The 61,368-nt window shown below is 43.1% G+C and overlaps 2 protein-coding genes across 2 annotated transcripts; one reads left to right on the top strand and one right to left on the bottom strand.

Annotated features, from left to right (window-relative positions):
• Positions 1-16,370: 16,370 nt before the first annotated feature.
• On the bottom strand, positions 16,371-34,842 carry GPALPP1 (GPALPP motifs containing 1). Its single transcript, XM_065678211.1, has 8 exons — positions 34,715-34,842; positions 28,703-28,844; positions 27,611-27,709; positions 23,100-23,208; positions 19,479-19,613; positions 19,108-19,272; positions 18,620-18,718; positions 16,371-16,700 (listed from the first exon to the last, which is right to left on the bottom strand). The coding sequence occupies exons 1-8, from the start codon at positions 34,797-34,799 to the stop codon at positions 16,482-16,484; spliced, it is 1,053 nt and encodes a 350-aa protein (XP_065534283.1). The 5' UTR covers positions 34,800-34,842; the 3' UTR covers positions 16,371-16,481.
• An 84-nt stretch (positions 34,843-34,926) lies between these two features.
• NUFIP1 (nuclear FMR1 interacting protein 1) lies at positions 34,927-60,722 on the top strand. Its single transcript, XM_065678210.1, has 10 exons — positions 34,927-35,260; positions 35,514-35,602; positions 38,113-38,217; positions 38,827-38,889; positions 39,206-39,282; positions 47,731-47,823; positions 51,367-51,629; positions 54,956-55,084; positions 56,801-57,033; positions 60,246-60,722. The coding sequence occupies exons 1-10, from the start codon at positions 35,023-35,025 to the stop codon at positions 60,603-60,605; spliced, it is 1,650 nt and encodes a 549-aa protein (XP_065534282.1). The 5' UTR covers positions 34,927-35,022; the 3' UTR covers positions 60,606-60,722.
• Positions 60,723-61,368: the final 646 nt, after the last annotated feature.

Here is a 61,368-nt window from a genome sequence, read left to right as displayed (position 1 = left end):
CCAGCTCTCTTCTTCCCTAAGTGCCGGTTACTGGCACTTCTCTAAAACACTGCTAATAATCCGATAAATATGATTTTACAGGAGTGGTTTGTCTCCTCACTGCATAAGTTAACAATGCTACTACAAACCACAGCAAAATACATTCTCTTTGCCACAGAGAAGGGTTTTCCCACTAAACTGAAATGAATAAACTGGAGTGAGTAGAAAGTGCTACAGACCTACAGCTGGATTGCATTCTACTGGATTCCTGTTGATGAATGAGGTTAAATAAGTCTGAAATTTTGCTGTCTTGTTAATTATTATGAGTTAGAATCATAGAACCATAGAATAGTTAGTATTGGAAAGAACCTTAAGATCATCTAGTTCCAAACCCCCTGCCATGGGCAGGGACACCTCACACTAAACCATCCCACACAAGGCTTCATCCAACCTGGCCTTGAACACTGCCAGGGGTGGAGTATTCACAGCTTCCCTGGGCAACCTACTCCAGTGCCTCACCACCCTAACAGTAAAGAACTTCTTCCTTATATCCAATCTAAACTTCCCCTGTTTAAGTTTGAACCGTTACCCCTTGTCCTGTCACTACAGTCCCTGATGAAGAGTCCCTCCCCAGCATCCCTATAGGCCCCCTTCAGACACTGAAAGGCTGCTATGAGGTCCCCACGCAGCCTTCTCTTCTCCAGGCTGAACAGCCCCAACTTCCTCAGCCTGTCTTCATAGGGGAGGTGCTCCAGTCCCCTGATCATCCTCGTGGCCCTCCTCTGGACTTGTTCCTGCAGTTCCATGTCCTTTTTATGTTGAGGACACCAGAACTGCACACAATACTCCAGGTGAGGTCTCACAAGAGCAGAGTAGAGGGGCAGGATCACCTCCTTCGACCTGCTGGTCACGCTCCTTTTGATGCAGCCCAGGATACAGTTGGCTTTCTGGGCTGCGAGCGCACACTGAAGCCGGCTCATGCTCAGTTTCTCATTGACCAGCACCCCCACCCCCAAATCCTTCTCTGCAGGGCTGCTCTGAATCTCTTCTCTGCCCAACCTGTAGCTGTGCCTGGGATTGCTACAACTCAGGTGTAGGACCTTGCGCTTGTCATGGTTAAATTTCATGAGGTTGGCATCAGCCCACCTCACAAGCGTGTCAAGGTCCCTCTGGATGGCATCCCTTCCCTCCAGCGTATCAACCGGACCACACAGCTTGGTGTCATCGGCAAACTTGCTGAGGGCGCACTCAATCTCACTGTCCATGTCAGCGACAAAGATGTTAAACAAGACCAGTCCCAACACCGATCCCTGAGGGACACCACTCATTACTGGTCTCCAATTAAACATTGATCCATTAACATTAACTCTTTGTGTGTGGCCATCCAGCCAGTTCTTTATCCACCGAGTGATATCCACCAATTTAGAGACAAGGATGTCGTGTGGGACAGTGTCAAATGCTTTGCACAAGTCCAGGTAGATGACGTCAACTGCTCTACCCTTATCCATCAGTTCTGTAGCCCCATCATAGAAGGCCACCAAATTGGTCAGGCAGGGTTTCCCCTTAGTGAAGCCATGCTGGCTGTCACCAAGCACCTTGTTGTTTTTCATGTGCCTTAGCATGCCTTCCAGGAGAATGTGCTCCAAGATTTTACCAGGCACGGAGGTGAGACTGACTGGTCTGTAATTCCCCGGGTCTTCCATTTTCCCCTCTTGAAAATGGGGGTTATATTTCCCTTTTTCCAGTCATCGGGAACTTCACCTGACTGCCATGATTTTTCAAATATGATGGCCAGTGGCTTAGCAACTTCATTCGCCAGCTCCTTCAGGACCCATGGATGGATTTCATCAGGTCCCATGGACTTGTGTGTTCTCAGGTTCTTAAGATGGTCTCAGACCAGATTCTCTCCTACAGAGGGCTCAAGGTCTTCATTCTCACAGTCCCTGCAGCTGCCTTCCAAGACTTTGGTGGTGTGGTCAGAGCCTTTGCCAGTGAAGACTGAGGCAAAGAAGTCATTCAGAACCTCAGCCTTCTCCAAATCCTGTGTAGCCAGTTCTCCTGAGAGCTTCCGGAGGGGGTCTACGTTGTCCCTGGTCTGTCTTTTCTTCACTACGTAACTGTAGAATCCCTTCCTGTTATCTCTCACATCCCTAGCCAAGTTTAATTCTAACTGGGCCTTAGCTTTCCTAACCTGGTCCCTAGCTTCCTGGACAACATCCCTGTACTCTTCCCAGGCCGCCTGTCCTTGCTTTCACCTTCTATAAGCCTCTTTTTTCCTTTGAAGTTTCCTCAGCAGCTCCTTCTCCATCCAAGGAGGTCTCCTGGCCCTCCTGCTGCACTTCCTTCTAGTCAGAACACAACACTCCTGAGCTTGCAGTAGCTGATCCTTGAATATCAACCAAGAGTCTTGGGCTCCCCTGCACTCCAGGGCTATATCGCATGGAACCTTACTAAGCAGGCTCCTGAAGAGGCCAAAGTCTGCTCTTTTGAAGTCCAGGGCAGTGAGCTTGCTGCATGCTCTTCTCACTGTCATGGGGATCTCAAACTCAACCATCTCATGATTGCTGCATCCAAGGCTGCCCTGGAGTACCACATTTCCAACCAGCCCTTCCCTGTTGGTGAGCACGAGGTCAAGCATGGCACCTCTCCTTATCGGCTCCTCTATTACTTGCAGAAGGAAGTTGTCTTCCACACAATAGGGGAACCTCCTGGATTGCTTGTGCCGGGCCGTACCGTCGCTCCAACAGATATCAGGGTGGTTGAAGTCCCCCATGAGAGCAAGGGCCTGCGAGCGTGAGGCTGTTGCTATCTGTCTGTAGAGTGCTTCATCTGCAGATTCCTCTTGATCAGGCGGCCTGTAACAGATCCCCACAGTAATGTCTCCCACGGCTGTTTTCCCTTTAACCCTGACCCACAAACTCTCTGTCAACTGCTCACCTGTCCCCAGACAGAGTTCCATACTCTCCAGCCTATCCCTAACAAATAGCAACTCCCGCTCCCTGCCTGCCAGGCCTGTCTTTTCTAAAGAGCCTGTAACCTTCCATTCCAACACTCCAGTCATAGGAGCCATCCCACCATGTTTCTGTGATGCCTATTATATCATACTCTCGTAGATGTGCACACATCTCTAATTCCTCTTGTTTGTTCCCTATGCTATGGGTGTTTGTATAGAGGCATCTGAGCCGAGCTCCAAATGAAGCTGGATCGTTGGCTGGAGTGGCTGGAATATATCTACATTGCTCCGAGCATTTATTATAGGTGCTGGCAGCTGACTGGGTGTGTTGGGATGGAATGATGCCCCCCTCCCCCAACACATCTAGTTTAAAGCATCCTTGACCAGTCTGGCAAGTCTCCTACCAGAACCGCACTTCACCTTCAGAACACCTCCACCAGCCCCCAGTAGACCTGGCCTACAAACTTGGGTCCTGTGTTCAAGGCACCCAAACCCCTGACTATGACACCAACCTTTTAACCATTTATTAACCTGACCAATCCTCCTAGCCTTTTTGGGGTCCTCCCCTGTACTCTGGAGAACTGACGAAAAGACTATCTGAGCTCCTGAGCCCCTAACCACCTCTTGTAGGGCTCTGTAGTCCTTCTTTATGTTCTCTGGGCTACTGCTGTCTATATCACTAGCACCCACATGGATCACTAGAAGTGGGTAATGGTCAGTGGGACTTACTAGAGCAGGCAGCCTCTCTGCAACATCCCTCATCCGTTCCCCTGGTAGGCAACACACCTCCCTTGAGGCTGGGTCAGGCCAACAGATGAGTGCCTGTGTTCCTTTCAGAGTCCCCTACTACTAGAACCCGCTGCTTTTTCCTGACTTTCTTTTTTTTTTTAAACATGAAAGAAGAATAAAACCGGCATTTCAGTCAGTGAGAGGAAAATAAGCAGACAAGCGAATAAAACCAGTGAGAACAAGATCTGATGAGAACATGGGTGCCAAAAGGTGGTGAGAGTGCAGGGACCCCAGCTAATCCTGACTACCTGTTGTTCCTTCAGCTTATCTTCTGGAAAATGGCACATGAGACTGGGGAAAAGAAATACAATTATTCTTGGATTATTTATCATCAGAGGCTATTTCCTCATAGTCTGCTTCTTGCTGAAAACTGCAAGCTTATCACTGAGAACAATTTCTCCTGGAGACTGAGCATTTGGCAGCAGCAGCCCTCAAGTCAGCACTGGCATCTTGCAGGATATGTCCACCTCCCTACTTTCACACCATGTTTCACATACCCTTCTCATATCTGGAGACCCATCATGATCAGAAGTTCAACACTTCATATACTCTTAAGGATGAATCACTAAAGCTTTTTCTAACAAAGCTGAACGTTAGCTTCTTTCTTAAAGTTACCAGAAGAAAAAAACATGAATAACAAAAGGCAGTTTCTGACTGTAATGAGATTTCCTTTCAGGGCCCGCAGTATTTTCACTGCCTTTGCAATCCCCATCCCATTACTTCTCCCTACCCTAAGGCTCCCAGGACCTTTTGTCCTTTTACCCTCTGGCTTACGGTGGCTCTCAGTGCTCTTCTATGAATTCGAGCTCTTGGCCCTCATTTTATCACGTTACTTAATTGCACTCCTTTTAACATGCATAGGTGTCCTCGCTTTAACAACTTTCCTGGTTGTTACAGTTTCTCAAGGCTTTACCATTGTTCTTATGCACCTTCTTAAAACCCTTGTCTTCTGTGCAGGCCCAGCGCTACATCAATCACAGCTAACATTATCCTTCCAGTATTCTTATTAGCAGACCATTTGTCTAATCTGTTCTTCCTCAGTCTGGGGCTCAGAGCTGCTCAGCAAATTAGCAGCATCTTGCTTTTCTACACTGTTCTTTAAGAACAAGTATTCCGCCTCTGCCTGCCTTGCTTTGCCCTGTGCATGTGATTCATGCCTGCATGGCATGTTATCTAGTTATTTCTTAGAGAATAAATGGAACATAATCCTTTTTAGGAACACCCTGCCACCAGCCACAATGTCTCCTACCTTAAACTTCTCTGCCCCTAATTTACTGATTTACTGTTAAAGATTTGCTGTCATTGCTGGGTCTGACTCAGCCATCTCACAAACAAACACCAAAGAACAATGCTGGCCCCAGCTAAGCTTCTCACTCATCTTACCGTCCCTGCTGTGCACCGCCAGCGCCTCTGATGATCCCAGGCTGCCACTGAAGATCCTAACTCTTTTGATCAGGAGCTGAGACAGCCATGACCTCAAGCCAGCCATAGGCTTTATCCTCATTTGCTGGCGTGTTCCACTAGGCAATAACATCTCCCTAACAGCATGGTAGTTAAACTACCTGGACCATCTTTGTTTGCAAGGAGATCTTCTGTGGTGAGAGAGAAGGCATTGTTCTGGTAGTGCTAGGAATAATGAAGTCTGATTTCTCATCCACTTGTGTCTTGTTTGACTGACTTTGAGTCCTTCCTTTGGCTCAGACAGGCTTTTTCACCACCATTAAACCTTAAATATTAGTACTACATTAACAGCTATATGTTACTTTTCAACATGTAAAGGGTTAAAACTGAAAAAGGGAAAGATTGAAGGGTGTTCTTACCATGTGGAGAGGTGAGTGGCAGAGCTGAGATTAAATTTCTGGGACTTGCCTTCGAAGCCCTTTTGTTCTGATCTCAGTGCCATACAATTGTGCTTCTGCTGAAGAAAAGCCAGACATGGGAGGTCCCTTGTGCCTGCCAGCCTCTGCCACTGTGGGCTTCCTAGGCATTAGAACAGAGTTCTGTTACAGAGAGGAGCCCACTGCTGTATTAGAAATGTGAATAACATAAAATCATTGAGGTGACTACTCAATAAAACTCAGCTTTTGAAAATCAAGGCAGGTCATGCTGAATGTCCTCACATCTCTCTGTGTTGTGGGTTTGGCTTGACCTCCATTTTGAGCTCTTATGGGTCAAAGCATTTTCCCTCTTGTAAAACATTATTGATTGAACCACAATTATGGTTTTGATGAGGGACTTTGAGCTGGCTATTGGAGCAGATGAGTTCACAAAGAGAAGCAAATAGAAAAAGAATGGGTAGCAATTTCATTTGGGCCAGATATGTTCTTATCTGAGATGTGCATAACAAAATGCCTGGATATTAAACAATCCATTGCCTCTGCTGAGTGACAGTGCGAATTATTTCTGACAGCCATTAGGAGGTGCTTCAGTTAAGTACCCAAAACAGTGCAGCTCTTCACTAGAAAATTTGCTGGTATTTTGAAAACACTGTAAAACTTCCATAGCCTCAGAAATCATTGACAACCTGTCAAAGGTAAGGGTCAGCGTCTCAGTCTCCACACTGATAATTACTCCTCTAACATGCTAGAGAAAGTGCCAGATATTCATCTTCCTGTTAGGAAATGTGAAATCTCTGACAGCTTATAACATCTTTTTAACATACGTACAGCAATTGTCTATTCTGACCCTCTCCAGAAGTGTAGCTTCTGTCAGCTGCTTTTGAGAGTGCCATGAGAGCACTGGCTGGTAGCAGATTCCTGTTCTTTAGCTGTTGTTTGTCTGTACTTGTAAACAGTGACCCAGAATAGAAACATGAGTGTTGTTTGAACAGTTAATATTTGCTATGAAGAAAGCGGCTCCACAACTAGGGGCAAGATCCCACAGCCTCTCATCAAGTGAGTCATCGCTCTGCACACAGGTGGTGCAGTCAAGTTCAGTAAGTCTGTCAAGTGCAAGGCCCAAGGATCAGACTCACTGGCCTCCCATCATCTGTAGCACTGGGACAAAGACGTGAAGGGCTTTTGCATTGCTGATGCTCTGTGTATGTGTGCATACGTTTGTGAATCTACTCTTAGTGGGGGAGAGTGTGGGAAGAATGTAAAAAGGTGAAAATCAACACAAAATTGAAGGGAGTCTTCCTCCACCTAAACACAGCCCATCAAAGTTAACATGCCATCACTGCATTGCATATAAAAATACTTTCTTCTAAGAGTCATTAAAATTGCAACGTCAAGTAACCTAAGGTTAAAAGAGGACAAAATGTTAGCTGCCCATGCAGCACTGTTGCAGTGCATCTATGCTACTGCATTATAATAGAGCCTTGAATGTCATGTCTACATAGCATTCGTTTTCCTATGGGAAGGAGGCCCCTGTGGTCATTCAGTTTGTGTAGGTGTATGTCGGCTTGACAGTTGTCCCCTCCCTTACTTTTGAAACCATCCACCAGTTTCAAACACATCTCAAAGATACTTTACTGCCATAAATCTATGGAAATTGGAGGTCCAATGGACGAAAAAGGTCCTGCTAGAGATCCAGTGAGCGAGGGAGCAGCCTTTACTAGGCACATAGAAAAGCGACCTGAGGAAAAAGATGCTAAAAATACTCCAGGTATGAGAAAAACCTCAGCTGGTCTCCCTGCTTTATTAAACACTTGGCCACAGTCAAGGTTTACCTCCTCCATTGGCTCTCTGAATGGGATAAATACATACTGTGGTGATATTCCTTCAGCGGGTCCCCTGGATACCTGCTGCTCCCGAAGCAACTTGCTCTCCTGCACAGCCCAGTCCCATGTGGCCAGGGCTTACCATGGGGGCATTGCTACAGCTTTGGCTTAGCCCACACTGTGGGGAGTTGCACATTCTCTGTCCTGCACGCTGCCTTCCATGAGCAATGCTCCTTCTTCATGAGATCTTCCGTGGCAGCTGCTACTGTAGCATGTGAGGGCTTTGCAGACGTTGGGTAAGCCATCTTCAGAAGCTCCGCATGATAGCTAGGTTCAAGGAGAGGAGATTCAGGTTCTCTCCCATTGTGTAACTAGGGGTATCCTGCAGGTGCCCTGGAAGGTATTGGTAAGACATACTGTCCTGCTTATGAAGTAAGTTGGTTTGCCGGTTGGTTTGTCGGTACAAACCTCTGGACGACAGCAGTGCAGGTGGCTTCCTGCAGAGAGTGGGCATAATCAGGGGCAAACACAAGCAGTGATGGATAACCAATGGGGCTCGTGGCAGGCTGGAGGAGCTAAACGTGAGCCTGTCCTCCCAGGACTGAGGGAGACCGTTACCTCCTTATTCTACAGACTGGAAACTGAGGCTCAGTTAAAAGGCAGCTCAATTGCTGCTTCCCTTCTGGAGAAGAGCTCTGAAGAAAGAAGTGAAGAGGTGCTTCTTCCAAGTAGGGGCTGAAGGAGAGAAGGGGAGTGTGAGCTGCACTGGGGCTTGTAGCCATGGATCAATGTTGCTAGTCAAACATGATCACTGATTTTAAACTAGTGCTCAAACCTCACTGAGTCCTGCAAAACAGGATTTAAGATCTGTTGTGAAGCATGTCATAGTGTTACACCTCTGCTTATTATAAACCAGACCCAGCTGCATGCTGCTCCTCCTCTTTCCACTGTATGCAGCCTTTTGGCATGGCAGTATTGTTAGAGCCAAAGGTTTAAAGATAAAGATTTGTAGGTAGGTGTAATAGCTTTTATGAAGACAGCTAATATAGCTGGAGAAAGCAGATAAGGTTTGGGGCATGCAAACTCTTTGGGAAAGACACAGTGAATTTCAAACCTAACTGCACATGGGGAACAATTGTTCTGGGTTTAATTAGACCTATGTCTGAGCTAGATATCTGACAGCACCTGTGGAATTGAAAGAGGATATTGGGGGTTGTCTCCTGAGGGGAAAAGAAAGGCAGGTAATTTGCAGAAAAGTAGCAGCACAATGTAGAGCACCGAGAGATTAGTGGGAATGGTGACATGAACAGGATGGTAATGCTCTAATACGTTAGTATTCAGAAAAGTTATGAAATGGAGTTCCCATCTTTACCAAGGGAGAGTTCTGTAACTCTGAGAGTTGGGGCTGGGAGATCAGAGGTGGAATGACTACACTGTAAGACATGTTGCCTGTTGGAAGCGCTTCGTCCCAGCTGACTTGTATGAAGCGTTCAAGACTGCATCTTTTGACAGGCTGAGAAAAAACCTTTCTTTTGTCTTTGCGAAGTTGTGCCTATTGAATTTAAGCTCCCAAGCATTTGGCAGATCTTCGCTGTCTCAGCTACGCCAAGAATTCCTCCCTGTGAAGAGTTTTTAATGTGACTGCAACTAAAACTGCTCAGCTGCTAATTGAGGGGTGTGCAGCAGTCAAAATAGGATGACGCCTCAGCTGCCTGCATCATGCCTTATCTCACTCACTGTTGGGATTTAGATGCTAGTGGGGGTCCCTGCCTTCTCTGTGTGACTAAAGCCAGTCAAAGGGTTCCAAGTCCACCTCCAGGCAATGTTTCCTCCTTAGGACAGCAGGGATACAGGAAGTGTCAAAGGGGGAAGCCTGAGGTCCATGTTCCAGGAGGTATTAGCCTGTTGGGCTGTGCCCATCTCCCAGTGCTAGTGGAGGTCACCACCAACCTGCGGCCAGGCTGCTCTTTCCACCCACAGTTTTCCAGGACCTTGATGAGCAGGATTCAACACATGGGTATGGGACAGAAACTTCACCAGTTGCCTCAGCTGATGGTGAGACATCCTTTCATCCCAGGAGTGCATAAGGCAAAGTGCATCTCTCTGTGTCCTTCAACAGAGCAGGCCATGACGTTCCTGCAGGCCAGTGCAGCTGCACAGAGGGAGAAGGCTGGTGCTGTGGGGTGGACAGGCTCCCTGCTCACATCTCTGCTCAGCCTGGCATTGCTGCAGCACCTACCTGGCTGTGGCATGAGATCTTCACTCCCCCCTTGCCTGGGGGTACAGCATCTCCAGAGCAGGTCTGAGGGGGCTGCTCCTCAAGCTCCAACCAGTGTCTTCTCACCATTTGTGCAGCAGGTGCCATTGCCAGGCCCTCTTCTGGTTCCTGCAGAGCATCAGCACTGTGCAGAAACCTCTCTAAGAGCAACAGCCATAACCCACAGCACGGCAGCAGCAGTCTTGTGCTAGCTTCTGCCCTGAAAGGCTCAGCCTGGTACCTGTGTCCCTCTCCCAGTTGAGGCCTCAGTTGCATGGGGGTGGTGGAAAGAAGATGCTGGACCAGGGGCACCTGCAAGTGTCAGGACCTGGTCATGTGTCTGTCAGCTCTGCAGAAATGTCATTTTTGGGGTGGGCTCCCCACCTGTGCACAGCATGACAGCGACAGGAGGAACTGCGTGTAGCCTTTGTCGATGGCCTTGGTTTCACTGCTCTTGGAAACTTTCTTTTTGCAGACAATAATTCATACATTACAGAATTCAGGTGTTGCATTCAGTACATGACTGTGAGTGCATCCTCTCGCTGTGCTTGTTTTCCTCTCTTGCACTGGGTTTGAAGAGGCAATTAAAACCTGGTGGCTTTTGTAGCAGGCAGTCCAGAGGTGAACAGTACCTGATCTGTGTGACCCCACTTCTGTGGCAGCAGCCCAGCTCTCCCATAATAGCCACAGAGATGAAGTTTGGGAAGCACTGACTCCATTATTCCCTCAGAAGATCCCATGATGTCCTCGAGGCAGCAGCAGAGCCCAGCTGATGCTGGTGCTGATGCTGATGCTGGCTGGTGGACCTGAGGATGCTCTCAGGTGAGCCCACCGAGAAGCTGAAGTCATGTGATACGTGTGCTGAGGAGCTATGCATTAACAGGGTCCCTGGGCCCTCAAGCCATGGCTCCATGGTAATTACCTATGGTAATTTTGAATGACCTGGCTTCCCTCTGACAGCAAGTGAGTTGTGAAGATTCAGCCACAGTGGCCACATTCCCAGTTTCCCTGCTCTGGGCCCCTCACTACAAGGGAGACATTAAGGTGCTGGAGTGGGTCCAGAGAAGGGGAGACCTTATTGCTCTCTGCAGCTGCCTGAAAGAAGGATTGAGTGAGACGGGGGTGGTCTCTTCTCCCAAGTAACAAGTGATAGGACAAGAAAGAGGTAACAGCCTCAAGCTGCACCAGGGGAGGTTTAGACTGGATATTAGGAAAAATTTCTTCGCCAAATGGGTGCTCAGGCGTTGGAACAGGCCACCGAGGGCAGCGGTGGAGTCACTGTCCCTGGAAGCATTCAGAAACTGTGTAGCTGAGGCCCTCAGTGACATGGTTTGGTGGTGGCCTTGGCAGTGCTGGGGTAACGGTTGGACTTGATCGTAAAGGTCTTTTCCAGCCTAGGTGATTCTGTGATTCCTCATTCCTGGCCCTTTGCCTCTATGAGCAGATGTGGAAGGGCAAAAGGCGAGCAGGCAGTAGGAGAGCAGCTGGGGTACGCAGTGTGTTCCACGGGTGCTGTTTTCCACCTCAGACCCACTATTTGTATTCTGCCCTTGTGCTTATAAAGGCTGAGCCTCACTTGGCTCACAGAAGATGGAAGTTACCTTGGAAACACAGCCAGCTCTTGATGGCTTCTAGACAGATTCCTCCGGGCTGTGGGCTTTGTGCATACCAGCTGCCGGCCCGTCTCCTATTCCTGAAGTTCCATTGTGCTGCTGAAACCACCAGCTTTGACTTACCACCTCCAGGTGCTCTGGGGCAAACCCCAGGCAGCAGAAAGGATCATTAGTCTTCCATGGCCTCAGTGTATAAATGCTCTCCAGGCCTCGTGCATTTTAGCATGGCCGGATCAGCCTGTGCATGGTGGAGGGGACCCAGTCCAGTGCAGCGCCTGTCCCTGAGTGCAGGTGAGATGGCGACAGCCTGCCCTCTGCTGCTGCAGGCTGTGGGAGGGGACCGGCTCGTTCTCCCATAGCTTAGCGTGTGTGCTCACACTAAATGTGACTCATCTGAGCCATGACGGGGAGAGCTGCGGTGGCTCTTCCAGGGCTCACACAACTTCAGACATAGCAAAAAGTATTTGTCAATGTACATCAGGAGTTGCGTAGCAGCTCAGGCACTGGCAATCATGGGGAGCAAGGCTCCTTGAAAGAAACAGACAGGAAAGGATGGAGAGAAGATGTAATTTTCCCTGAGGCTGGGCAGTTGTCTAACTCATGGTCAGGTGTTAGCGCAAGTGGCTACAACCCTATGGAGTGAAGCAAGTGATGGCAATGTTAAATAGCTGAGAGCCTGGGCTAGATACCTTTTTCTTTTTTTCTCCCTCTGAAGTCTGCCTATGAGACTTGCTTCTGAATATTTATGTTTAAATTGCTTATTTGGAAGAAGTCACAGCTGCAGCTGTTCCTGCTGAAGTAGGTGACAGCCTGTGCTGCTGTCTCCTAGAGACCTGCAGTTCCCACTCCACGAGAGTGGCTTTTAAAATAGGGCGTGATTTGCCATGCAGATGCAAAACGTGTATAATTTCAGTGAGCAATGAGATTTGTTACTGGTTTAAAGGCCAGTGTAAGAAAACAGATCATTGGAACAACAAGGAACAAAGGTGGGATGTTAGAGAATGGGCTTCTGCTTATTGCCATGATGGCCACTGTGACGTGGCTGCTGTGAAAAGACCAGCTCTGCACAGGTAATAACTCTGTGTTCATGTCGTGACTGAAAACAACAGAAATGCCACATGTAGGGAAGTGATTGTTGAGGGTCACCGCTTCTCACCCAGCTGCCAGAGCTGGAAGCATCCGGAAGATGCGCTTCACAGGCACACAACGGCGCCCCCCACTAGCGCTCCTCACTGACTTCAGCTAACAAGACACCACCTTCATTAGTAAGGACAAGAGAAAAATCCAGAGCTGGTGGCTGGAAAACACCAAATAACATCAGGATTTTTTTTCCCCAGCATATAAACTGCTGCACACTGGTCATAAGGTCAGAAAATCACATGCATGAATCTGAGAATTAGGCAATCGCACAGTTAGAAACTATATGCACTGGCAACAGGTGAGGCAGCTGAAAGATGTACATAAAGTTCTCTCAAATTCTGATTTTTAATGCCAGATTACTCTTAAATCAACATAAAATTTATAATTGGAAAGAAATAACAAAGTTTACATTTCAGAAACTAAACAAGTCCTCAAAAGCACAAGCAGCCCTGGACTCCTGGAACATTTTGAAGCTTCTTTTATGCAGAAAACCTCTGTTCCTACTGGAGAGAAACATCTTAATGTTTCACCTCAATGTTTGCTTGGAGAAGGCTACTTTGACAATGCCCATTTTGTGCTAACAACACGACACTACCAAAGCCCTACCACTACCACAGCTACAGACTGGGCAAAGAAGAGATTCAGAGTGGCCCTGCAGAGAAGGACTTGGGGGTGCTGGTCAATGAGAAAATGAACATGAGCCGGCTTCAGTGTGCGCTCACAGCCCAGAAAGCCAACTGTATCCTGGGCTGCATCAAAAGGAGCGTGACCAACAGGTCGAAGGAGGTGATCCTGCCCCTCTGCTCTTGTGAGGCCTCACCTGGAGTATTGTGTGCAGTTCTGGTGTCCTCAACATAAAAGGGACATGGAACTGTTGGAACAAGTCCAGAGGAGGGCCACGAGGATGATCAGGGGACTGGAGCACCTCCCATATGAAGACAGGCTGAGGAAGTTGGGGCTGTTCAGCCTGGAGAAGAGAAGGCTGTGTGGGGACCTCATAGCAGCCTTCCAGTACCTGGAGGGGGCCTATAGGGATGCTGGGGAGGGACTCTTCGTCAGGGACTGTAGTGACAGGACAAGGGGTAATGGTTCAAACTTAAACAGGGGAAGTTTAGATTGGATATAAGGAGGAAATTCTTTCCTGTTAGGGTGGTGAGACCCTGGAATGGGTTGCCCAGAGAGGTTGTGAGTGCTCCATCCCTGGCAGTGTTCAAGGCCAGGTTGGACAGGGCCTTGTGTGGGATGGTTTAGTGTGAGGTGTCCCTGCCCATGGCAGGGGGGGTGGAACTTGATGATCTTGAGGTCCTTTCCAACCCTAACTATTCTATGATTCTAAATAAAATGCATTTCTATTGCTGTTTATTATTTAATAAACACTTCATCCAGGAAAGCCAACACAGAGCACATCCACTGCCTACAACAGCAGAAGTGAAGAATAACTGTCCATAAATACGTGTTTAAATAAGAACAGCAGAGATTTTCCTCGGGTGACAGTATTGCAATACCATATTCCAACAAAATTTTCCAGATCAAACATCACGGTTGCTCGGTGTTTTGTCCTGAAGATGCATACAAAGAAATCAGTAAGTTCTCTTCATATATCTTTATTGCTTTTAGTTGTTCCTTTGTAAAAGCAGACTCAACAGGGTTAAATTTTTGTTATTAACAAAGAATATTACTTAAAAATAAACACCCAGTTTATCATATGCCTACAACAAAAGCCTTCTTTTTATTGAATTCACTATGAATTCCACACATTTAACATTTCAGAAGGAGGGGACCATAACTCTTGAGCAGAAATTTTTACCATCAGTATTAGCAGAGGACATCTGTACCAGCACAACACAAAGGAAGTGCTTTAAAATCTAGGCTGATGGGCTTCTCACATGCAGGAAAACCTCCCTGACAAAACAGAGTTTCCGGATATGCACGGAGTCGATACACTGTGACACAGGCTGGCAGCGCAGTATAGCAATAGAATCCATTAAATCTGTGTTGGGAGCCGGTTACCAGCAACACTACATAGTAATTATGGGAAGGAATTTCTCTGAGGTAAATTCTGTTTTTTCAGATGAGATTCTGAAGAATCACCCACTAATATTTCTGCAGAAATGCTTTACAGCTTGTCCAAATGGCAGAGAACAAGCCATCTTTTCCCACAAAAGCTTACAGAGCTTGTAGCTTACTGAGTTATTGCTTGTTCTAATGACTGTTAGAGGGAATGGCTTGGTGTCAGTAAAAAGATTAGTTCATGCACTAATGCTGTTCAAAAGGTCACTCAATTTACACAACATAATGAAAAGCTTAATCGGAATTCTCAAGAATTCCACCTTCCCCTTATCTCAAGTTCGTAACAGGGATTTCATTGAGTCTTTGAGATGCTGCTTCAGAGCGGAGAAAAAAGATGAAGCAGATGAGAGAAAACACATTCCCAGCTCACATCAAGGCTTCACTAATTAGAACCACACGTCCCACATGGAGGTGTAACCTACTGCCACACGGCTGTCAATGATCTGCCTGCACTCCTGTTACTACAGCTCCCCTCTCAAGCAACACCACAGAGCCTCCACTCCATCACATCCTTGGAGAGGGCAGGACACCACTATGGGGTCAGGAAGGGTAGCAAGCAGACAGCAGGGATACAGCTGGAGGGCAAGGCGTGGCCATCTGCCACATGTGACGACCAGTCCTCAGTCTGGAGGGGGAGAGACAAAAGAACAATAAACGGAAACACAGCATATAACAGCAACAAAATCTTAATACAGCCTTCATTCCTGCTACAGACTTGTCTGAATGAGGGATTCACAATGTCTGAACTGCACAATGTGCTCAGGAGAGCAGCTCTTTCAGCATAAGGCAATGCTTGATAGTCGATTTCTCAAGGCACTAGGGTATCCAAAAGTGTGTAAGGATCATTTTTGTCAGCCATGGAGATTTAGCCAATCATGTGATGCTCACCCTGTCATTGCTTTAGTTGCCTAAAAAACTTCCCAATATTCCTAATACTGCCTTTCCAATTTAGGAATCTACATTTGCTGAATTGCTAGACATATTATTTAACCCCCAGCTGCAGAGGAGCTCCCAAAAAGGGGAAGGCAACAACCCACAAGGAAAAAAAAAAACAACTTAGCAAGGCCTTGCTTGCTGGGCTAAAAAAGCATGGGGCACTAAGAGAAGCCTGTCTTATGGGAGGAAAACTAAAAGGTGCTTGTTTAAACCTTCCTCTCACCTCAAAGAGAAATGACTCAGGAACTCGAAGTTGATTAAAATCAAACCTAGTACAAAGCCAGTCCCTCTTCTTCCTGAAGGTAGCAGATTTTTCAGATGGCAAAATGAATTGTCTATTTAAAAAAGCGTGGAACCTAAATATATTTTAAGTAATCATTGATTTGCGATACTGAACATTCTCAAAGACTTTGCAGCACATGGAGGCTGTGCCTCGGGCTCTCGCACATGGGCAATAAAATAAGACCAACTTTTAGCCACTTATTTCTGGGGCTTGTGGGGCCACTGCTCCATTAACACAAACCAACCCAGACACCATCTGCCATGGCAGCCCTTTTACAGTGAATCTCATGGTATTTAACACACAACATACGTCACATTTCTGAACAGGTTGCCAGTATCTCCTATATAAGATTATTTTCATACACAAATACTCTCAGTAACTCCTCAGAATGGATCCCAAACATTACTCAGGAGAAAAAGGATGTAAGTGCAAGTCTAATTTTAAATAAATAACACAACTCGCCCTTCAGCTTTGTCACATACACACAGGAGCTAAAGGAATCTAAGAATCAAATGTAGAGCTCCTTAAAATAATACTTATTCTAAGTATTTTTATGCTAGCAAAAAATATATATCTCAACGTTTTAAAGTAGCAAATTTACATTACCTTTTTTATACTAGGATTTTCCTTTACCAGTTTAGCTTTAGTAGAGATGATCCTCCCTAACAGAATATTTACAGACAAGGAAAAATAATTAAACATCAGGATATTTATTTTGCATACAAATATTTACAGGAAAATACTTAAAAAATTAAGTATTCAAAGTTTCACTGACTCCAAAAAAGCTTCAAGCTTATATGTTATAAAAACATATTGCCTTTACTGTGCTCAAATTTACTATTCAGATCTCTGGATTTTCTTATAAGAGCTTTCTTTTGTGCTTCATCAAACCGATGGACTTTGAGATCCTGGTCCCGGTCAAAAGGCCTTCTTTCCTGAGGTTTGTTCTTTTCTTCAGATGCCTTGCTCTTTAGCTTTTTCTGATGTATGTCCATCAGAGATTCTGATCTCTTTGACTCCTGGAAAAATGGGAAGAAGGAAGAGAAAGTTAGTATTACAAAGCATCAACAAGGGAGAGAAAATTCATGTGGAGAGATTGGAATTAGGAAGGCTGAAAATTCCAGAAAAAAAGATGACAGCTTAGGAAGTGTAAAAGACAATGATACATTTGGCATACACAACAGAGCAGAAAGCATGTATAATCTTCTCTACACTGAATAAAATACTAATAATCCACTGATGTTAAAGATAACCATAATGATGTTGAATCTCTGCAAACTGTGTTGATAAATTATAAAAATAATGCAAAAGAAATACAAAAGTTGCTCTGCCATTCTCAGAGTCAAATGCAGACAATATGTCAAGAGCACAGGCTCAGTTTCTCATACACTTCCCCAAGCATCTGCACTTGCTCACTGCTAGGGGGAGGAACAAGCTAGATACCCTTTCGATCTTACTCTCATGTGCTATGATGTTTTAAGGTGTGCTCTCTTCAGTATTTGAATTACCTGTTGCAAGCCTAAGGACAGTCACAGGTTTGAGCTAGAGCACATTTTGCCACGTCAAATACTTTCGTTCCATTTATTAAACACACAATCCAGCTCAAATATTACATAAAACTTGCTGATTTCACACAGGAGCAGGATAGTTCTCACAAGGCTATGCATCCTCTCCTTTACCTACATGTATTTGTGTATCTCACAGCAGTCAATTTCTCAGACTCTCAAATCATTACAGACCATCCAAAAGATCAGTCTGAACCAGTTCTCTGATCAGAAAGAGCAAAAGGTTAGCAGCTCTGTTTTCTCACATCTAGGAACAAGACATCTTTATTCCAGAGGTTCACTTTCCCCTCACTCCTTGTGCAAACACTTCATCCCACATACAAATAATAATTCACACATAGCATAAGAAATGAAAACAGAAAATTAGTAATATTTATTCATGGTGTAACCGCATCAGTGCTGACAGCTTTGCACTAGAGAATGTATATGGCAGCAGCACTGAAACAACTAACTGTAAGAAACCAGTTTAAGAACTAAAGCTCCTGAAAATAACTCTATTCAGAATGATAGTGGAAACAGACAATACAGAAGGAATTTAAGGCAGTATGCTAATAACTGGATTTGCCAGCCTCTAAATCAAGAGGCACATGTGATTTCAGGTATGACAATTGAAAGTGCCAGATAAACTTAAATCATGTAATATAAGCCAAGGCCGTGATTCTCAAGAATTATACTCTCCAGAGACCAGACTGACTTGCAGAAGACATCAGGCCTTAAACCAAGGACGAATGGGAAGACACCAGTCCGTATTCTCTGGTGAACAGGGCTGGCAGACAGAGAAGTGGGAGGGAAGTTGACATGGAGTTCAGATTTCTAGTAACAAACATCAGGCTGTGAAAATGGTCTCCTTCTCCAGAGACTGAGGAAAAGTTCAAATAATGTTGTTGTAATGAGCAGTTAATGTAATTAATTAAGAAGTATAATTAAAGCATTGACCTGCTTAGCCTACCAAGCTTCTTTTGGGATAATGCATATTTTGTCCTATAAGTTAAACTTTTACTACTATTTTATTCCTGGAAAGCTGGTAAGTTGGTGGAGCAAGCTAATATCTGAATGAAGGTTGTCTGCTCCTAGCAACCATGTCTTGATGTGAGGATGATTTAAGGAAAACCCACCTAAAAACTGAGCCAATACACACAAACCCCAATTCTGTAACACTGTTTTCAGCAGCTGTCGGTGGACCAGATCCTGCTCTTCTTGATTCAATGGCAAATGTTCTAATGACTTAAACAGCAATAGGTTTGGACACTAAAAGGGAAGACTGTAGTAGCATCATCATGGAAACCAGCAGTGCTAGGAATGAGAACCAGAAAAAAAAGTGTGAAGAATTAAAAGAAATGCAGGAAGAGGAAGTATTTTGCTATCACACTTACATTGTATGAAGTCACCTGCTCAACAAGTCTCTTGTCTCTCCCAGATAACACGATTTCTTCATCATCCTTGCTGGTTGACTTTTTTGCCTCTTCTCTTTCCTGATGAGTAGAAACAATCACATGCTACAGTAATCAGAATGTCCGAAGAAAAAAGTAAGGAAATCTATATTTACTTTCATTAAATCTGAAGGTTAGAGGCCACCAGCTATTTTTCTGGTCAGCTTGATGAAAGAAGAACACCACACTGTAACTGGAAATTCAATGAGCTGACACTACAGAAGGAAGGGGGAATAAATGCGTGTCAGTGTTATTTAAAATCGTTATTTCCTTGCCTTTACCTTTAAGCCCCAATTAGTAAGTTTTGTAAACAAAGGATAAACTCAAAACAAAAAAAAATAATTGACCAGCTCAGGGAATCTTTACTTTGCTTTCACAGAATATCAACATCCATACTGCCCACAGGTGTACATGGGTGAGTAAATGCTCACCTTGGCTTTTCTCTCTCTGTCAGCTGGAGTATCTGTCCAAACAGATCTATCTCCTGATTTGTCATCAGCTCTTCTCTTGAATGTTCTTGGGCCAAATCCAAAGCTTTTCAATTCAGGTGGAAGCTCCGTCATCCATGATTCCCTGGTAATTTGCTTGGGTTCATCCTTTATGAAAGATGTAGAGGAGGAGTAAAAAGCATAATCAAGAATTGCTGTCTGAATCTCTTGGCTTCCAGCAGAAATAATGAATTTTTCTTCAAACATTTAGTGTCCTGAGCAGAATCGCAACTGGGTTCACACAGAAACAGGCAAAGAAAAAACACAAATACACTCCAGCAACAAAATACTAGAAATTAAGAAATGCAACTTACGCTGTCTGCTGAAGTAAGTTTTTCCTTCATTCTCTGAGCTCTGCGTTCAAATTCTCTAGTGACATCAGACTCCACTGGTCCTTTTGCAGGCATTGGGCCAATAATATCATCTTCTTCCTCACTACTATCTGTTACCTTCCAAAAATAAAACATTTCTCTCAAACCAGAGCTCTAAGACCATCAAGAAACACTTCAGCTTCACAGCTGATTTTATAAACCTAATGCAATGCACCTGCCAGACAACAAAAACCTGGATTAAAACTCTAGATTAGACCTGTTCTAGTACTTTAACATGGATACTCAGTGTCCATGTTTCCAAAAGCATCATCTCTTGTCTAAAGCAAAACAGCTGGTTAACACAGTGGCAAAGTCCTGCTACTTTATGTTGCTCTGCATGCAGCCATGTAGCCCCTGTGGCCCCAGGTAAAGCTGCAACACGCAAACGTACATGTTTGATACTTTGCACTTCACCATCATTAGCAAAATTTGGATGCATCTTTGGAATAAGGATCACAAACTCTCACTGCAAGGAGAACTGTCTCAAGCTTAGATTCTGTAAGGGTGCTAGGAAGAGTTACACGCAAGTTAGGGCACAGTGACACGCATGGTACTACACTCCTGGGTGTATAGTAATCTGCCAGTCTCACCTCTTGGTTCTGTTACTCTCTTCTTCAAACCCTTTCAACATCGCATTCTAAGCAATTATTTGGAGAATGGCTCAAAAAAACCCAAACTTTGAAAGGGACTAGGTGTTAATAAGAACCTTTATGGCTGTCAGAGGTTGTACTGAAAGCTCACAGGTCCCTCCAAGTTAAAACAGCACAGATGTGGATAGAGGCAGAACTAGACATGAAATGGTGACACCACAGTGCCCTGGAGGCAAAGCTGAGGTGCGCAGTATCTACAAAAGTGAAAAGATTCAGCTACAGCCTGAATGTGTGTGATAAAGCAACAGGAGTAGGATGAGGACAAGGCTGTACAGTCAGGAAGCAGACAGTATTGTTTCAGAATATAGGGTGGTGGTAAGTAAGTTTCAAATGAAAGATGGCTGGGGGGAATGGCTTGCTTTTGTCATGCCAAACTTTGGTTACCTGGTAGGCATCTTAAAATCAAGATAGGACATCATCAGAGAATGTAACAGCTCAAGAGTGATGAGCAGTGGAAAACCAGTACCAGTATCCCTCTGCATAAAATAAGGCTCATGAGGCAGAGGTGACCCAGTGGAGGATACAGTAATGGAGTACAGAACCTCACTGGAAGAGTTACCTAATAGGAGCATGGGGAATGAAGAACGAGCAAACAGAGGAGGAGAGAAGGAAAGTTATCCCTATACTGAGTTCAAGCCTAATACTTCAGGCTGCTTATAGCTGGCATCTCTCCGCTGTAGAGGGATTTGCGCTAAGGAAGACAGGAGGTGTGAAATTAGCCACTTCACTCCTGTGTGCCATTTGCAACAGAAACACTGCTCCAAGCTGGTGAAGACAGTTGGCATGTCTGCCTTGCGGAGTCAATGAAGATACAAACAGTTAGGAGGGCAAGCTTCAGTGAGCAAGTGACACAGCTTCATGTGGCTGTAAACCACAAGGTGCAAGAAGAGGCTTAGCAAACTTAATGGCTGTATGACCAATTGCATAAAATGGATCTGAAAGACTGAGAAGGGTAATAAATAGCTGTTCATTTATAAACGCCATCAATGCAGTGTGGTAACACCAAGTTCTCTCATGATTCTTCTCAAACACATTTACATAGCCAAGCTTTCACTGATTATCTACCACTGCAATATTGCATCAAATTTTAGAGAATGGGATAACTGCATTTTCTCTCTCTTTAAAGAAGGAGCAGGTGGGGAAAAAGAACCACCATCTTGAGAAACCAACGCAGTAAACCACTTCTTTCTGTGTACAAACAAATAAAAAATGCAAATATATAAGACTTTCACAATAAATTGTACTGTGAAGTAGTTGAGAATGAAAGACAAATCTCATGCTGAGTTTTAACTGAAGTGTGTCTCGTTTCCTTTCTCATTAGTCTGAAGTTCAATTCACTCCATTACCACCTGCTTCAAACAAGATGAAATTAAACAAAGATTAAAAAATACTGCCTTCAAGTTTGAAGGGGAAATCAATAGAAGGTGAAAAGTCAGCATAAAATAAGCTGCTTCTAAAGATGTGCTAGAATACAAAATAAATAAAAATAAACCTCACTCATATTCAAAGGTAAAAGATGAAGTATTATTAGGAAGAGAAAAAAAAAATAAAGGTAAGCCAAGTTCTGTAATAGCTGTAACAAAGCTGATGCTAGATCTATTTAGGATTAAAAGAGACCTTTATGTTTGCAAAATATCCAAGCAGACCAGTTTTGACATCCCTACCTCAAGAAATCCATCATTATGATAAATTGCTTGTTATTTGGAGTTGCAAGACAGTGAGTATCTTCAAAATGTCAGACAATCATTCTTCATGAAGGATTATGACAACACTTTGTTGTAGGAGGCTAGAGAATGATGCACTGCACAACTTCTAACCAAAAAAGTAAAGTTCCAGAGCAGCCTTTGCCTCATTCCTCCCTAGCATGTCTCATAGCAGCTGGGAGTTAAACTTTAAAATGTAAGTATTTTAGAAATAAACACAGTAACTGTTAATGCTCACAAGGAATTAATATTTAATTATAGCATGAGAGAGACTCAATTGCTTAAATGCTGGTATCCAACAAGATTTTTGATGTCTCAGGGCATCCTGCCTGGCTTCAGACATGCTGCTCAAGAAGGATGCAGGCTTCTCTCTAAGGTGCTACTCCCTGTCTGCAAGCCTGCTGCAGACAATTCAGATCCTTTGGAATGGTGCTAAAGGAGCTGAATCTTCCCCATACTTCTGGCTGTATTTTATCACAGATCTTAGTCTTGAATGTTCTTTAGGAGTACATGCATCATTTTGTGTCTGGGACTTATCAGCTATAGGACTTCTAACTAGTTTTTAGCCAACCTGATGAGAACAGTCAAAAAAACATGACCCAAAAAATTGCATCAGCATCGCTGTCCTGCTCTACTTTACTCCCAGTTACAGGTTATCATCTTACTATTGATAAGGACAGTTAGCGACACTGTGGCATCATTCTTGATTGCATTCTTTCAGATACACTTAGTTAACACATCTACTAATGAACATTTTTAAGGACGTGAAGATATGCGAAATATTCATTTTGTTCCCCATCAGCAACAGAGTAAAAGCTTGAATTATAGGCAAATATTTTCATTTTAACAGCTTGCATTACTTCTTTCATGCCTTTAAAAATTTGAACTTTGCCAAGATGTTCACTTGTGAGGGACATCACACCAAAAGAAGTAAAAAAGCACTAGGAAGAGTTACTGTGACTGCACTTTAGGGTGCCTGTATCTCTTGTGTTCGCTGAGTGCATCATGTCAAACAGCAAAATCGCAACAAACCAGACCAGTCTTTTTCTTTTTCAAGGCTTATTTATGCTCCACTATTTGACTCAGACAAAAAATATGCCAGACACTTTCTGGTCTAAAGTTAAACTGTCATTGAGAAGTATGCCTAGTAGACTTTTTCAGGCTCCTACCGATAGCTTGTATTAAAACAAAAGGCTTCTGTTTCCACAAACCTGGGTATGGAATTCCGATGAAACAGATGGTCCTATGGAACATCTGCTATTCCCGGTGTCCTGTGAAGGTCTCCTAAAGCCAGGAGGTAATGCAGGACCTATAATGGGCCTTGAAGGAGCAAAAAAAAAAGAAAATAATTTATCTTCAACTGGGAAGCAGGAAAAACCCAAGAAGTAATATAACCAACAAGAACAGTACACTGAGTGACAGCCTTCCACTGTTTGCTGCAGGAAAACATGTAATAGATCAATATAAAAATCAAATGTAGATGAGAAACACGATTCTCCTTCTTCCCCATGCCAAGTGTGCCCCCTATGTGCACACCATAGAAATAACTGAGTAAGAAGAGTTTCTCCGCTCTCCAGGACCTCTGCAGATAGCTGGGATGGAAGAAAACCAAGAAAGTTGCAGCATGTACTCAAGGAAATCCACATTTTTCTTCCTTAGCTTCCTTCAGCAGATTTAAGAGCCATGAAAGGTGGGAGGTCAAATACACACTACTCTTTCCCTAGCAACAAAGCCAGTTTTGTTCATTCTTGTCTTGCACCAGTTTTGCTGCCCTTCAATAAACAGATTCAGTGAACTGCTCTGATTTTGACTTTATTTTCTCCTGGAGTGGGGATGAGAGAAGAAGTTTTGTGATCCCAAGGAACTTCACTGGTTTGGTTTTTTGCCACAGCTCAGCAAGCAGGATAATTTGATTGTCTCCAGGAACACAGAAAGGTGAGAATCTCTTCAGTCATGAAAACAGTTCAAAGTATACTTACAGACTGTGCTTGCAGCACTGAAAGACTTATTTTATACAAGTTGCTCTTAATAATCCACCAAGATATTCTTTAAAGCTAATTAAACCCCCAAGCAATTAACACCTGATGAGATATCCAAGTGGCAGTATCCTCACAATGTATCAGCACAGACTTTATTATGATCTTCAGTTTCTGAGCTTTAGGGCGATCAAACATAACACAACATGAACTGAATTATGCTAATTATGGTCTTTACTAAATCCTGCATAATCTAATCAGTACAGGCCTGCTGTAAGTGATATTACTGTCAGGATTTGAAGAAGGGAAATAAAAAGCAGGAAGTCCTGTCAGAAAGCAAATCACAGACAGACACAAGCAACAAATGTGAGCTCAGGCCAGGACAAGGGCACTGGGGAGGTTTCAAACCCAGACAAGAGGTCTAGGTTAAATTTGAAGTTCCATCCCCACCTAGCTGCTGCAAAAAAGCAGCAGCTTTTACTTTCCTCCATTCCTTTCTGACTGCTTTCTTGTTAGGGCCATATTTTAAAGTCCCATTATAATTTAAAGAGACTGAATTTAAACCTATGCAGATACGGCCAAAATAATCTTATTTTAGCATACAAGTATGAATGGAGAATGAGAGACAGTTAAACCAAACTATAGAAAAAGCTTTCTACTAAAATATATGAGAACATCAACGTTGTGGGCTGTATCTGTGCAACCTGTGAAAAAGAGCAGATGTCAAATACTCTGCCTTGCTTCTGTTGCAGCCCAAAGGCTCTTCCAAAGAATGCAAAAACAGTTCCCATTGTCATCCCTCTCACACTTTCCATTTCTATGCTTTTGTTTTCCACATGAATAACCCTGTTGTTTGGGTCTTCCCTCAGCAACACACGGCCAACATGATTCTTGACAGTTTCCTGGATGTCCAAAGACTTCTGAACAGGTGAAGTGAAATCTAAATCAAACTCTGTTAAACACATTCTGCTGCTGTTGGCAAATTCTCTACCTATATATACATGTTTAAAAAAACCACCCCAAAAAACCTTAGCATGAATTAAGCTCTAATGTAAGGAATACTGGATTTCATATACGGCAAAAAACTCTTCCCTGTTGTTGGACTTGGAGTGCTTGCTAAAGGGTGTTTCAAGATGGGCATTTCAGCATTCCTCTCATGTATAACAACATTCTTTATGATAACTTTTGCTCTTTACCTTGATGTGTGAATACTTTGGGAATACTTATGACTGCTGCACTTCTGTCTAGCATTGCTAAACAGCAAAATCCTTTCCAAAGTTGAAGGAAAACCTTTCATGTATATATTTCATGTTGGAATGATTCAAACAATTTTTAACAAGCTGCGAATTCCCACATGAGCTGCTCCTAAACATGAATATGTTGCTTTGGCAAGTCTGAAGAAGATGTAACAGAACAAAAGCTTTTCTAAAAGAATGAGCATGTCACACACAGCTAATAAACATTATGTCTATACATTAAAACAAACAGCTGGCCTTTGCTTCAATTATTCATGGTTAAACAGTGAGCTACCAAGTTGCTCAACGCTCGAGGCAATGCAGCAAGGAGATAGTTAACAGCACTGTATCTACACCGTGCACAGCTTACATGCCTCAGTGTGTCAGACTCCCAGGTGTATGGGAGTGGAAGACAGACAGAGCTCTACCCACACATCACACCTTTCCCACCTACTCAGGGTGCAGAATGACTCTGCTCAATCTGCCTTCTGTGTGTGCTAGGAGCAATTGTATGGTGAGCTAGGACAAAAAAAATCCAGCAAGCACCTTTTACTGCTTTAATCTTTCACACCCTAGACACAGAGCAGACTCCTGCCCTCTGAATGTAAATGCCCCCTGAATGTAAATGCAAGTTACCCAACATTTTGGAAATAAACTGCTAAGTGGAAGTAAAAGTTGGGTAAATATCCAAAAAAAAAATAAGATTATATGATGGGTCACCACCTGCATTACTGCTCATTTCTCTAACCTCCAAATTACAAATTGCCTCTTTTCTTTTGCACGCTCTGACATAAAATTTTACTACAGGAGTGGTCCTGTCAAAAATCAAGAAAGCAAGAAGGCTGCCACAGCTGATATTAAAAGCTACGAGTATTTATTTGCTTTATTAGAGATCACACTATTTTAGTGATTTCCTAGATTTTAATTTCAACAATTATGCATGTGAAACAGAAGAAAGAAAAAATATTACCCTTGGGACCACCAAATGAGCCCACTAAGAGTGACAGCCACAATTAGAAGAGCTGGTGTCGTGGTTTAAACAAAGTCAGCCATAAATCACGCAGTCACTCTCTCACTCCCCCCCTTCTTGCCCTCCCCCTACTCCCGGAGGAATGGAGAAGAGAATCAAAAAGAATGTAACTCCCACAGGTTGAGAGAAGAACAATTTAGTAACTAAGATACAAAACAAATCACTACTGCTGCCACCAATAATAATATAAGGGAAATAATAAGGGAAGAGAATACAACACCTCAGCACCAGCCAACCGATAACTCACCCCACCCAGCCCGACCGAGCACCGACTGATACCTCCTCCAACCCTGCAGTCCCTAGCCCTTCCGGGTAGCCCTCAGTTACATCCTGGGCATGACGTGCTGTGGTACGGAACACCTCTTTGGCTAATTTGGGTCAGGGGTCCTGTCTCTGCTTCCTCCCGGCTTTCCCTCCTCCCTGGCAGAGCATGAGGCTCAGAAAGTCCTTGGTCAGACTAAAACATTTGTATTATCAGCGCTGTTCCCAGGCCAAAAGTCAAAACACAGCGCTGCACCAGCTACCAAGAAGGAGAAAAATGACTGCTACTGCTGAACCCAGGACAGTTGGTCAGTTATAGCGAAGTGTAACCAGAAAGATACAGAAAGGATACTTACACAGCTCAACAACAAACTGAGTCCCTTTCCTAGGACTGAAAACTCCTGCCTGATAGACAAGTATTGATTAATTTTATCTACCAGCTCTTTATTGCTCTGAGGAAAGTAACAGCGATCAAAGGACTTTCTTGTATCTTCCATCAATAACTGTCCCCTTGGAAGTGCCAATTTCACTATGGATTATAATTTCAAATTATAGAAGGAAGTGCACAGATTAATGTAAAGACTAGAATGCTGTGAGACATGGTGAAGTTCTGCACAGAAAATCCATAAACAGTTGTTTGGGTTTTTTTTGAGGGGGAGGAGGGAAAAGTATTTTATAACTGCATGCAAACTAACAGAAAACTTCCTGATAGAGGCTATAAATAATGTTTATGTGCTTAGACCTGAGCTCTTGCTTTCTAGAAACCTACACTGTTCAGATTAGTTTTGCACCTGGAGACTCAAAAATAACCCCTGATGCATTAGCACATGACAATTCCAATAACCTGCATTGCACTGCACCACACAAAAGTTAACTGCCCTACTCATTCAGCCCAGAATTAAACATGGAACAGGTCCTTGCACCTGTAATTTGTTTTTTCTGCACTGATCTGAGACCTACCATAAGAAATAGATTTTGAGTGTCAAATTTCCTCTGACAATTCAAATGTTTATTTTTTCTCTCCACTCTGGACTAGGAGGGCAGTGTCTTCTATCTCAAAGGAATGCCATTCCTGTTCTCCAAATGTGGAAGAAGCAATTCGAATCATCTGAACCTGAAGTGCACAACTGGCAGTGTTCTGTAATAGTGCGACAAAATATTTTACCTTAAATAACCATGTTTCAAGGAAAAGAGTCTGAAAATAATTCAACTTCAATTACCTCTCTGGAGAATCATCCTGTTTTTTAAATCCAGGAGGAAGAGCAGGCCCGAAAAAGCCATCATCATCATCATCATCTTCCTGATTGCTTTTTGGCTTTCTGCAAATAAAAAGATTTCACTTAATAATTACCTTGACATGCACAGCAATTATCAACATTTTAAAAAGGAAAAAAAACCCCATAAAATTATTCCAAACAGTTCTATGTACTAAATATCCTGCTGTTACCAAGGAAACAGCGCAAAAGGGCCCAAAATAATTTGAGGCAATTAAAGAACTGGGAGCGTAAGCTTCACTCCAAAAACGCTCTGACATTTGAAAAAACATTAAGAATGCTTTTGCTGTAGATGGAAGAGTAGTGTAATGTTGAAATACCATTTTCTAGTCACAAAATAATTTTAAATTCAACACTTTTTTCTGCATTTTTATACACAGTCTGCATTTTGACTAATAATTTCCCCAGTTCAGACCTAATTAACTGAAAACCCATTGAGTAAGACAAGAAAAAAGTGAGTAATATTTACTCTTAAGATGGCATAACACCCTTCAAGTGCTTTATACAAGGCCTAGCACAAATACATACAAGTTCTTAACACAGCAGCTGTAAGTAATCAACCCCACCAAATGAGAGTATATGCACACTCCTGTTATTTGCTAAACAACCCATGTTTTTTCATTAAAGTTGACTTATGGGCATAACTTCATGCCCATAAACAGTTCTTATGACCTTTCAGTGAGAAGTAGTATACCAGAAACAGGGTAAAACTCAAGTACCGAGTACATACATTGTAAGTGGTGTCTGACCTTAGTATAAACCAAGCAAAATATTAAGGATTTTATTACTTTAATGGCAGAATTAACGTAAAGACAGAGATCTGATTGCTCTAAATAACTTAAATTCCACTGTAGGGTGTCAGACAGGTCAGCTGGACACTCCTCACCACAAAGAACATGCAGAACATGTCAAAGTTTCACACAGGTACAGGGTTTGAATTTTTATTTATATAAATACTGTCCCCGTCTCATAATTTATACAGAAATATTTCATTTGCAATACAGTGTCAATATACAAACAACCTAAGAATATACTCACTTGGGTGCTGGATCTCCTATCTCTTCTTCAGAATCTCTGTTTGTATCTCTGGGTAGAGGAACTGATTCCGAGTCATCATCGCTGTCAGGAGTTTCTGAGCTACAGCTGCTTTTATAGCCTGGAGGCAATGCTGGTCCTGCAACTGAATATCCCAGTATTTGGGATACTTAGTAAACATTTCAAATAAGTATGACCTATTTTGGTATTCCCAAAACATCTACCTGGAATTAAGTTTATTCACTCATTGTTCTGTCTAGCATTTAGAGAAGACAAATAAACAAACTTCTAGAAGTTACTTTTTTTCAGCATCATATTTCAATGAACAACCCCCCCGAATTAAATTAGTAAATTACTAATCCATTACTACATGACTGTCTTCTGGAACAGGACTAGAAAGCCATTTTATCTAGCAACTGATTTACAATACATAGGGCACGAACAGGTATATTTAAAAGAAACTATCACCTTAATAAAGCATTTGAATATTACTGGTGAAGAATCATTCCATTTGTGCATACACAGCATGGGAGACCATACATTAGTGGAATTCAATTGCCAATCTGCTTTAGGAACGGTTTAGCAATTACGGTTATTCCCAGTTCAGCTAAGCATGAACAGCAAGCACAGACTTCAGTACTCTGCTGAAAAAAGGGATGATTTAGGCATTCAGACTTCAAAGAATCACTAGTGTCAGAAGGCTGGGGCCTTCCAGTCAACCCTTTACACTCTGGAGTATGAGGGGGAATATCTCAGCAAAGAATTAGGTGCCAACACTGCTAACAGGCCTGAGCCTATTTCTGGCACTGTCTCCAGAAGCAGGCACTCTTTACAGACTTACTTGGATATAGTGCCATGTACGCTGGATACAGAAGCAGCTTAGCCACTGATCCCAACACCAAATCCCCCCCAAATGAGACACTGTGTTAACACAGACATCCCCACAGGCTCAATCAAAACAGAGCCAGCTGGAGTAAGCAAAGACCAGCAATGGCCCCAAATAAGAGGCCTTCCCACACTCAGGGCCAGCACCAATTTACACAAACACAAACAGATATCCGATATAACAGAGATTTAATCCCACTGAAGATTTCGCATCCAGAAACACAGACACTGTTCCTCCTTTTAATATTTCAAGCACCAAGTCCAAGACTGACAGGACAGAAAGATGCTTTGGTGAGAAAAGACATGTTTAGCTTTAGGAACTGTCAAGGGTTAGATGAAAAGATGAGGTGCAATAAAACTACACAAATGAAGGGTACCAGGAAATTACATCTCCAGATAAAGAACTATGACTTTTTGATGGTTCAAAATAAAACCTGATACAGACTATGGTTCCATTGTTAGCTGACAAAGGACAGGCAGAAATTGAGTCCTTCTGAGTGTGCTTCATAAAGCTTTTACTGATCTTTAGTACAAGACACAGAACAAGGTCAGTCTATTAGTTACAAAGCATCTAGACACATCTACCACTTATTTTGTTTTCTGTTTTAATGGGAAAAACTTTACCCAGGACATACAAATCCATTTCAGCATTAAGAAAGAAAAAAACCCCGCAACACCCCCGCCTATAGAGTAAGTTCAAGATGAGAGGGAAACAACAAATCAAGGAAAAATAGGAATAAAGGCTGCTATTAAGAAGTCTCCCATCTTGGTATCAGAAACACCACCGGATAAAGAGCACTTAAAAACCAGACAAAGCCTGAACAATGGCTTTCTCCAGCCACCTGGTGCCCTGATATCATGAAAGCAGAGGTTTATTTCTCTGAACACAGACAAATAAGAGAAGGCTTTGGACTGAAAGGAGTAAACTGAGAGACGCAGTTTGAGGAGTCTGACACTGCAGAGGAAGAGAAAGATAGGGAGCAGCTTTGTGAACTGGAAAGAACTCATAAAACCAAAACTATATAAGGAAGAAGACTGGTCCCACTGACACGTTGGCTAACATCAGGGTTAACACACATGCTTCTTATCCCAATTCCTCTCCATTTTGACGGCACAACCCTTTGCGTGGGCTATGCAATAAACTGGCTCAGGGAACTTAAGAGGCATAAAAATAACACTGCAAAACCCAGCACTCCCCTGAAAGAACTGTTTGTGGAACTGCAGTCTAAGCAGGACTAACCAGAATCAAAATAAGAGAACAGAGAATGGTTCACAAAGGGAAAATGGCATTTAAAGCCTGTGGAAGAAAAAGTCCTTGGAGACGGTGAAAGAAGTGGTGGAGAAAGAGACTTGGGAGAATGGGGATTAAAAATTACTATGGTCCTGGTACTGACTGAGACTCTTACTGATTGAGACTCTTAATCAGTACAGGTAAGGATACAGTGATGGATCAGGGTAGGGAGCCAAGGAAAGAGCAGAAAGGAAGGAATGGGAATTGCTCTCGGTTCTAGAGGCAAAGAAAGGAAAGGGTAAAGAGGGAGGCCGAGATCTAATGAGAAGTCTGTGAATGACATTCTCTGGAAGACATGGAAAAGTGAAAAGATACAGATCAAAGGAGGACCAGAAAAGAGCTCAGACCCACAGCTCACTACAACCTCCTTTCAAGCAGTTGTAAAGAGCCATGATGTCCCCCTGAGCCTTCTCTTCTCCATACCAAACACCCCCAGTTCCCTCAACCGTTCCTCATCACACCTGTACTCCAGACCCTTCTTCACCAGCTCCATTGCCCTTCTCTGGACCCGCTCCAGCACCTCAATGCCTCTCTTGTAGTGAGAGGCCCAGAACTGAACACAGGATTTGAGGTGCAGCCTCACCAGTAGCAGCACAGGGGGATGATCGCTGCCCTGGCCTTGCTGGCCACAGTATTGCTGATACAGGCCAGGATGCCAATGGCCTTCTTGGCTGCCTGGGCACAAGCTGGCTCACGTTCAGCTGTCAATCAGGACCCCCAGGTCCTTTTCCACCGAGCAGCTTTCCAGCCACTCTTCCCCAAGCCTGTAGCATTGTCTGGGGATGTTGTGGCCCAACAACCCCAATCAGCATTTTGCCTCCTTGAACCTCATACCACTGGCCATCCATCAACCCAGCCTGTCCAGATCCCAGATGATCAACAGCAGATCAACACTCCCCGCCAAATTGGTGTCATCTGCAAATTTACGGAGGGTGGAACTCAATCCCCTCATCCAGATCATCAACAAAGATACTAAAAAACACTGGCCCTAACACTGAGCCCTGAGGAACATCACTAGATGTGATGCCATTTACTCTTTGGGCTCAGCCATCCAGCCAGTTTTTAACCCCACGAAGAATCCACCTATCCAGGCCATGAGCAGCCAATTTGTCCAAGAGAACACTGCAGAGACACTGTCAAATGCTTTACTGAAGTCCAAATAACAATGTCCACAGCCTTTTCCTCATCAACCAGGTGGGTCACCTTGTCGCATTTGGCACCCAAGAGGGCAAACTGCATCCTGGGGTGCATCAAACACAGCACAACCACTGAGATGAGTTAGTGCAGCCTCACCTGGAGCACTGTGTGCAGCTCTGGGCCCCACGGTTTAAGAAGGACATGAAGGTCCTTGAATGCATCCAAAGGAGGGCAACAAAGCTGGTGAACAGGTTGGAAGAAATGCCAATAGGAGTAGCTAAGGACTTTGGGCTTGTCTAATTTGGAGAAAAGAAGGCTGAGGGGTGACCCCATCGCTCCCTACAGCTTCATGAGGTGGCAAAGCGCAGAGGGAGGTGCTGATCTCCCTGGTATCTAGGTTTAAAGTTGCATCACGAAAATGTTAGACTGAACTCTAGAAGCATTTCTTGTCCAAGAGGGTGGTCAAACACTAGAACAGGCCTCCTAACAAGGTGGTGGATGTCAGTGTTTAAGAGGTATTTGGACAATGCCCTTAATAACATGCTTTAACTTTTGGCCAGCCGTGAAGTGACTGGGCTTGGTGATGATTACAGGTCCCTTCCAACTGAATAGTCTGTTCTATTATCTTATAGTTCTGAATGGAATCTTATAGGCAGAAGTCTAATAATGGTTATTCAAAGTCTTATTTTGTTGCTGTTGGAAGGCTGAAATTATGAAAGCAAGAAAAAAAACCAAACAAACAAGCCCAAATCCCAGTGTTTTTTAAAAAAAAAAACAAAGGTCATCTCAAGAATAAGTGAGACCACAAGGAAAAAACACATATTGGAAAAGCCATTCGGCTTTAAAAGGTGAATTATCTCTTAAAATAACTAGAATATAAAGGAGATGGTTACAGAACAACTTCTAGGCCAAGCCTGTCTCAGGACCCAGCACATGTTACAGCACAGAAGAGGTTTGTGGCAGCCCTTCTACATGATTTTGCCACTTTGAACCTTCAGGCGCCAGGCTCCATCTGCAGCTGTACCTCTGTACAGACTGTGCTACACCAAAGTATCTGATCTTCTCTTCCTCCTCTGCACTGCAGCAGTATGCCTCCCGTGTTGAGCAGGTACAATGAGCTGTTGAGCCAAGCTGTTGTAAGTCAGGATAAGCTTATAGAAGTTATAAAACCAAAGAAACAACACCCCCATCCCACCCCCCCAGTGTTTGGGGTTTGGTGGGTTTTGTTGTTTGTAGCTTTTTGGGGTATATTTTAAGGCAAATAAACTCCCTCACCCACTTCACATAGAAATCCCCAAGCAGATCTGCTACTGTAACTGCAGAGCTGATGTACACCTGGACAAAACATGGACACACCAAGCTGAATAAACTAGACTAGATATTGCCAAAACACTTGGCATCACGAAACCACAGTCTAACTTATGTCATTCAGTGGATTCATACACAATGTAGATACCTGTATCACATGTAAGATGTATGAGGATGCTGGTGTAAAGAAGCTAAGTCATCACCACATATATCACTAGGAAAAACTGCATTATTTCAGACAAGCGTGTTAATCAGGACTTGAGTAGAAAGCCAAGCTGCGACCCGGAGCTTTACGTTGCTATGGTATTGCTACCTTGCTTTTCCTTCCTACTGCTCCCTCTTCTGGATTAAAAAATGAGAAGAGCAGATGAGCACAGCAAACCTTTCCCATTGGAGCTGCACTGTTAGGAACAACTGAATGATCACTGAAACACTGCCAGTAACTGAACGCATATACACTAATGACTTGAGGATGGATTAAAGACAGGGAGTACTAATGCTCAAACTGATACTTCCAGAGATATTACAGCACGTAAGAGTTTAGACTGGGGGGATCCAAGCACCACTGCAGAAGAGCCAGCCTGGCAGTCAGCTGGCTCCAGAGAGATCCCACTGCTGTCAACACCAGAGACCCTAGGAGGTGCAGCACCACAGCCTCATTGCTCACAGGCCAGCTCCGCATCCTGAGGGGAACTGACTAGAACATGGCAGTTTCACAACGTTTTGGTCTGACACATGAAAACAGGAGGCAAGACCTAATCACTGCCTTGTTTTATTTTTCTACCCACTAACTTCACACTTGGAGCTACTAATGTACACGGGCATAAAAATGCAGGAAAATAATAAACAAATCCATGCAGTATTAAAAAAAAAAAAACAACAACAACAAAAATGTTTAGACCATTTCATGTCTGCAGTACCACATCATGTAAGTATTTTTTAATAGAATCTCAGGATGGTTTGGGTTGGAAGAATCCTTAAAGCTCATCCAGCTCCAAACCCCCTGCCATGGGCAGGGACACCTTCCCCTAGAGCAGGTTGCTCCAAGCCCCGTCCAACCTGGCCTTGAGCACTGCCAGGGATGGGGCAGCCACAGCTTCCCTGGACACCCTGTGCCAGTGCCCCCCCACCCTCTTAGCAAAGAATTTCTTACTAACATCTAACCTAAATCTACCCTCTTCCAACTTGAAGCTATTCCCCCTGCGCAGCTCACCACACGCCCTCATAAACAGCCCCTCTCCAGAGCTCCTGTAGCGCCCTCACGCACTGGAAGCTGCTCCGAGGTCCCCCGGAGCCTGCTGCTCTCCAGGCCGAACAGAACACTCGTTTGCTTTCCCTTGAGGAGGTCCCCGTGAACCCCGGCGCCCCGAGGCGCCGCAGCCCCCGCGCCTCACCCTGGCTGAAGTCCTCATCCGGGTCAGCCTCTGCACGGCGCGGGAAGCCGGGAGGGAGCTCCGGCCCGATGAGCTCCCGAGCCATGGCGAGGCCCGCACAGCGCGCATGCGCCGCACGGCCTCCACCTCCTCTACACCCTCCATGCCCGCCCCTCCGCCGCTACACTTCCGGCGCTGCGCTGCTCGGGAAGACTTGGGGAGCGAGGCGGAGGCCCGGAAGTGACGCGTTTTGCAGCGGCCGCTGTGGTGGCCCCACGCGGTGCGGGAGCACGCTGCGGGGCAGCGGCAGCGGCCGCGCCGGGCCCGACATGAACCCGTTCTGGTTCCCCCCGCCGGGCTTCCCCCCGCCGGGCTTCCCCCCGCCGCCGCCGCCCTGGGACCCCAGCCGCTGGGCTCCTCCCGCCGCCTTCCCGCCGCACGGGCACTACCCTTCTCTGGACGGCTACTGCCAGCCCGCCGAGAGCTGCCCGCGGACAGAGAGCTACGTGCCACCCGCTGCCTGGTACCCCCCGGCCTGCAGAGAGCAGCGGCAGGGCCCGCACGCTGGTGAGGGGCGTGGGGGAGGTAGTCTTCTGGGCCCATGAACTCCTCACGGTCCCTCACTGGTGGGGACCTCCCTGACCCTGGGAGGGTGGAGGACTTCCGCTATGAGTGCGTGACCTGCTGTTCTTGCTGGTTGTGCAGCGCTGGTTTGTCTTTCAGGCCCTTTGCTGCCACAGCAGGGTACAGCAGGGGCTGTGTTTTACCAGCTGCATGTATAATTGGCTTTTTTTTTTTATTATTATTCTTTTTTTAGCAGGTGGAAATGGCAATTTCTCCCAGAAATGGCAAGGCGAGCAAGGGCCTGGGTCTGGCAAACGTTATCCAGAAGAAAAGAACAAGCCAAAGGTAGGGACTGGATTCCCTAGCACAACAAAGACAGGGACCTGTTGGAGTGGGTCCATGGAAAACCGCAGAAATGGTCAGAAGGCATGGAGCACCTCTTCTATGGAGACAGGCTGAGAGAGCTGGACTTACTGAACCTGGAGAGAGAGAGAGAGAGAGCCTGGAGAAGGCTTCTGGTATCTAAAGGGTTAATGCAAGAAAGGTAGAAAGGGGCTGTTTACAAGGGTATGGAGTGACAGGACAAGGGGAAATGGCTTTAAACTGGGAGAGTGTAGGTTTAGATTAGACATTACGAAAAAAATCTTCCCTGTGAGGGTGCTGAGGCACTGGCATAGGGTGCCCAGAAAACCTGTGGTGGCCCCATCCCTGGCAGTGTTCAAGGCCAGACTGGGTGGAGCTTGGAGCAGCCTGGTCTAGTGGATGTTGTCCCTGCCCATGGCAGGGGGTTGGAACTGGTTGATCTTGAGGTCCTTTACTACCCAAACCATTCTGCCATTCTGTCATGGTGTCAGTCAGGTGCGACTTGCCCTGTGGTACTGCAGAGACCTCTTAGTCTTATCTAATGTGCCTACCATTACAAGACAGCAAGCATATGACAGTCAGTCTGCAAATCTTGAGGTCACTGAAAGAAAGAAACCTTTCAGTCATATTCTAACAAACACCGGCTTTCTTTGGCAGAGCCCTTTCCATGGTGATGCCTGGTACCTCAATTACATTAGTGCTCTACTGTGTTATAATAGAGCACAGATTAGACAGCCAGATTACCTTGATGTGTGTAATAGGAGATGGAAGGATCTCTGCTGTCCTTTGAGTGCTTACATGTCATGTGAGAATAGGCATGGCCTGACTTGATAGGAAAGAGCCTCTGGGCTGTAGCCTGTCTCTCCTCCCAGCTCTCAATAAATCTGTGCCAGTCTGGTACAGTCATTCTCACCTCTGTGCCTTTCAAAATCTTGGAGCAGATTCTCTTGGAAGGCATGCTAAGGCACATGAAAAACAACAAGGCGCTTGGTGACAGCCAGCATGGCTTCACTAAGGAGAAACCCTGCCTGACCAATTTGGTGGCTTTCTATGATGGGGCTACGGAACTGATGGACAGGGGTAAAGCAGTTGATGTCATCTACCTGGACTTGTGCAAAGCGTTTGACACTGTCCCGCACAACATCCTTGTCTCTAAATTAGAGAGACATCAATTTGATAGGTGGACCACTCGGTGGATAAAGAACTGGCTGGATGGCCGCACACAAAGAGTTGTGGTCAATTGATCAATGTTTAATTGGAGACCAGTAACGAGTGGTGTCCCTCAGGGATCGGTGTTGGGACCGGTCTTGTTTAACATCTTTGTCGGTGACATGGACAGTGAGATTGAGTGCGCCCTCAGCAAGTTTGCCAATGACACCAAGCTGTGTGGTTCATTTGATACACTGGAGGGAAGGGATGCCATCCAGAGGGACCTTGACACGCTTGTGAGGTGGGCTGATGCCAACCTTATGAAGTTCAACCATGCCAAGTGCAAGGTCCTACACCTGGGTTGTAGCAATCCCAGGCACAGCTACAGGTTGGGCAGAGAAGAGATTCAGAGCGGCCCTGCAGAGAAGGACATGGGGTGTTGGTCGATGAGAAAATGAGCATGAGCCAGCTTCAGTGTGCACTTGCAGCCCAGAAAGCCAACCGTATCCTGGGCTGCATCAAAAGGAGTGTGACCAGCAGGTCGAAGGAGGTGATCCTGCCCCTCTACTCTGCTCTCGTGAGACCTCACCTGGAGTATTGTGTGCAGTTCTGGTGTCCTCAACATAAAAAGGACATGGAACTGTTGGAACAAGTCCAGAGGAGGGCCACGAGGATGATCAGGGGACTGGAGCACCTCCCCTATGAAGACAGGCTGAGGAAGTTGGGGCTGTTCAGGCTGGAGAAGCGAAGGCTGTGTGGAGACCTCATAGCAGCCTTCCAGTATCTGAAGGAGGGTCTTATAAGGATGCTGGGAATGGACTCTTCATTAGGGACTGTAGTGACAGGACAAGGGGTAACGGGTTAAAACTTAAACAGGGGAAGTTTAGATTGAATATAAGGAGGAAGTTCTTTCCTGTTAGGGTGGTGAGGCACTGGAATGGATTGCCCAGGGAAGCTGTGAATGCTCCATCCCTGGCAGTGTTCAAGGCCAGGCTGGACAGAGCTTTGAGTGACATGGTTTAGTGTGAGGTGTCCCTGCCCATGGCAGGGGGGTTGGAACCTGATGATCTTAAGGTCCTTTCCAACCCTAACTATTCTACGATTCTCTGGTATGTTTGCAGAAATTACAACTGATGGAAAGAGCGGAGTACAGGTTGCTTTGTTTGGAAGAGAGGTGATTTGAACTTCATTTTCATCTTTGAAACTGTTGAAACATGTTTTATTGATGGCTTTATTAACAAAAATACTCATGGAAGTGTTTTGCCCCTAATTAAAGCCTTGTTGTCTTGTAACTGTATTCTTGACATGATCTCATAATTTTTTGGTTTTGTTTTGTTTTGCAGAACAAAAAGAAAAAAGAACCTGTCTTCACTCATTATTGTGATACCTGTGACCGTGGCTATAAAAACCAGGAGAAGTATGATGAACATGTTTCACAACATAAACAGGTTGATGAGTTTGGCTTGTTTTATTTGCACTTTGAGTTTCAACTCTGTCCCTGATAAGTAGTTAGCTGTAGTCACTCTTTGAATGAGTCTTTGCAAAGACCAGCGCTACAAAAGTTAGTAGATTTTTTTCTGAATGTTGTGTATAGGGGAGGTCTCAGCTGTATTTTTGGTTTTATTGCTGAAGTCATTTTAATGTCTGTCTTGTGTATCATTGCTGAATGGTAGGAATTAACTCATTGACATCAGAGTAGCATAAAAATCTTTTGTGTGAAAAGTCTTTGTGGAAAACATATTTTAAAATCCGCTCCTTTACTGCAGAGAAATCAACATTTGAAATTGGTGTCTTGCAAATCCTTCTCTTAGGTTAAGATTCTCTCCAGTTTTCAGATACGTTGGCTTCACTGGTTATTCTAAAATCAGATGAAATTTAAAGTGCATTATCCCTTCTGGCTGTTTTTACAAACACCTTTGTTTTGAAACTGTATCTTAAAAGTTCTGTGTAACTAAATATACAGGCATCTGGCACTGAGTTTGAAGTGTGCTCAAATGCTTGTTTATAATTTGATTGTATAACTTGATGTGTCTCAAGTTCATCACCTTATCTTGCAGTGCACAGAAGAAGGTTGCAATTTCAGCGCACACGAGAAGATAGTTCAGATACACTGGAAGAATGTAGGTATCCCCCTGGGTCCAGAATATGGGTCTCTGTGATGTTTCCTGTAGACCCTTTTGCTCTTCAGAGGCCTGCTTTCATTCTGCTGGAAGGCAAACGTATCACCTCTGACTAGAATCTGTTGTAAGACAGTATTGTGGATGAGAATATGTTGAAAGCTGTGACTTTCTTAAATGGATTTATTATCACTGTGTCTCACCAATTTTGGAGACGTAAACAGTGCAATACTGCTATAGTTTGAGGGGATGATGCTTTTTTTCCATGTATTTTTTTTTCCTTCCCCTTTTAAACACCTGTGAAATACTTTCTTCTTAGGCACATGCACCTGGTGCTAAAAGAATAAAATTAGATAGTCCAGAAGAGATCGCTAAATGGAGAGAAGAAAGAAAAAAGTGAGTAAGGCATATGACCTATGAATTTGTTTTACCGTATTTTCCCTGTGTGATTGTTAGATGACAGCTGAAGGGCATTAACAGCACATTCTGGCTGCTGCTGTTCCGTGGACTCTGCATAACTCCTGTGGTAGTGTTCTGTGTCAGAATGCCTGGGCCAGAAGGATGTGAGCTATAGAGACTATAATCATTTGGATGGTTATAATAGAAGGCAAGATACCAACATCTAGGAAGTAGATTTCCTAGAGGTTTGATTTGGTACGCCAGGGAAGGTGAACAACTCCTTCCTTTTAACCTGGTCTCTCAGACATTTTAGGTCAGAAATGTGTGTGTTTGCTTGGTGGATTTTTAATAGCTAAGAAATCTGGAACTACTACACTGGCTGTAATTGCAGTACCTCCAGCTGTGTGCAGATTTCTGCAGCTTGTTGCAGGTTACTTGTTGTGTAAGTATATCTCAACAGGGTGTTTTCCTAATTTTCAAGATTTTTCCATATTGCTTATTTCTTTTCTACTTGAAAGAGAACAGCATCTGTGAATGATGCTGTTTCGGGTACTCTTAATTTTCATTGTACCTAGGGTGTAAGGTAAAGTTACAATGTAACCAGTATTTCTCATTATTTCTCATTCTGCAATGTCATAGTGGTATAGCTTTTTTCTGTTGACCAGTGTTCAAATGTTAAAAAATCATACTGTACTTCCATAAGCCTTAAACCACTGATTTATTTTTTTTTTAATGAGTTGAGCAGATTAAAATCTACCCTTTTCCAGCAGGTGAAAGATGCTGTAGGCTTTCCTTACTACTTTTCCTGACTTAGAATATAGTCTTGTAAGTGATCCATAGAGAGGTTTTGGTTTTGTGTGTAGAAGTCCTATATGCAGAGTGGGAAGTGAGACAAACTTTATTTCAAAGGTTTCTTTTAAATGAAAATAAGCTTAGTTGCCTGGTGCAGTCATACTGATGAATCCAGCTTGTGTTTATGTCGGAAAGCAATGTTAATGTATTCTTGCTTTGAACCTGACTTCTAGAATCATAGAATACCAGGTTGGTAGGGATCTCAGGGGTCACCTGGTCCAACCTTTCTAGGCAAAGCATGACCTTGACAGGATGTCCCAGCACCCTGCCTAGCTGAATCTTAAAAAGTGCCCAGTGTTGGGGAATCCACCACTTCCCTAGGGAGAAGGGAATATTATATTCCAATAGCTGATTGTTCTCATTGTGAAAATTCTCATTGTGGCTTCCTTTAATAAGTTTTTACATGGTGGCTTTGACAGAAAAATGAGTGGATTGTGTGGTAGGAGATTTCTTCTATGGCCTTGTGTCACTTTTTGCTGTATTGAGAAGCAAAATTTTTCCCCATGTAAGTTGATCCCTGTTTTAACTTTTCTTTGGACATGGCTTCAGCTTTTTCAGTCTTCCCATGTTTAAACATGGTTAACCTGCTGTAGTTAACCAGGCGAAAATTGCTTGTGATATGTTGCAAGTGTAACTTTGGAATAAGATTATTTTTGGCTCCAAGGTTTCCTTTTACTCATAACATACTGGAGGGCTTGGGTTTTATATGCTTGTGGTCTATGTATTATCCTTTTTTTATTTTCCCCCCAACAGTAATACTTGCCACTTCTATTACTCACAATATGAAGTGCTAACAGGGTTAGCAAAAACCCCAAATGTCCATAGATTGTCTGTCTGATGGCCTACATATAATTTTCTAACAATAGCTCTAAGGAAAAACATCAGTGCTTGCATGCAGAGACTTTGCTACTCATTTTCAACTTTTTATGGAATTTTCTGTTTTGGGAGGCATTTGGGAAAGTTTCTCTCTAGTGGCTGATGCTAAGTTTTAAGTGTTGAAATGATGTGTAAGGTGTGCGTGTCAGTACATGCACTACTATATAGTAGAACGTTAGGGAAGCGGGATCTGAATGTACAGTCATGTTTTAGATACTGTTGGGGAGTGTGTTCGGCAAGTCAGAGCAACATTTTATCTACAAATCAACATTTGTCTACAAAGCAACAGTTAACCTACAGTTAATTGTAAGGCTGATGCTCTGTCTGAGATTGTTTTTGCCGAGTTTCTAGAGAATCTCATGGTGGATACCGTTGCTTTTTTTTACAGGTGAGTATGATTTGGCTGCAGTACAACAGTGCTGAAAGCTTTTATTCACTGCAGTGCAGTAAAATCAATGGAAATAAAGCTCAATAGTCATAACCACCAACCAAAAAATGCAGTATGGGATTGGTACCTTCTAAGCCAGTGCCACTAGGTGGAGTAGCTGTGGTTTGTATTGGTACTTCAGTCCTGTGGGCATCTTATTTAGCTATAATGGATGGGTGTAGAATGACTACCTGGGTGTCTTTTGTTACTCTTTGTACAGCAAGAAAAACTCTACTTGCGTCCTGCTTTATTTTTTTTTAAATTAAAAAGGAAGAGAAACCCAGCTGAAACCTTTGTGAAGCATTAATTGGGTTGCCAGCAAAGTGTCAGTTTAGTACTGAAGGTCTGTTCTTGACTTGTAAACATTGCATTGTACAGGAAAAAAGGACACCAGAGGGAGTCTGAGTTATTAGGCGGTTTTGGTTTATGGTGACAGGAAAAAGCCTTTTCCTTTCAAGAAGCTCCAGTCAGAGCTGAGAATGAATCTTTTTAGGTCATTAGTAGCTTGTTTCTAATTAGGTTGCCGTGAATTAACATGTATGTTTCCATGCTGCATCCCTAACAATCCTGTCTTGTTCTTTCAGCTGCTATAAATAATTACTTAGAGTCGAGATTCTTTTTTTCTTCTTAATTAGCTGCTGTGTTGCTCAGTTGTGTATCCTGCTTAAAATCTTTTAGAAAGAGCCTGCGTTTAAAGAGCAGCCTTACTGATGTAAAGAGAAGAGAAGGGAGAGAGAGCTGGTAAGGAGCAAGTATCTCTGGATGAAGTATGCTGCGCTAGAATGCTGTTTCCCTGTCTGATTCTGTACAGTGCCCTGTTTGTTGCTGCAGCCTTCATGCCTCTGCTTACCTAAAAGATTCTTTAATGGTTTGTGGCCTGTTGAACCTGCTGAGCCAGGCAATCTAAGCCAACAGCAATAGAGATGAAATTCTGCAGAATCTCAGAGTTCCCTTATGTTTTGCAGACAGATGGTTGTGAAGTCTGACATCAACTTTGGTGATTACAATCACTTTTCGTGTTTTGATTTGTCCTATCCCTTCCAAGTGTTGAGAAATGTGCTGCTTTCAGCATATTTTTTTCTTAAACACAGGCTTGAAGGGAAGTATCTACAGTGCATTTCCTTGATGTGTCAGAATGAGGTGTTGCTGTCTTCGCTTTTTCCCAAGGGAGATGTGTCTTTCTAGCCCATCTGTTTCTAATCCAATTCTTCTTGAGCAAAGGTTATTAGAATGTGGCAAGGCTGCTCTGGTGTTAAAGAGAATCATTAAACTTACTTTTGCTCAGGTCCTAATATAACATTGGAGGATCTTTTTGATCTTGTGTGCTGCCTGTAAATTCTCCCTGTCTTCCCCTCCTCTCACCTACTTGGTTTTCTTTGTTCAGTCAGGGATTGACTGCTGTATTTCCTTGCAATACGTCTCATAGGCTGAGCGTGTGCTTAATGAATGAAGGCCAGTACTGTCAACCACACCACTTTTAATTAATTTTTGGTTCTCTACTTAAATAATGATAATCCTAAAGTAGCTTGGAATCCTCCCTGGTGTTGTGTTTGTAGCAGTTTAATATGAAATAAGGAAAATAATTTCTTGCCACCTAGTAGAAGTGGAGAATATGAAGCAAATAGGAGGAATGTGTTGGTAGATCAAGGTAAACTTAGATACCATAACGTTACTCTGAAAGTTACTGCAGGGATGGATTAAGAGTAAAACTGCCTCAGCTACCATATGGTAAGATTACTCTAGAGGCACAATGCCTGATAAAATGCCTGGAAGTCTTAAATGAAGATTTTTATCAGCTATGTGTTGGGCCGTCTTTGTTCCCTTTGGGCTGTCATGTCCCCTTTGCTGTTGATTGTGTATATGTAATCAAAACCAGCTCAAGAAATTACTGAGGCAATTTGATCCTAGTGCTGTTCCTATAAAGGTGATAAACTAGTATAGGTTTCTACTCAGAAAGTATGTAAACTGCCATAGAAACAAGTCTTTCTTATGTTACACATTGGCAAAGCTCTGGTTTTCCACTGTTTGCTAAGAGCTAGTTTACTGTGATGTTGATGTGAGCAAGATAGAGTACGCTGGCTTATAAAAAATGTATAACTTTGGCTAGTGCACTCATTACTGGGGACTGGGGGAAGCCCTATTCACTAAGGAGCACATGTTAGTGATTATGCTTAATGTCACTGTTCCTGTCTGTGGAAGCTTAGGGTATCCTTTTCCTGCATGTCACTTTGTTGGTGTATATGTAATGTATTCCTCTTAGCCAGAAAACCATTTTTTCTGGTGTTATCCTGACAATTTACACTGAAAACTTTCCAGTTTAGATTATAAAGTGTCTATGGTTGGAAACTGTAGCTGCTATGAAATGTGACTGCCTTCTTGGGCAGTACTGGTTCCTTCATGAAATCTAGTGTGTCAGACCATCGCATCCTGGTTTAACTCCCTTTTTTACAGTAAGTTGCTTAGGTTCATAAGGCCTTTGTGGTGGCTGATGAAGCCGTCTGTAGTCAAGCTCTGACAAGTTGTTTGCAGGATCTAAGTGCTAGGCTACTTCTACTTCAGTGGTGTTTGTAGGTAGCATTTTAAGAACCTCATTTTGTTAGGAGAGGAGGAGGGTGTGTCTTCTGAGAAGGACTCAAACCCAAGTCAGTTCATCAGATTTTAACACGTGGCCTTTTATGTGGAGAAGTTCAGTATAGGCTCTTCCTTCTGCATTGTCACACCTCTGTTCAGGAGCAGCTTTCCAATCCCTCTCTTTGATTTTTTGATCTCTCTTGAGTAGTTTGTTGCTATCCTTAGATAATGAAAATTGCAAAGTCTGACACAGAGTTGTACCTCAAGACCGTAATGTTTCTGTTGTAGGCATCTGCCTCCACTTAGGGTCCAGCTGAGTTTTCCTGCCTCCATAGGTGAATTTACTAGGGGCAAAATAGGCCCCCTGAGGAAGCTTTCAGGAGAACTGGCTACACAGGATTTGGAGAAGGCTGAGGTTCTGAATGACTTCTTTGCCTCAGTCTTCGCTGGCAAAGGCTCTGACTGCGCCAACCAAGCCTTAGAAGGTAGACGCAGGGACTGTGAGAATGAAGACCTTGGGCCCACTGTATGAGAGGATCTGGTTTGAGACCATCTTCAAAATCTGAACGCGCACAAGTCCATGGGACCTGATGGAATCCATCCGCGGGTCCTGAAGGAGCTGGCGAATGAAGTTGCTAAGCCACTGGCCATCATATTTGAAAAATCATGGCAGGCAGGTGAAGTTCCTGACGACTGGAAAAAGGGAAATATAACCCCCATTTTCAAGAAGGGGAAAATGGAAGACCCGGGGAATTACAGACCAGTCAGTCTCACCTCTGTGCCTGGTAAAATCTTGGAGCAGATTCTCCTGGCAGGCATGCTAAGGCACATGAAAAACAACAAGGTGCTTGGTGACAGCCAGCATGGCTTCACTAAGGGGAAATCCTGCCTGACCAATTTGGTGGCCTTCTATGATGGGGCTACAGAACTGATGGAGAAGAGTAAAGCGGTTGATGTCATCTCCCTGGACGTTTGACACTGTCCCACACGACATCCTTCTCTCTAAATTGGAGAGAGATCAATTTCATGGATGGACCACTCGGTGGATAAAGAACTGGCTGGATGGCCGCACACAAAGAGTTGTGGTCAATGCTTAGTGTCCTGCTGGAGACTGGTAACGAGTGGTGTCTCTCAGGGATTGGTGTTGGCACCGGTCTTGTTTAACATCTTTGTCGCTGACATGGACAGTGGGATTGAGTGCACCCTCAGCAAGTTTGCCGGTGACACCAAGCTGTGTGGTCCGGTTGATACGCTGGAGGGAAGGGATGCCATCCAGAGGGACCTTGACACGCTTGTGAGGTGGGTTGATGCCAACCTTATGAAGTTCAACCATGACAAGTGCAAGGTCCTACACCTGGGTTGGAGCAATCCCAGGCACAGCTACAGACTGGGCAAAGAAGAGATTCAGAGCAGCCCTGCAGAGAAGGACTTGGGGGTGTTGGTCGATGAGAAAATGAACATGGGCCGGCAGTGTGCGCTCACATACCCAGCTGTGGTACCTGATGTGTTGTGGACTTGCACCGGGGCTGGTACATTGCAGTGGGTGTGTAACTGTGGTCCATGCTTCTCTGTTCCACTCCCTCCTTGCAGGACAGCTGGAGTGGACTTGGCCAGGATCCACTGGTGGGCTTAGCTTAGTCTCATCCTCACACAGCAGAGCACCTATGGAGGAGTGAACCCGGCCTACCTTGAACTGAGGCTGGTGACCTGTGGACTCGCACATCTAGAGCTTACTGCCCACCATGTCCTTAGATAGAAGAATAAACTAGCAGGTGCTTGTTTGCTCACTGAGAATGAAATTAAACACTGCACCTGTGCTGTCAAAATAGGTTCAGATTCTGCGCAAGGTAAAGGTATTTAGTAAAATTAATGTTTTACTTAACATTTGAGAAGAGCTGGGGAAAATGAACACAACCACTACAGGTTGCTTCAGATGTGCTTTTGCAGGCGTACTTGGACTGACAACTTGAGCTCTCATCAGCTGTTAGTTACTGCCTGTATCAACTAGAAGGGTGGTTTAGGAGAAATCTGTCTGTCTTGGCAATGAATTGAACTGAAAGCATTCATGACGTCCATTATGGTGGCTTGGTGGAGGGAGTGGTAACTCATAGGAATGAAAGTGGGAGGCAGTTACATCTCAGATCACGTTGTGAGAGCGTGTCTGAATATGTCCTTAATCAGCATAACTACAGGAGCACTTTGAATACTCCTTTGCTCCAGGATTAAGGGTCTTCCCGTATGTCTTTAAAAGAAAAAAGAAATTCTAAGACAAACCTGAGGCTTTTCTGAGCATAGCTACTTATTTTGTTGTTCACTCTCTTGTGAGCTTTATTTGTGTGAAGGAAAGCATCTTGTCCTAAAACTGCGGAGAGAATCCAGCCATAAGGGTCTTTGCCAATGCAAAGCTCTTGAGATTAAAAAATTCACTGCATGCTTGCTGTGTGCTGGGAGTGTAATATGAACAAATGTAGCTAACAGAGCAGAGTGGAGATAAAACATCACATCCCTATGCTCAGTTTTGCTGTATGGCGGATTTCTGGGAGAAATCCAATGAAAATAGACATTGACAGCCCATGTTCACATCCTCTTAAAGGAAACAAGTTCTGTAGCATGTTTAAGTGTGTCCCATAGGAAATGCTTTCATCTTCTTTTCTTGGTTCATGGTTGAAGCTGTTTTGCATCGATATGACACTTAACATTCATGTTGTAAAATGGAGAAGATGCATGTGGTAAGATTAAATATTTAGAGACAGACGCGTGTCCTTCTTGATAGCTGCATATATTGAGTAGCTGTTCCAAGTTTCTCATTACTCCATTTTAATAGATTTATCAAATACACACTTTGTGTTTCTATCCAGAAGCGGAGGGGAGTGGTGATCATGCACACATGTTTCTCATTTGTCACCTTTATCTCAAAGCACTGGGATTTAGCTAACTGATGCTTACAGAGCAACTAGCAGAGCCATTTTTGGGCTTTGATGGTAATTTGCAGCAGTCTTTGCGTGTTAGAACCAGCGTGGTGTTTGTCTGGAGGGAGGGATGCAGAGGGAGGTGGGGAATAGAAGAGAGGTGGTTTGGGAGATGGTTATAACAGTAAATTTGTTTTGATCTGCATGACTTAGCAATTTTTCTTGAAACTGAATTAAAAAGGGGCAGTAATTTTGGTGAACTAGAGGTCAGTGTGCAAACACAATACTGAATATTGCTTGAGAGGAAACTTGTGTGCTTTTCACTGACTGACGCATTAGAAGAATCTTGTGCACCCAGAAGCTGTTCTTACAAGCTTTCTTTTGATATTACAAGAACTCAGCAGTTGCTTTGCTAGAGGCATGTTGGACCTTTTAAGATCATTCAAATACTCCAATTGAAGCACCATAGAAATCAAATTGCAGGATTAAATCATGCTGTTATATGTAGGGATAGGCAGAAGGTCTGTAAGTGTAAGAACACTGTTTGTCTGTAGCTTGTTTGACGGTTTGGTAGATCTAATCATGCCAATTTGGTATAATTTATTTTCTAATAATCTGAGTATGTAAGCTCAAGTGCACTCAGGTTTCTTTTCCTAACCAATGCCTTTTTAAGAAGGAAAAGGTCTGCTAAACTTCCATGAAATGTTTTAAAAATTTATTATGTTTATAGAGGATGCTGGTTTGGTAAAGGGGGAATTGGCATAGTACAATGAATCGTTTAAGATCACGTGAATTTGTTTTTCCGTCTAGAAATTTTCCTACATCGGCAAACATTGAAAGGAAGAAGGCGATGCAGATGCAGAAGGAAGAAAGGGGAGAAGTGCTGACTACCCAGCAGTTTGGGTAAGTGTTTTAAAACAAGCTAGTTACTTTCCTCCTCATGAGTGCAGAAGTACACTGTCTTAATGTGGTCTCCCAGCACTTACTGCTTCCACTCTATGCACTGTCTAGCTGCCCTTTGATGGGGACAGATCATTTGACAAACTGCAGATGTAATGTTCTTTTGTTTACAGTGCTTCATAGTCCACTTCAGTTAAATTAAACAATCATTGTATTAGAAATCTGGTGTTCTTGCTGAATTCTGCACTCTGGCTTGTTTGAGAAAATCATGTTCTAGTGGCCATTCATTAGATCAGCGTAACCTTGGTCTGAAGAAGGAATAATGGGGACAGAAGTCATGCAGCATAATGAATACAGATGGTCTAATCATTTAATGCCTGAAAATGGCCAAGGGAGACTTTGAGTGGATTTGGCTTCTTACTCTCTCCTTTCAGGTGATAAATCAATAATCAGGTAAAGAGGGGAGGAAGATTTAACTTAATTTTCATAGCTTAAGTAGTACCACTTCTTTCTTACATCCTCCGTAATTTTTCTCTACCTGTTACCTTTGTTATGAGCCTAATACTTACTCCTCTTGAACTTGTATCTGTTCTCTCCCTTTTATTGGGAAATTACTTTCCAGCGTGGTCTTTGTTCTTTTCCCATCAGTGTCAATGTTCTTTGGAACCAGCTAACTTCATTAGCTCTACTTCAGGGCCTGTGGGAAGGCTGTTTAAGAAAAATGTTGTAATGATCCATACTCACAGAATGTCACCTATTTAAACTAGAACAACTCAGCAGGAAGGAAGGAGCAGACTCAGTCCTAAGGGTTCTTGCTAAATACCATTTACTGCTGCATGGAAGTGAAGCTGGAGCTTGCCTAAGGGCTTTCTTTGTTTTTTTTTTAATAGAGATGACACCAAAGCAATAAAAACTTGCACTGTCGTAAAGTGGTTGAAACAGTGCAGAATAGGTTTCATGTCAGGCTAGTGTAATTTGTTAAAGGGTGATAGTGCAAATTACATTGGTGCAGTGTGGGTTTCAGAAGATCCATTTATCCACCCCTTCTAGCCGATTGTCTTTCATGATTTTGGAAGGAAAGATTTATAGAAGTCTGAAGCAAGTAAAGGTTCCTTCATAGGATATAAAGATGCAGAAGTCCTTTGGGCCCAAGGAACCAAACCTGGGCATTGAGACTAAAGCTGCAAACACATAATATGTTTGGAGATTCTTACAAGCAAAAAAGAATTTTGCTTGTCACAGTAACAAACTGGTGTCTGCAGGTTTATTTGGTAACTCTTGCAGCTGTGAATCAGATGCATTATGTAGTCTTAAATGTCAATCAGCAATTCCATGCTATTATGCTTGTTAGTGACTTTATATCTGGAAAATTGTTTGGAAAAAGAGTCCTTAAAATTACAGGTTGTTTGCTTTCACTCAGTGACCTTTTAACACTGGTTGATTCTAGAAATACTTTTTCTTTCCCCTGAGCTGCTAGCTGCTAGATTTGATGACTTGTCCAAAGAGCTGTCATTTCTGCTTTGTATGTCAGCAGTGAAGATCCTGGAATTGGTGCTTATCTGGCAAATTTACTGATGCATGAGGCAAAAATAGAATACAGCTTATTCTCTGCAAGCTGTACTATTAAAGCAAATAGCTAAGTAAGATTTAGGAAGGATTAGATACTTAACACTTCCACAGTGCTTTCCATTTGTGGTTGTCTGAAGTGCTTTACACTGCTAATTCTCAGCATCCCCACGTGTGAGATTAGAGATGCAGAAGGACCACTTTGGTTGTCTGTCTGGTGTCTTGCAACAGCTGAGTAAGCGCACATGGCTCTTTATCCCTTCTGAATGGGATGTGAAGACTCGTATATCTTTCATGAGGGGAAAGCAGAGGGCACATGCCAGGCTGACATTTGTTGGGATGTGTTTATGACCTCGGGATTCCTTTCTGGGTGTGTGAGGCCCCAGGGAAATCAAATTGTTGTTTTTAACCCTTGGTCAAGGACAACACCTCTAGTTGAGTCTATATTTTCTCAGTATCTTATAGGTTATACAACAATATCCTGAATTTAGAGTCTGGTTGTACAAATTCAGAAATGCAGTTCTCTGTCTAAATGGAGTTGAATTATGGGAGCCAGTATTGATCTCCTTTAGTGGATGAGAGACTGATGAACAGGAAGGTGATGGCTTTCTTCTTGTGCCACGGGAGCACTACAGTGGATGATGCTCTCAGGGCTGAGCACTGTTAGACACTGTCATGAAATGACTGGAGATTGAAATGTGTTTTCTTGCGATATGAAGCCATTTTGAATGCTATGGCAGGCCCAGTTATTTTAAGAAGGACTTAATTAGGCTGGAAAAGTATGGAAGAGAGGAGTGTTGGTAATAAGAATGTTTCTGTACAAGAAAATAAGTGGGTAGCTTGGAAGGGCTGTATGATGGAGGTCTAGAAAAATCTTCATAGGTGGGAAGATTAATTATAATTATATATATTATATATTATATAATTATTATATTATTATTATTATATTATATATTATATATTATATAATTATAATTAATTATAATGCAAATGTACATTATTTTTTTGCTACTCAAAAAGGATGGGAGGTACCAAATGACCGTTTTAAACATCAGAGTGAAGATAAAGGAAGTCATTTTTCACAAAGTGTTAACCCCTTGCTACAAGATTTCAGGGACGCCAGACTTTCACACAGCATCCCACAGAGTGAGATGCAAACCCGTCAGTTGTCTTGGGAGCACCTCTAGTGAGAGAGAGTCTCTACGTGGTACGCCACAGAAGAGTAGATGAAAAGTGACCTTTTGCCCTGCCACCCTGTTTTTAAGCTTTTTTTTTTTTTTTTTTTTAATTTCCTCAGTTGTTCCACTGGCTGCTTCTCAGTGACAATTCACCAGGTTAGAAATACACCTGTGAGACTCTGTGTGCAGGTACATGACTGCAGACCTAGACAAAAATTTCAGTAAGAAGCTGTTGTACAAGTGTGGTACAACTGACTAGGAATAACTGGACCTCTGGCATGCTGTAGGTGAGGCTGAGGGAGAGAGTACTGGGCAGAATGCACCATGGGGCTCATCCAGGATGGTAGATCTTGTATGCCTTTTGTGGTTGGAATGTGCTGCTGGTATGTTGCAGTCTGGCTTTGCTGAATTAAGTTTCTGTTGCTTGAAAATAAGTATTTTTCAGGAAACTTAGGTTATCCCTTCTATATTGTCTTTTCTGTCTAGGTAATGTGACATGAAAACTCAGTGTCCTGACACCTTGTAAGATTAAGGAACTTGCATAGCCTATGAACCCTTTGCCTTGTTAAAAAATGTCATGAACTTCAAACTCTTCACTTAGGTTCCAGCTTTGTCACATTGTCCTGCCAATGAGATGAGCTGTGACTGCCTGTCTGGTCTGTCACCACATGTTAGCTGAGCTGGAGTAAGTCCTGGCATCATGCTGTGTTGCTGAGTCTTAACTGACATAATCAAACAGCTTAGATTTAAGTTTATTCTCATAGCTTGTAATTTGTATGAGCTTTGTGTTTCTATTCTCCAGCAAAATGAAGGGGATGTGGAAACCTTCAGGAAGTGAAGAGAAGCTTGGGCAGCAAGGAAGACAGAAGAGAAGACAAAGGCGCCCATTTTGGAAGAAATTTAGGAAAAATGGTGATGATTGTAATGTACATAAAACTCAAAATGAAGCAAATGGGGCAGAAAACGGCATGTGTGAAAAGGAACATGAAAACCAGCATGCTTCGGCATCTCAGCCGTACGTGAAAGACGTAGACCCTCTTGGTCTTCTGGCAAACAGTGATGTTGGTAAGATGAAGGAATTTGGAGTACTTTTATTTTAAGTAGTACTGCTGAAGTGATTTCTGATCTTTTGTGTAACTAGCAACTTCTGCGGTAGTCAAACATCCCTGCACCTAAAACTTGCAGTTACAACTTTTAAATGGAAATGTCCATAAAGTTTGATCCTGATTCAGGACATGGTCTTCTAAGAAGATTCCCAGTGTAGTTATTGTGCAAGAGGGAGACAGTGCTTTATCTAAAGAATTCTGTACAATTCTGTATCATCTAAGAATGCTTAACCTAAAGGGGAAAAGATGTTAGTAGACAGGATGTGGGTGTGTCTTGGATGTGAAAATTAACCACACTGGATACTTATTTATCTTAGCTTTGTGTGTTTTAAAATACATTACTGGCTTTAAACCAATATTTGGCTAACAAACTGAAGGGTTTTCTGGGCTATTAATGGAGCACCTCATTTCTGTCTTTAACAAGTACTTTATCGTAATAATCTTATTGTACCTATAATCCTCTGATTAGAAATGCTTTGTTGTCCAAAACACTTAGATGGCAGAGGCAGCAAATGGGAAGTGGTTTGGGCCATAGGGAAGTGACGCTGTAGCAACTTCAGGAAGAAGAAAAGAAACAGCATCTGAGTTCTTCTGTGTTTAGATGCTGAAGCTTCTCCTTGCTAGTTAGGGGTTTGAAAGTGTGTCCATAAAGTTTATGTACAGTATTACATGTTCTGACATAAATACTGTGCAGCAGTCTATAGGACATGCACCAGCTTAGGTTGCTAAACCAATGTGAAATAAAATCTTTATAAAGCCAGAGGAAGAATAAAGTACTTCAACAGTCAAATTATTTTTAAACACTATTAAATATCCTGTTGTGGTTTTAAGAATGTGAAACATGGATTTCCTTGTATGAATCAAGTGAATTACTTAAAATGTCAGCATTTTTATTTTAATTCTGTTCTTTTGCTGTTTTGTTACTCTTGATACTCTCCATATGTGTGTGTTCTTTGAAATATTGCTGCTTAGTTTTTTTTGGTGAGCATGTCTTGTTTCCACATGCTGGCAGCAGTATAAACTCCAGATATAACTATTTATAATATAGTCAGCAGTGATGCAGTACTCTCAGAATATGGCATGTAAGCTGACTTACACTAGCTATTTTTAGCAACAAGGCTAGAATGCATCCCCTGGAAAGATGTCTGATGCAGAGTTTTTCTTCTTGAAAACATAATCTTCAATTAATGGGAACAAGAACTCAGCATCTCTATGTAATTTGTTTATTCCACTGATCTCTGCGTGTTGGGAAAATTAAGTATACTTAAATATAATTGTATTTCCCCACAGCATCTGTGTTTTACTTAATGTTAAAAAGTCTAATTATACCAAAGTACAGCCAGTAACTGCTGTTGTAATAGATAGAAAAGGAATGGGGTACTTGCTTATGCATTATTAAAGCCAGGTGCTGTCTTTATTCTACCCAGATAATAACAAACACGGTGTTAAGTAGAACTTAAAAAACATATCACTGAAATCTATGATTTTCCAGTATAGGTGTTCAAACCTTCCTAACAGCAGCAGCCCTTCCTCTAGAGGGAATGTATTTTTTTGTATAATGCATTCACTTAAGTTCTGCTTAGTGGTCAGTTCCTTCAAAGATAAGAAATTGAATGGGAGGTGACAAAACAAATATTTTTTTCCTCTTGATTTATAAACAGGAGCAAGGTAAGATGATGGACCTGTCAGGCATAAAACTGAGGTGTGTACTGACCAGAAACAGTCAGTTGTATTCAGTAATACGTAACAGTTCAGCAATACGTAACAGTTCCTCCAAATGTGTTACTCTCAAAGAGAAAATATATTGCAGTAAATGTGTTTTCCTAATTTGCTAAAAAACAAATTAAAAGTAATTCATCAAACTTTAATAAGAAGGCACCCAACCACACTATGCATTCAACATTTTGGATGAGCTAGGAAACAAGACAGAAAAAAATGGGAATAACTTGCAGTAAATGCTTAAGTGTATGCAGGTGTATTTTCCTTAGAAAAAGCCACTGTGTTCAGCATGAGCTTCCAGTGTGAATTGGCATGATTATTAAATTGGTGAGAATCAACCTTCCTCAAAAAGAGCTTAAAATTGAAAGAGGGAGGTTAAGTAGTTGAGATAAATATACACCTACTTATTTAAAAGTTGTTTTACCCGAAAGCATGAGCTTCAATGAAACAAATTGTAAATTGTTAACGGGACATTAGAAGAGCATAGAGAAATATTTGTGATTCCAAAATGAAGATCTCAAAAGTCTGTATTTCAGTAAAACCTTTTTAAGGAGTGTGAGGCAGCTTTCCTGTGGGGCAGGCTTAGACAGAGAGGGGATGGGAGAAGGCACAGCTCTTTGTGAACGTAAGATTGCAGTTAGTCTTCCCCTAGAAGTTTCAACAAGCTGGTTTGTCAAACTGTTTCTAGTAGTTTTGTGTGTATGTGTGAAATTTATATGCAAGTATATTAGTTAAAAAGCATTTCCTAGTTTTCCTGCTAATTCTAGCACTGTTCATCCTAGAGTCTTTCCAAGATTTTAGTGCATATAGATCTTTTGCTTCAAACTAAAGCTGTCACAATTTTGCATGTTTATTTTTAGGAATCTTTTTCTGTTAGGGCTCTGTTTTCCTAGTATCCTCAATTTTAGCATTTTTGGTTACTTGCCTCCTATCTTCCTGACATTCTCTTTTTGGGTAGTTTGAGACTGTAATACCTCTCTTCTGCACGTCTGTAATGCTCTGCAGGGATTGACGTATCAAATGTTCTGGAGTACAGCTGAAATTTGATCATTTGATTTGTAACCTTGGTTCTCAATGTCCCCTATGAACTCTTTTACTATCAAAAAATTGCTTTGCTATTCAATTCTCACTTTGAATGAGCCTAATTCTCCACTGACTGGCTTGTGAATCATTCTCCCCCACCCCTCGCCTCCGCAGGACTAAATCCAATAAGACTTCAAAACATATTATGATATCTTCTCTCTCTCTTTACCTACACTTGATACTAAAAACCTATAATTATGTTTGGTATGTGAAGAAAGAACTAGAAAGCCCAAGCTCTTGTTCAGGAAACTTTTTGCTACTGTAGTTTTGCTGGCAGGACTGTAAACCAGCAAGGAGATGACTTTGCTACCATGTATCTGTAGAGGGTAGACAAATGTGTGGCTTTCCTGTCAGTCCATGGTGTTGAACAGTGGTGCCCTGCGTCAGGCTTCTGTAGTAGTGAGGTAGGGATTCACCTGCGAGAGTGGCTGTTGGCATGCAGGAGTACTGAAAAAACCCTTCTTGCCTTTTCTTTCCTTGCAGAATCCGACAAGGATGAAGCAGCAGCTGAAGATGGGAGGTTGGGTTTGACTGTTGTTCCCAAGCAGGTCACCTCTGCTCTGAGCTCCTTGTCAGCCAACTATGGCAGCGCATCTGACAGTGAGTCTGAAGGTATGTAGAAGCACATTCCCTTTTCCCTTTTTACCCTATGTCACTGTGCTGATGCAGACTGCAAGCAATGATAAAACCTGATCACAAATTACTCTTCTTTGGGGGGCTTCACCTCTCCTGTATTTACTTGGTCCTTTGTCAACTCTCATCTTATTGCCCGGCCCATGTGTATTCACAGATACATCACTTATGAGTGCAGTAGCCCAGTGGTAGCTCTTTATGGCTACGTCTCCAACTGCTGAAAGCAGAACCTGTATAGTACTTACAATTTCTTGAGAAAAAACTTTTGAGAGAAATCAAGGGTGTTGCAGAAGAAAATACAATGTGCAAGCTGTGGCTACCATTTAGCAAAGATGTTAAAATAATGGCAGTTCAGCGGCTATACCTCCAGAATATTTGGCTATGGAAATGCCTTTTGATTTCTGGCCTGTCTACCAGCTCTGAACGAGCTGTTTTGTATCTGTTGATTTTTAGGCTTGTACAAGTAAAAAATGAAGCTTGTTAAAGGTTATGCGTGGGGATGTTGTTGCAGTCTGGGTACAGACCCTTTCCAGATTACTTTCAGTATACTACTGGTGTATGCCATGCATAAATACAGGCTGGGAGGAGTAAAAGGTTATGCCATTGTTCTGCTCCTCTTTGTTTCCCCCTTGCTCCCTCCTCCCAGTTTTGAGCACTAACTAGGGTTACTGAGTAAGCCATTACTTGTTCCCAGTATGGTGATAACTCCCAGTCTCAGAGAAGCGCCCGGACATCACACAGCATTTGTGCAGACATGGCATGGGATGGCCTTTTCCACTTGGCCTGTATCACATCTCATGCCCCCGCTCCCCAGCCCTGCAGCATACTTCAGAAAGCCTCAGAGTTTACTGAAAGACTGAGTGGGTTTTTTCACTCCCTCTTTGCTTGCCTTTTCTCAGCAGCATATGCTGGGTTAAAGGGGAGTATAAAGGGGAGCCTTTGGTTAGTAATTGATGAGTAATTGAGTTTCCTGAGCCTTTTTTCCTCTTAGTTGGGAAAAGAAAAAAGAAACCTGTCCTCAGTCTCACTTCAAATCCTGTTTGAATAGTGCCAGGAAAAAACTGTTATGCTCACCCTGTGAACAAATTTCCATGTCCTTAAGGGCTTTTTCCATAGAAGGCTGCTGGGTATTGCAGTAAGACTTGAACTCTCTAGTACTCGAATTTTGTCCTGAATGTATGTATCAGTGTATGGTACGGAACTGCTGCTGCTCCTTGATTTTGCAGGTAGTTACTGTGCTTTATGTGCCCTAGATGGCTTACCTGAAGTTACAGAGAGTATCAAGCAGGCAGAGAATTTAACTTGGGCATTCTCTATCCTACCTGTATCATGATTTTCTCAGCAGCCAAATCTATGGCAAGCTATTTTGTGAACCAGGAGCAATGTACTTTCTAAGTGATAAGAAGGCAGAGGTTGGAAAATCTCGTTCAGCTCTTACTATTTCTGTTTTTCTTTTTGTATTGCAGAATATAAATATCTTGTTTTCTTTCCTGTGAATGTTTGGAGATTATTCTTTGTATTTTAAAAGGAACTCCAAACCAAACAAAACCCTCCCTTCCCTCAAGTAAGCCTTGAACATCTTCACATCAGGTTATGTGAGCAAGAATAGTGCTAACTAACTGCCAGTGCATGGGGATATAGTGATGTTAAAAAGGCTTTTAAGTTTGAGATGAAAGTGTGTTCTTTTTCTTTAAGAAATCCCTGTCAAGACTGCAATAAAAACTGAGAAAAACCAGCCTGCACTCAAAAATACGCCTCAAACTGCTTCTGTTCCTTGGAGCCGAAACCCGAAGCAAAAACGTCCAGAACATGAAGGCGCGATGTTGAGAAGCTCAAATTCAAATGCACGTCCCCCCAGAGGGCCTGATAACTGGGGCAAGAAAACATTACCTCTCCTTCCGAAGCGCCGTCCAACTCTGCTGGAAATGGTAACAGTCTTAGTGCTAAAATAATGCCTCCTTGTACCAGAGCAGTGCTATATGTGAGCAGTTCTCTTCCCTCTTGGAAGTTAGAGCAGTTTTTTAGCAAAGATCCTGTCTTAAGAACAGCAGAGTGAGCATTTCACTTGGAGAAGGTGTAGATGCTTAAATACACAGGTAGAAGTACCCTGGTGAGCAGGAGACGACAACTTAAACATGTGCCTAAAATGAGCTGCACAAAGGACAAAACTTTTATTCCTCCTTCTCCCTTATCCAATAGGTTTTGTTTGCGAGTGATCCCATCAGCATTAATCTGATCTTTCTCCCTTTGCTCCTGACTTTGCTATTCAGCTGCCTTCCTCTGATCAAGGAGCACGTAACTTTTTCAGATGCAGTCAATAAGATCTTGCTGATAAGGGTGTTGGTGTCTTAAACTGTAAAGTGGTGTTGAGCTGCAACCTGCATGTGCATGAGGTAGGCATGTTTACATCAATCTGAAGAAGTGACAGCACTGCTACCTTGAAGAACTTGTTGGTGTCTCAGGAGGTTAAGAGGAGGTTTGTAGGCTGAAGTGTCATGATTCTGTTTTTGGTAATAGTTCAGAGCATCCTATTTGGAAGCTTGGTAGCTTTCTTTGAAGCTTTTATTGCTTTTAGGACTCAGAAGCAGTATCAGATAGTAGGCTACCCTTGTGATTTTGTGAATAGCCTGCATAAAGCTCCCCCATCAAGGGAAAACTTGCTCTGGGCAGAACAGAGTGGAAAGCAGAGTGCCACTGACATCAGGGCTCTGAAACAGCACAGGATGTTTAGGCAAGAGATACCTGATAAGGCAAATCCCAAGCTGCAGATGCGGGAGAAGTCCCTTGATCATCCTTTTAGCACATAGTACTGTTTGCTGCCAAGAATTAAAGCTCCTAGTGACTGAAAAGGAAATGTTTGCCCTTTGTGTAGCTCCCTAAGCATGCAGTTATCTTTATCTCTTGCTCTTCAAAGTTGTTGGTGATCAAAGCAACAGAGGACTGAAATAAAGTCAGATGAAGTCCCACAAGTTGAGAGAAGCTGGCAGAACATTGGAAGCCTGAACTGTAGCTTGCCAGTATAGTTCATTTTAAAAACTGTATTTTGGTGTGTGTGTGGTTTTTTTTATCTTTTAATATTGCTCAAAACTTTAGTCGAAGGATGTGTACTGTGGCTATGAATCACAGAGGAGTGCCTGAGATTCACAGGTAGGCTGCCACTTTCAGAAATGGCTCATTGTGTAAAAACTTTGAGGGAGCAAGGTTGAAATTTTACAGTGAGTTGTTGCTGAGAATTCATCCAAAAAGTGAGGAAGTAGAATTGCTACGAAAAGGATGTTGTGTCAATGAAATGATACTTTTATTCTCCAACCTCCCCTTTTTGCTATAAAGGAGCGGGTAGGAGAACAGCTGCAGATGTCTATGGCAGTCATTCAGCAGTGGGCTTGGGCACTACTAAAGCGTTCTTATTGTAGCTGTGCAAACAGTAATGTGTGTTTAGCCATTCTGTATGCTGATAAAATAAAAGGCGTGGATAGCATCACTCCACTGATACCTATCCCTGAATTAAAAAATCTAATACAAAGGTGGAGTCTTTGGTAGGGTGATGGTGCATCCCATTTGTGCTGTTATTTGGCCATTTGGGAATTCAGCAGTTTCTCCTAGTCCAGCAAAGAGAACATGGCTATGCTGTCCCATCTCTGCCCTCATGTGCATCTCTTTGTTCAGATGGGGGGTTTCGGGAGACCTATTTTAGGTGTCAGCTGCTTGTAACACCTTGTAGTATCTGGCCTAAATAGAAATATGCACACGTTAAAGTGGCTGGTTAAACCGCTGTTCAAACTGTGAAATTACAAGCCAAATTTTGCTATATCTCCTGCAATGTGTGAAATGATCAGGTGGTTACAGATTTAGCCACTTGCTTTAAACTTGTTTCTTCAGAGTACTAGTTCTGCTGACACTCACAATGACAAAAGGTCCTTCAGCCTTCTGGCTGATTCATATTTTTTTCAACACCAAATGAACTTCAGTGAAGTTAAAGGAGATGAAGGAGGTCTTTAGCACTTTAAGATGCTGTATTAGTGGATTACAGCCTGAACCAGTTATTGCTGCTTAAATCCAGTCTAGTACTTGATGAAACATGCCCTTTCCTTGAATTCATAACTATTTTTTACTCAAAGGGGTTTTCTAACAAAAAACGCACGGGATGTTAAATTACAGATACACTATAACCTGAGAAGTGTAAAAGATGCTAATAGACTTGCTATCCTGATGTACTGGAATGTGTGGCCTAGTGTTACAGTCTATGGTATGAGAACATTGTCATCTGGGTCTGCACTTGGGTAATTGGGGGGAGGGAATTCTTAATGTAGGAATAGGTATATTCAGTGAGATTCTCTACCACTTGAGCAAAATGAAACCATCAGCTTAATCCAGAGATACCATCAAAGTTACCAGCTTGTGCTACCTGCCTTAGTGTGTTAAGTGGTGCTAAATGAGCAGTACTTAAATACATGCACTGTGGGCACCTAAGTGTTTTTTGTCCTTTTCAGTAGTACAGCCGTGTGCCAGTACCATAGTGAATCATGGCTGTTGTTAGCCTCTGTCACTAGAAATGGTGTTTGACCTTGGTGTTAACTTGTGCTGCTGCCCACAAGAGCAACTCCCTCCCTGCTGAGTTTTCTCTGAATGCCTGGTCCCATCTCTTTTTCTCTGCTGTGCTGGGCCTTTTGCTGACCCTGTTCAGTTTTTGACACATATGACCCTAAAAAAACCCCTAAACAAAGAATAAAAGAACCCCAGAACACTCACTACTTGCTGCTAATTGTCAGGCTCATTTTATTCCTGCCTGGTGAGTTGAACCGATGCAGTAAGGGGTCTGTCTCCCTTTAGCCAAGGGGACAGCAAGCCCTTAGACTGCCCAGCCCAGCAATCTGTGCTTTAGTGCTGTCAAACACACTCACTGCCTCTGCCAAAGCCTCAGTCAGTGGGAAAACGCCAAATGTGGGATTATGTGTCTTTTCTGTGCTATGTCTGGTAAGGTAGTCTCCTGCCCTGTGTATCCAGGACAGGACTCCTGTGAGAAAGCCAACTGTTTTAATTCAGAGATGTTCAAAATTGCTGACTAGAGCCATACATCTTCCTAGGCTTGTATCAGAGCAACAGGGGGAAATGTGCATCATCATCTCTTCTTTCTTTCCAGTTACTGGCCCAGGATATCCGGCACGAAAGGAATGTGATTTTGCAGTGTGTTCGATACCTCATCCGGAATAACATATTTGGACTTCGTTTTAAAATGGAACCACAAGCTGAAAGAGAACCACAATCTGAAACAGAGACTGAACAGCCCTCTGCAACAGCTACAGCAGATTCTTTGGCAGACAAACTGAATGAATCTAGTTGTTCTTGTAGCTCTGACCTTCAGTTAGCAGGAGGAAGAGAAGATGCATTATTAATAGTGCAGGGTGAGAAATCACCCGAGGATCAGACTTTGCAGATGGCTCACTTGGCAGATGAGGACACATGGGAAACCCCATCAATTCAGTGTGAACAAGTACTGTAGATGATGTCTGTCGTGGACGGTAAAGCAGAGGCTCGTGTTTTCTACCTGACTGATGCTTTTTGAAAAACATCAGTATAACAAAGTGATCATTAAATTACATACTGAGAACTGTTAAAACCACTTTTCTGATCTGTTCTGCCTGAGATAGCCATTTCCTTGTGAAAACATCACCTGCTTTGAGTAATTGAATTTCCTTACGGCAGAAAGGCAGCAGTGGCACAGAGTAGGACCGTACCTAGAGTAGGTGCAGATCCTCACGTTTGAGCTTCAGAGCTCTGAATGTTTAGGAAGCCTGTGTCAGCCCATCACCAGAGCCAAGTAATACTGTGGTAGGATGGATCTTCCTCATGTGAAACTGTGGTCCGGTGTGGTGTGTCTGGGAGGAGCTTGAGTGTCCAGAATTATTTCAGTGTCCTTCTGAAATTTTAATTCATTGCACATTTTGTTTTTCCCAGCTGTTATTGATGCAATACATCCAATATAAATGCAATATATCCAGTATACAGTGAAGAAATTAAATGAAAGATATAGCTGACCTGGCTATAAAGCAGTGCTTGCAGTAGGCGTCTCTTCCTCTCTGAACCAACTTAACCAAGCAGAGAAATGGAAATGAAGGTGCAGACTGATGCAAGAAGCATTTTTTAATAAATAAATAAAGATGTGGCTGTTAACTGCTTGCATCAGTGCTAGGTTGCTGGTTGACCTCAGGTACCCAATATTAAGCCTTAACTGCTGTTACAGTCATTGCCTGACAAATCTAACT

The sequence above is a fragment of the Lathamus discolor genome, chromosome 4, assembly GCF_037157495.1.
Source record: "Lathamus discolor isolate bLatDis1 chromosome 4, bLatDis1.hap1, whole genome shotgun sequence".
NCBI classification, from domain to species: domain Eukaryota; kingdom Metazoa; phylum Chordata; class Aves; order Psittaciformes; family Psittacidae; genus Lathamus; species Lathamus discolor.
Note: the sequence above shows the minus strand (reverse complement) of the source record. Positions and strands in the feature narration are given on the sequence as shown.

What these genes read in the sequence shown, in the direction of transcription:
- GPALPP1 (XM_065678211.1), bottom strand. Translation starts at nt 34,799, where the DNA reads ATGGCTCGGGAGCTCATCGGGCCGGAGCTCCCTCCCGGCTTCCCGCGC. An exon ending in AACTTACTTCAGCAGACAGC is followed by an intron (nt 19,273 to 19,478) that starts GTAAGTTGCATT and finishes TCTTTCATAAAG; the next exon opens with GATGAACCCAAGCAAATTAC. An exon ending in ACAGAGAGAGAAAAGCCAAG is followed by an intron (nt 18,719 to 19,107) that starts GTGAGCATTTAC and finishes TCTACTCATCAG; the next exon opens with GAAAGAGAAGAGGCAAAAAA.
- NUFIP1 (XM_065678210.1), top strand. Translation starts at nt 35,023, where the DNA reads ATGAACCCGTTCTGGTTCCCCCCGCCGGGCTTCCCCCCGCCGGGCTTC. An exon ending in AAGAAAAGAACAAGCCAAAG is followed by an intron (nt 35,603 to 38,112) that starts GTAGGGACTGGA and finishes TTTGTTTTGCAG; the next exon opens with AACAAAAAGAAAAAAGAACC. An exon ending in CTGACTACCCAGCAGTTTGG is followed by an intron (nt 47,824 to 51,366) that starts GTAAGTGTTTTA and finishes TCTATTCTCCAG; the next exon opens with CAAAATGAAGGGGATGTGGA.